Source organism: Podarcis melisellensis (genome assembly GCF_964234715.1).
Source record: "Podarcis melisellensis genome assembly, chromosome: 10".
Taxonomy (NCBI): domain Eukaryota; kingdom Metazoa; phylum Chordata; class Lepidosauria; order Squamata; family Lacertidae; genus Podarcis; species Podarcis melisellensis.
The window spans coordinates 75,022,040-75,091,881 of NC_138542.1; the positions used below are offsets into that span (position 1 = coordinate 75,022,040).

Consider the following 69,842-nt stretch of genomic DNA (forward strand, 5'->3'; position numbering starts at 1 on the left):
TTATTTTGATAAAACACATATTTTGTCATGTGCAAATGGCTTGAGATACCGATTAGGTCCATTGATGACCAAATAGCAGATATTGAACACAAAAAACAGCGCCCATTTGTTGTGGACAAAGGACAGCTGGACATGACTTTCAATAGCTTAGGGCCTCATCCAGCCGAAATCTCGCCTTCCGATGTCCATCCAAACTCTGTTTAAAAACTTCCAAGGAAGGAGATTCCACCACCTCTTGAGGGAGTCTGTTCCACTGCCAAACAGCTTTTACAGTCAGAAAGTTTTTTTCTGGCTTTTTAGTCGGAATCTCCTTGTTTGCAGCTGGAAGCCCTGAGTTCGAGTCCTACCACCCAGAGCAGGCGAGTACAAGCTTCCTCCCTCTTCCATGCCACCAAACACTGGAAATTCGTTTCCCCCGCCCAAAGAAGAGTTATTGCAATAATTTGAATGAAACGCGCGTGCACGTGGCTTGCAAGGCGAAGCGGGGGGCGCGCGCGGCGCGTTCCCAGGACAGAGGCGCCTCCGCGCGTGCGCAGAGAGACTAGCAACCTGTCTCGCCTCCTCCTCCTCTCCGGCAGAGGGCGCTCTCCCTCCGCGCCCACCCCACTTCCGGAAGGAACTCGCGCGCGCCGGGCCGCGTTTCCGGCCGGGCCGTTTTCGGAGGCGGACCCAACATGGCGGCGCCCAGGCGGGCCTAACGTGCTGGGCGAGTGGAGGAGCGTCGGCGGGGCCATGGCGGCGGCGGAGAAGGCGGCGAAGGCGGGCGCCGGTCGGACGGTGCTGGTGCGGGGCCTGCCGCCCTCGGCCTGCGCCGCCGAGCTGGAGAGGGAGTTCGGCCGGGCGGGGCCGGTGCGGCGGGCGGTGGCCGTGACGGAGCCCGGTGAGCGAGCGGGGCCGGGGGGGGGGAGGGAAGGGGCGCTTCCAGCCCCCCCCCGCGGCCCACCAGGGGCTGCCCCACCCCCGCCCCTCCTCTGAGGTTGGGCTGGGGGGCTGGGCTAGATGACCCCGCGGGGACCCCCTTGTTCTAGGCAGTGCTTTCCCCCCCAAAAAAAAGATGTTTGGGGTTACTCTCATTTTCCTATTCCTTTTCAAATACTGCCTCTCAATGAGGCCAAACTTAGATTCACAAAATGTTGAGGGGTACGTGCACCCCGGTGTCCCTCCAGAAAAAACATTATTATTATTATTATTATTATTAACCGCTGGCAACAGCACCACTAGTCAGTACTACCACTGGATCATGGAGTCCACCTGGCACCAGAATGAGCCCCTCCCCAACAAGGCATCTTTCCTCCTATTATTATTATTACTATTACTATTATTATTTCTTATTTTCTTTAAAAAATGCTTAGGGGGGACTCTTATTTTCCTATTCATATTGGAAATACTGCCTCTCAATGAGGACAAACTTAGAGTCGCAAAATGTTTATGAGTATGCATACCCCTGCATCTCCCCCCCCCCCAAGCACTGATTATTATTATTATTGAGCGCTGGCACCACCACCAGTCAGGACCACCTGTGCATCACGGAGCCCACCTGGCACCAGAATGAGCCCCCACTCAAGAAGGCATCTTTCCTGGCTGCGCTGCACATTGCAGCTTTTCAGATTACGAACGCAGCAAAGTGTTTACTTCCAGGTTTGCTGTGTGTGCAGGCGCAGAAGCGCCCTATCACTCTTCATGCATGCGCAGTAGCGGCACTATACTTATGGACTTTTCAGGGTGCGAACGGCACCCCTAAACAGATCACATTCATAAGTAGAGCTACCACTGTAGAGCCAGTTGGCATAAGGTTGTGATGGCATCTCCTTCAAATGACGCATCTTTCTTCGTATGAACTCATGCTTAAAATATTTTGTATGGTTTGGGTTATCTACCTAACCCTCCCCCCCAAGCCTTTTTCTTGAATTGCAGGGTGGGTGGAGTGACATGGCTTTTCGTTCCCTGGCCAAGTTGCTGACCGTTGCTCTATGTTGTTGTTATTGTTGTTAGGAAAGATACCTTGAGTTCCTTACAGTGAGAAAAGGAGTTTAATAAGCTTAACTAGTCATAATAATATTAATATGCCTTTAAATCTGTTGGATAGGCAAGAAAACCTGTCGTGGGTTTGGCTTTGTCACTTTCTCCTTGCCGGAAGACGCTCAGAGAGCCATCCAGGAGATCACAGCCTTTGGGAAACGCAAGATCACGGTAGCCCTTGCTAATCCGAAACCACGGCAGAAAGGAAAGAAGAAAGAAGGTAAGTTCAAGGTCTTTTTTTTGTGGGGTGCCAGGATTTTCTGTGCGCTGCTGTTGACACTTAGCACCAGTTTTGCTGAGCACAGTTAGAAAGACAGAAGAGGCTTGTCTTTGGTCCCACATGACCTGCGCTGCCTTCGAGGCTTCCAGCACCCTTTCTGACATGTTCTCACAGTCCAGAAGATGGGTTTTGATTTCCTTACAGTACACAATTCCAAGACATTCCCAATAAATAAAATGAAAAATTGTCCAGTAACACCTTGGAGACCAAGACATTCCCATTTATACCTCTGCAGTCGAACAAACTGCCTCTGCAGCCAGCAGGGAAGTGTAGGCTCCTTGCCACTTAACAGGCCAGTGGAAAAGAAAAGGGATTCCTGTCAGGCAGACTGAGGTAGGAGGGATGCAGCCACCTGCCTCCCCTCCAATAACCTCCTTGTTTCCTATGCTGGCTATGAAAGAATTGCCTCCCCCCCCCCACAACCAGCAGAGCAACCAGGTGAGCTGGCAGGCTGAGGAGGGATGGAAGGGTCCATTCACTACCACTTAATGGCCTGTATGGGATTCCTAGACAGCTGTGGCTACCAGGCAAGTTGTTAAAATACAAATCTGGCCTATATGTATGAAGAGGAGGACTGTTGGCGGATCTGGCAGAGGAGCCGATTGTTCCTTGCTTTCACTCGCCTCTCCAACAGCGCCTTTATGCTTTGCCCGTCCTGCCTGGCTGCTTGTAAAGGGAGAAGATGCCTTGTCTGCTGGAGTTTCTCTCCTGCTCCAAACAAAATAAAAAAATTCCCTCCAGTAGCAACTTAGAGACCAACTAATTTGTTATTGGTATGAGCTTTCATGTGCATGCACACATCTTCAGATACCTCTTCTGATACATGCACACGTATCTGAAAAAGTGTGCATGCACACAAGCTCATACCAATAACAAACTGAGTTGGTTTCTAAGGTGCTACTGGAAGGATTTTTTAAATTTTGTTTCAACTACGGCGGACCAACACAGCTACCTACCTGTAACTCCTGCTCCAGGCATGGTGTCGGGGTTCTTCGGCTGCATCTCCTGGGCTTTTGACAGGAGGTTCTCGTAAGCACATCAGAAGAGCCTGGCTGCTGGATCAGACCAAAGGGGGTCACATCCAGTTGCAGAAGAAAATAATCTTCCCACCTGCTCAAGACCCTGTTGAGCAAGACAAGGCAGTTGGCTTGGAGAAGACCTCCACCAGCCAGACTCTCTTCTGAGCTGATCCATAGACTGTTCAGCTTACATACAGAAGTTAATGTATTTTGTAGGTATGGCAAGGTTCTCACACCTGGTTAATAAGAAACCACAATAAATAAACGGCTCAGGACCACAATACCTCAAGGAGCGCCTCTTTCCATATGACGCTACCCAGACCCTGAGATCATCTTCTGAGGCTCTTCTTCGTGTGACGCCTCCTCAAGAAGTCCAGAGGTGGCAACACGAGAACGGGGCCTTCTCTGCAGTGGCTCCCCATCTGTGGAATGCTCTCCCCAGGGAAGTTCGCCTGGTGCCTTCATTACGCAGCTTCATTCACCAGCAAAAACGTTCCTTTTTAACCAGGCCTTTGGTTGATCTGTTTGACATCCAATACCCTTTTAGAATGTGGCTCTTTTGGGTTTCTTTTATTGGGTTCTTGTTTTAAATTTGATTTTATATATGATGATTTTGTTTGTGAACTGCCCTGAGACCTCCGGGTATAGGGCGGTGTACAAATAATAATAATAATAATAATAATAATAATAATAAATAATTAATAATAGCTTTGTGGTGAGAACACAGGGAAGCAGCATTGCTAGTCAAAAACCCTCACACTTTCCATACTTCTTTCACCCTTTTCACCCACCTTCGTGCTGACTCTGTAAGAGAGATGTGTCCTTAAGATAGAAACAAGCTCAGTCCTCTTACAGTCCACGGTCCTTGCAGACCCCAGACCCGTCCAGTCCAGCCTCCTGTTCTCAGAGTGGCCAACCAGATGCTTGGGCCCATGGGATTCTTGTGGGTGTGACCTCAGTGCACCAGCACTTGTGCCTCGTGATGATTCCTCCGCTGTGTTCTTAGTGTGTCATTGTCCTTGCCGTGTCCCATTTGCTTTGGTTCCAGGTGCCTCTGAGGCCCCCCAGCGAGGGAAGAAGCCTCCAAAGGCAAAGGGAGCCTCGAAAAAAGCCAGGCTGATCATTCGCAATCTGAGCTTCAAGGTACGAGACGAAGGCAGGGGAGTCGCCTGCTTCTTTGATGGGGCTGGAGTTCTCCTTCTGAGCCACCCCCATTCTTTTCTTGGAACGAGGCCGTTAAAAGTGGACTGGCAGGGTTAATCTTTCACGGCACTCCTGTCTGAGATTCAGAGTGCTGACGTAATGCTGTTTCGCAGAACCGTAGAGTTGGAAAGGCCACCCCAGGGTCATCTAGTCCAACTCCCTCAGAGATTGCCATCCAGCTGTCCATTTCTTAGCAGCTTTTTGGTGTAAATCAGTCTTTAACATCAACAGTAACATCTAGATCATGGGAGCGTTTCAGCCCTGTTCTTGAGTTTGTTTAAAATCTAAAACAGCTTATCTGGCATTCCTTTCTTTGAATTTGTGCCATTTAGGTTTTTAAAACCTTTTTGTAAAGGCAATACAGTGGTGCCTCGCAAGACGAAAAACCCGCAAGACGAAAGGGTTTTTCGGTTTTTGCGACGCTTCGCTAGACGATTTTCCCTATGGGCTTGCATCGCAAGACGAAAGCCCATAGGGAAATCTCGGGGACCTTTTTTTAAATGCTGGCGGTGGGGAGCAAAGCCTTCCCCCCCCTCCGGACTTCAGAAGAGGTCCAGGAAGGCCGGCGGGGGCGAAAGGCTTTGCTCCCCACCGCCAGCATTTTAAAAGCGGTCCGGGATAGCAGGGAAGCGCTTCCCGCTATCCCGGACGGCTTTTGAAGGCAGGCAGGGGGGGCAAAGACTTTTGCCCCCCCTGCCTGCCTAACCGGGGGCTTTTAAATCGCCCCGGGACTGTCCGGGGCGATTTAAAAGCCCCCGGACGGCTTTTGAAGCCTCCCCCCGCCGCCCGGCTTCGGGGCATCGTCCCGATGCCGGGCGGTGGGGCAGGAACGCCTCCCCCAGCCGCCCGGCTTCGGGGCATCGTCCCGATGCCGGGCGGTGGGGCAGGAACGCCTCCCCCAGCCGCCCGGCATCGGAACCATGTCCCGAAGCCGGGCGGCCGGGCGGGAAAGCCTCCCCCCGCCGCCCGGCTTAGGGGCATCGTCCCGATGCCGGGCGGTGGGGCAGAAACGCCTCCCCCAGCCGCCCGGCATCGGAACGATGTCCCGAAGCCGGGCGGGAAAGCCTCCCCCCGCCGCCCGGCTTCGGGGCATCGTCCCGATGCCGGGAAGTGGGGCAGGAACGCCTCCCCCCGCCGCCCGGCTTCGGGGCATCGTCCCGATGCCGGGCGGTGGGGCAGGAACGCCTCCCCCAGCCGCCCGGCTTCGGGGCATCGTCCCGATGCCGGGCGGTGGGGCAGGAACGCCTCCCCCAGCCGCCCGGCATCGGAACCATGTCCCGAAGCCGGGCGGCCGGGCGGGAAAGCCTCCCCCCGCCGCCCGGCTTAGGGGCATCGTCCCGATGCCGGGCGGTGGGGCAGGAACGCCTCCCCCAGCCGCCCGGCATCGGAACGATGTCCCGAAGCCGGGCGGCCGGGCGGGAAAGCCTCCCCCCGCCGCCCGGCTTCGGGGCATCGTCCCGATGCCGGGAAGTGGGGCAGGAACGCCTCCCCCAGCCGCCCGGCTTCGGGGCATCGTCCCGATGCCGGGCGGTGGGGCAGGAACGCCTCCCCCCGCCGCCCGGCATCGGGGCATCGTCCCGATGCCGGGCGGTGGGGCAGGAACGCCTCCCCCAGCCGCCCGGCATCGGAACGATGTCCCGAAGCCGGGCGGCCGGGCGGGAAAGCCTCCCCCCGATGCCGGGCGGTGGGGCGGGAACGCCTCCCCCAGCCGCCCGGCATCGGAACCATGTCCCGAAGCCGGGCGGCCGGGCGGGAAAGCCTCCCCCCGCCGCCCGGCTTCGGGGCATCGTCCCGATGCCGGGCGGTGGGGCAGGAACGCCTCCCCCCGCCGCCCGGCATCGGGGCATCGTCCCGATGCCGGGCGGTGGGGCAGGAACGCCTCCCCCAGCCGCCCGGCATCGGAACGATGTCCCGAAGCCGGGCGGCCGGGCGGGAAAGCCTCCCCCCGCCGCCCGGCATCGGGGCAGGAACGCCTCCCCCAGCCGCCCGGCTTCGGGGCATCGTCCCGATGCCGGGCGGTGGGGCAGGAACGCCTCCCCCAGCCGCCCGGCATCGGAACGATGTCCCGAAGCCGGGCGGCCGGGCGAGAAAGCCTCCCCCCGCCGCCCGGCATCGGAACGATGTCTCGAAGCCGGGCGGCCGGGCGAGAAAGCCTCCCCCCGAAGCCCGGCATCGGAACGATGTCCCGAAGCCGAGCGGCGGGGCGAGAAAGCCTTTGTCCCCCCTGCCTGCCTTCCCAGGGGCTTTTAAATCGCCCCGGACAGCGGAGAAGTCCTCCGCTGTCCCGGGCGATTTTAAAATGCCGCCCGCCAGAAGAGGTCGGGGGAAGGCGTTTTCCATAGGAACGCATTAATTGATTTTCAATGCATTCCTATGGAAAACCGTGCATCGCAAGACGAAAAACTCGCAAGACGAAGAGACTTGCGGAACGAATTAATTTCGTCTTGCGAGGCACCACTGTACTAAAATTTTCACAGCTGAGTCCTCAACTCCTTATTACTACTGCTTGGCTTTCTTCAAGTTGGGCTTTGTCTAAAACTTGCTAATTAGGTTTTCAAACCCTTTTTGTAAACTCAGTTTTAGAAACTGTATCTTTGAGTCGTCAATCCTTTATTACTGCGCTTTGCTTCACCTAGGTTGAGCTAGGATTATAACACTTCAGAATTTTGCCCCCTTTCTTTGAATTTGGTCATTGAAGGTTTATGATTTCTCTATTTCCTTCTGAGGAAACTGAATATTTCAGTGAAACGAGCCTTGTAGCCGGCATCCCCTTAAGGCTTTGCTCAATTCTAGGTTTTTCTAATTTTCCCCTTAAACTTTTTGATTTTTATTATTTAGTTTATTTCTATAAGATAATATTTCTAGTCCATTGCTTCTCGTTTCAGGGATTTTCAGGGTATTTCATTTGTTTTGTGTAATTTGGTGTAAATCACAGCTGAGCGCTCCATTTAATGGAGCAGTAATAGGAGCCCCAAGCCCCCCTTTTGGATTTCCCACCAGAGAGCACAGTCTGCTCACAGAACATTGGAGCAGCAGCCCAGATCCTTCCTAAGACTTGCGATTTTTGAAAAATACACAATGCACTGTGATGACTTCTGCCATTGGTTTCGTTTCTTCTCTCCTTAGTGCACAGAAGATGACCTGAAGGCTTCGTTCTCTCAGTTTGGCACAGTGCTGGAAACTACCATCCCCAAGAAACCAGGTATGGCCAGGTGGCCTGGTGGGAAAGGGACGGTGGGGCGCTACTGGAGGAGGAAGGTAGCATTCCATTTAAACTGCACACCTGTCCTGGATTATCCCGAGCCATTCATGGATCACTGCGCTCCCCTTTGGAACTAGGAATTCCACACATCAGAGATAGGAGCACTGGCTGGCTCATGTTTCTGCTGTCCACCGTCTTAAGCTGAAGAATGAAGTCCCACCTGGCTTCTTGGTTATGACTCTGGCTGCTCCTCTTGTCTCCCTATAAGTGGAATCCCATGCGCAGGCTACAAATATTATTTTAAAATAGTCAGAATTAAGTTGCTTTCCTGTCGCTTCCAGATGGAAAGATGCGTGGCTTTGCCTTTGTGCAGTTCAAGAACGTCCTAGAAGCAGGGAAGGCCCTTAAGGGGATGAACATGAAGGAGATCAAGGGTGAGTCTGGCGCTTTCTTAAAAGGAGCCGCGTGATTTGAGGTCCTGTTTATGTCGCATGGGAGCTGCCTGTGCGGAGGGTCAGGCAAGATAATACTTGCTCATCTATTGCTCTTGATATCCCACCTTTTTCTGCAAGGAGCTCGAGGCGGCACACGTGCTTCTCTGCCTCCTCATTGAACCCCCACAACAACCCTGTGAGGTAGGTCAGGCTGAGATTCAGCGACTGGCCCAAAGTCACACCCAGCAAGCTTCGTGGCCGAGCGGAAGGGGTTTGCACCCTGGTCTCCCGGGTCCTAGTCTGACGCACTCCCCACCACTGACTCCCTTGCTGGTCCTCTTGTGCTGGGAATGCTGGAACATCTGCAGGAGAGATGAATATGCGGGGTGTTCAGGCAGTGGGGCGGACTGACTTCGGCTCTCCTCTGCAAACACACAGACACCATGACTTTTTAAAAAAGGTTTTTAATTTTTTTTACCAAGAACCAAAACACAAACAGTGAAACCTCCCAGGCAGCTGATACATTGGGTATACATAATAACATATTCAAATCAACCATATGCACAGTTTTATATATGTTAACGCTCCTTCATCCACAAGGTTTCTTTAACTTTTAACATTTTAATTGCCCCAAATTGTTCAAAGCCACCCAAATAATTCAATATCTTCTCAAACCAATCCTCCCCTTTCTCACTGACCTTAAACCCTTTCATTCTGTGTATTTTCACAGTTAGAAATTCTAAAATTATAATATTTTTCAGTTTTTTCCTCCATTGGTTCACCCCTAGCTCTTCTGCATTTTTCCAATTACTTGCTAAATGGCTGCAGTTACCATCAATTTTACCCATTTACATTCCTCTTTTGTTTTTAACTCAGTGTTAACCATGACTTTTTATTTCATAAAATTTGCACACCACTTGATTGTAAAAAAAAATAAAAATCCCTCAAAGTGGTTTACAAAAATATGAAACACGAACATTTTTTGGCATGGGGATTTCAACCCTCCTTTAAAACATAGGAAAGTTAAAATACTAAAACAGATTAAAATTACCTCCATTTTCTAAGCATCCGGACAGGCCTGACTAAACAAATTTAGCAGGTGCCAAAAATTGTACAGCGAAGGCTGGTGTCAAGAGGCAGGGAGTTCCAGAGGGTAGGGGCTGCCACACTTAACAGTTGAGTTCTTACGAATGGGATTTCGGTCCCTGGGATTTGTAGCTGCGCTGCCCCCTCGCCAAGCCAGCCTCAGAGCTTCTCTTTCCCTCCGCAGAGCGCCCGGTGGCTGTGGACTGGGCTGTGGCCCGGGAGAAGTACCAAGCTATGCAGGCAGTGGCATCTCCGGCAGGTGAGTGGCTCCGGGGCAGGAGTCATCCTGCTCTGGGCATCTCAGGCAGGTGGCCTCGCTCTGGGTGTGCTGTTGAGTGGCGGGTGAAGAGGCCCAACCTTGACCTCAGGCCAACCGGCTGAGAGTGGCAGGGGGACATTTGTCCTGAGTCTTTGCAGCCAGGCAATTGCCTGTGTGAGACGGTCTGGTTCTGAGAGCAGAGCTGACCTTCAGAAGCAACAAACCCCGCTCCCTGCCCAGCAAGCATGGAAGGGGAGTGCCCTCTTGCTTATTCATTTCATAAATGCATTTTTAAAGGCATTTTTAATCTTTTGTTGGAAGCTGGCCAGAGTGGCTGGGGAAACCCAGCCAGATGGGTGGGGTAGAAATAATAAATTATTATTATTATTATTATTATTATTATTATTATTATTATTATTATTCACAATGTGTATCCACTCGTTGCTTCTTTTTTAAAAAAACACCATCAAAGCAGATAAAAGAATAAAATCACCATTGAAAAAACGGCAATCTACAACTTTAGACGAGCTGAAATGACAGCAGACTAAAAACAGGTTAAAATTCGCACCAGATTTCTAAGCATCTAGACGGGCTTGTCTAAACAAGAATGTTTCCAGCAGGCGCTGAAAAGAGCGCAGCGTGTCAAGAGGCAGGGAGTTCCAAAGTGAAGGCGGAGCCACACTCAACGCTTCAGTTCCTACAAAACATGGAATGGATTTTACGTGGCACTTGGAACAGGGCCAGTTCTGTGAATGGGAGCGGTCTGGAGGCAGCCCTGTTTAGGGAAGCTTTTAAAGTTTAACAGACTATTATATTTTAATATTTTGTTGGAAGCTGCCCAGAGTGGCTGGGGAAACCCAGCCGGATGGGCAGGGTATAAATAATAAATTAATATTATTATTAGTTGTGTGTCTCTGGGTCAGGTGATCTCACGGGTCCCACGTTGCGAAGGGCCTTACAGACTAATAGTAAGCCCTTGACGTTGGTCTGGTAGCCACTGGGCAACCAGGGCAGATCTCTGGGCATCAGAAGTGCCATGTTCCGACAGGGTCTTTCTCCTGCCAGCCATTGTGCCCTTAGAAAGCCTCCTCCTTCTGTTCCAATTCCTGCCCAGTCAAGGCTTTGCAGGTGTGGCTCCTTTGTTTGGACTCCTGTTTCTTTGTTCTGTGGCCCGTTTGGGATCTGGCCGCAGGGACCTCCCTGGCATGGCTTTTCGTGAGAACCCAAGATGCCCCCTCTGGATGAGGCCAAAGGGGGCCCATCTACTCCAGCCTCCCGTTCTCACAGGGACCAACCGGGTGCCTATTATGGGAAGCCAGCAAGCAGGACTCAGCAAGGGCGAGATTTGCCAGGATTATTGGGTGGAGCTAGAAATGGGCGTCTTCCTTGAGAGAAACTGGGTAGAGGCGTCTCACCCTCCTGCTTCTTTGCCTCTCTCCCCCAACCAGGGGTCCAGGAGAAGAAGAAGCAAAGCCAGGCCCAGCAAGCAGACACAACTCAGGCTGGCGACGATGACGACAATCTGGAAGACGAAAGTTCAGAGCCTGCTGAGCCAGCAAGGCAGGGAAGGTGAGCGCAAGGGGCTTGCTCCAGAAGACCCGGGACGGACTCACTCTGCTGCTGACGTGGGGATCGGGGGGGGGGGCACACTAAGCCGCCCTCTGTGTGTTAGGATATTGATGTTCCCTTCCACCCTAAGAGGAACAGAGATGTGGAGTTGTTGTATGTCACATGCCTGTTTACATTCCAGCACAGCCTGCTGGGAACTTCCGTTGTGTATAGCTTTCACTTATGCTTTTTGCTTGGACATGGAAGGGGAGCAGACATGTTTTTCCTTTGTCCTGATGCTTGTAAATACACTTTACATATGCCTCTCTCTGCCCTTCCATTGCAAAGAGTTCTTATCTCTGCTGGCTTGCATGCTCAGCTTCTGAAAGGCTTCTAAAGCTCTGAGTCGCAGTTTGATGCAGAACCAAGGACCGGAGTTCACCCCGCTGCTGGCCGGTGAGCTGGGGCCTGCCAATTGCCCCCATTTCCTTGGACGCATCCCAACACCAAATTCCTGCTCTGTCTCTGCCAGCAGGAAGCGGCAGGGCTGCCTCTGACTTCCTCCCTCTGCCCAGATCCAGCCAGCTGCGAGATTCCAGAACCCCAGAATTAAGCCCTTTGGGCGCAGAGTTCAGCTGCCGGCTTCTGACGGCTCTTTCCTTGCATGATTTCTTGGACAGGTACTTTGAGCAGGTCGCTCCACCGCCTGCGGATAGCAAGGAGGAGGAGGAGGAGGAGGAGGAGGAAGAGCAAGAGACGCAGGACTCCGATGAGGAAGAGGGGGAGCCTGGCAAAGCCCTGAGCTCTGATGAGGAGGAGGAGGAAGAAGAAGATGACGAGGAAGATGAAGAAGGTTGGTTTTGCAGTTTCTGAGGGGTTGGATGCCAGGGCAGGTGGCAAACCCTTAAAAAGCTGGCACCTCAAAGGAGCGCCAGGAGAGACCTTGTTGGGTCTGGTTAAAAAATCAATTTCAACCCAGCATTCCTCTTTCCGAAAGCTGCCAGCCCCCGCGTGAAATTTCATGGCCTCTGCTGGGAACTTGGCCCTCCTCCACCTTGGTCTTTGGAGACTGGGCACTGCCACCTTGCCCAGTGAGAGCAGCATAATAATAATATTTACCAAAGATTCCTGCATTGCTGAGGGTTGGACTGGATGACCCTTGGGGTCCCTTCCAGCCATTCTGTGGCCTTTGGAGAACACCTTGCTCATGATTTCCCTCTCCTCGGTCTGCTCCCGTTCCAGAAGCTGATGTCCCTTCGAAGCGGAAAAAAGTCCAGAAGCTCCCATCAGACGTCACCGAAGGAAGGACCGTCTTCATCAGGTGGGCGGAGGCCATGGGCTCAGCATCGCCTTGGGAGAGAAGCCAGGAGGCTGCTGCCCTGCTCCTTCTGCATCCTTGCGGGGCTTAGAGAACCCTGTTCCAACGTACATTTATGGCTGTTTCGCCTTACTACTTTTTAAGCTGATTAGCTGCTTGTCATCTGAACGTCTCCAAGTGACTCACAGCAACATATCTATCTGTAGACATATGTAATACCATATGGGAAGGAAGGAAAAATGGGCTGAGATCATTCCATGCATCAATACAGTGGTGCCCCGCAAGACGAACGCCTCGCAAAACGAAAAACTCGCAAGACGAAAGAGTTTTCCGTTTTTGAGTCGTTCCGCAAGACGAATTTCCCTATGGGCTTGCTTCGCAAGAAGAAAGCCCATAGGGAAATCTCCGGGGACCTCTTTTAAATGCTGGCGGTGGGGAGCAAAGCCTTTCGCCCCCCTCCGGCCTTCAGAAGAGGCCCAGGAAGGCCGGCGGGGGCCGAAAGGCTTTGCTCCCCACCGCCAGCATTTTAAAAGCGGTCCGGGATAGCAGAGAATTGCGCTGCGCTTTCCCGCTATCCCGGACCGCTTTTTAAATGCTGGCCGTCGGGAGCAAAGACTTTCGCCCACCGCCGGCCTTCAGAAGAGGTCCTGGACCTCTTCTGAAGGCCGTCGGGGGGCAAAAGTCATTGCTCCCCCTGCCTGCCTTCCCGGGATAGTGGAGAAGCGCAGCACGTTTCTCCGCTATCCCGACGGCTTTTGAAGGCAGGCGGGGGGAGCAAAGACTTTCGCCCACCACCGGCCTTCAGAAGAGGTCCAGGACCTCTTCTGAAGGCCGGCGGTGGGCGAAAGTCTTTGCTCCCCCCTGCCTGCCTGTCCTGGGCGATCTTAAAATGCTGGCGGGCGGCAGCGAAACCTTCGCTGCCGACCCTCAGGATTTTAAAATCGCCCCGGGACAGTGGAGGCTTCGCTGCTGTCCGCCAGCATTTTAAAATCGCCCCGGGACAGCGGAGAAGTCTCTGCTGTCCCGGGGGCTTTTAAAATGCTGGTGGTTGGCAGCAAAGCCCTCCTGTCCCCGGAGCTTGTGGGGCGGGAGGTGGGGAGAAGGGCTTTTCTTCCCACCGCCAGCCTTCAGAACAGCCTTCTGAAGGCTGGCGGTAGGAAGAAAAGCCCTTGTCCCCCCCCCAGCCTTCAGAAGAGGTCGGGGGACAGATGTTCCCCGGACCTGGTCTGAAGGCGGTTTCCATAGGATGGCATTGATTGATTTTCAATGCATTCCTATGGGAAACTGTGCTTCGCAAGACGAAAAACCCGCAAGAAGAAAAAACTTGCGGAACGAATTAATTTCGTCTTGCGAGGCACCACTGTATATCGTTTAACATTCTGCATTGCGGGGGGTTGGAATATCATTGATGCTAACCCTTAGGATCTTAACATTCTCAACAAGTGCAAATATTTATATTTTCCTAAAAATCAACACAAGTTTAACAAGTGTCAGGTTCGTTCAGCAGCAATCATGTGAGTGCTTCCGTGGTTGATACTAGCCCTTAAGTTCTTAATATTCTCAACAGGTAAAAAGGGTGTTGTTGCGTTTGCAAAGTAAAGGAAGGATTGGACCCTGATTAAAAATCAAGGCACGAGGCCTTGACCAGCAAGGCTCTCGGAGAAAAGTCTGTAAACCACACCCCTCACCAGGCCATTTTGTTAGCAAAAGAATCTTTTACACAGTGCTCATAAGAACCAATCATATTTCCTCTGAGCATTTCATCAAACCCCACGTGGGGAAAAAGTTACACTACAACATTAATTAGCATGCATATATTTTGGGGTAAATATGTTGAGAACTACAAAGGGGTAGTAAATAACTTGAGAACTACAAAGGGGTGGTAAATGAGAACTACAAAGGGGTGTATCTGGCAACCCCAGAGCTGAGAAATAAACATGGTAAGAAGGATGGCCAGAAAGACCAGATCACTACCACCTTCATGTGAGATCTGTTTCCTGGCCCTAAGATTAACTATCAGAAAACTACAAAGACGAAACTGCCCAGTCTTTGAGGACACAGGACGCCTGCCTGTCTAAGTGTGTACGTGATTTGTGAAGAGCAAGGAGAAATGGGCAGCAGAGGCAAAGGGGCATCAAAAGGGCACGAATGTAGAATCTTACGGGATTTAATCAGAAATTATCGTCAATATATCAAACCCAGTCAACACAATGTCTTCATTGTGGGCACGATGGCTTGATGTATATTTTATAATTCCTCATGGTAATCCCATCTGACCCCTACAGGGTGTTATTGGGTTGTTGCTTTTATTTTGATTATATATATATATTGTGGTTTTTATGTTGACCTTTTCTGCAAACTGCCCTGAGACCTCTGGGTATAGTGCGGTATATACCATATTTTTCGCTCTATAAGACGCATTTTCCCCCTCCTAAAAAGTAAGGGGGAGTGTGTGTGTGTGTTTTATGGAGAGAATGCAGGCTGTGCAGCTATCACAGAAGCCAGAACAGCGAGAGGGATCGCTACGCAGTGCTCCCTCTTGCTGTTCTGGCTTCGCCATGCGAAGTCTCTTCAGGGCACGGGGAGCCTTCATCCCGCTGCCCTTAGGAGGCTTCGCGCAGCTCTTGCTGGCTTTTGCGGGAGGTGGGGGAAGGGACTCCACCTCCTGGAAAAGCCCGCAAGAGCCGCGCGGAGCGTGTGGTCGGCCCCCTGGGGGCTTTTCCCTGAGGAGGAAAAGCCTGCAAGCGCCGCACACACGCTCCTCGCGGCTCCTGAAAGGGAGCGCTGAGCAGAGCCTGGGATGCATACAGGCTCTGCTCAGAGCTCCCTTAAATTTTTTTCCCCCTTGCATTCCCCCTCTTAAAACTAGCTGCGTCTTATGGAGCGAAGCATACAGTAAATTCAATAAACAACAACAATAAGATTTTCATATTTATCATTATCATGAAATCAAAAGCATGTTGTTGTTTTTTATCCTGTGCAAAGACTTTTTTGCCAGTCCGCCCTTGCTGGGGGCCCCCAGACATGTTTTTACCCTGGGATCCAAACTGGCTCTTGTCCTCCCTGGGTGTGGGGCGCATCTTCACGTGCCCCTTGCTTTCCCCCCTAGGAATTTGTCCTTCGACAGCGAGGAGGAGGAGCTGGGGGAGCTGCTGGAGCAGTTTGGAGATCTGAAGTACGTGCGTATTGTGCTTCACCCGGATACGGAACACTCCAAAGGTAATGGGGGTGAGACCGGGGGGGGGGGGGGGGTTGGAAGGGAGGGGGGCAGACTGAGCCAGAATAATTTTGTATTAGGTGGGGAGGGGCGGAGTCCTCGGAGACCTGAGTTCAGATTCCGCCTCAAAAGTAGCAACTAAAAAATATCTCTTTTTTTGTCCTTCAGGGGGTGTCTGTATTATATCTCTTTACATAAACATTGTTGGAGTTACATCATTCTCCTTATTTTGACCTTATTTTTGCCAAGAACACATTCGCACAATAACTGTGTTTTATATAAGAGGCCACTAATATCATGAACTATACAGCACTGAATTGGTAATTTTCTGGTATTAGAAAAGGTGTAGAAATTGAGCGTGTGCCAAATAATGGCCTCTCCTTCCTGGGAGGTTTTTAAGCAGAGGCTGGATGGCCATCTGTCAGGGATGCTTTAGCTGAGATGCCTATTTAATTAAATCCAATGCAGATATATTTCTTCCTTTCTTGGCCATTACTATTGAGAACCGTCCAAGAATCATTGCTTATGTAATCTGTTACACACTTCGATGGTATGTACAGCCTCTGTATCTTCTAATGCTTGATAATGCTTAATAATGTATGAACTCTGTTTTTCAGTCATGATGTAACAGATTTATATTTGTAATTTCTACATATCAAATATTAAACCTTGTATTATCAAGTGTTTATATTTATATTACAGTGGTACCTCTGGTTGTGAACAGGATCCGTTCCGGATGCCTGTTCGCAACATGAATAGCCCGCAACCTGCAGCGCCGTATCTGCGCAGGTGCACAGCGCAATTTGGCACTTCTGTGCATGCGTGAAGTGCGATTTAGCACTTCTGCACATGCACGAGCGACGAAACCTGGAAGTAACTCTTTCCTGTACTTCCTGGTTGCCACGGGACACAACCTGAAAAACATAACATGAAGCAAATGTAACATGAGGTAGGACTGTATATAGAACTATTAACAGCTGAGGAAGCCCTTTGGGGTGAAACAAGGAAATATCCAGAAACCTTGTTCTGTCCTCTACCCTCCCCAGCTGCCTGAGCCAGCCTGCCTGTGTCTGCTACCCATGCTAGCCAACCTCATCAGCTGTATTGCCCGTGACATTCCGGGTACCTTTCCTTAACCACATTCAAGGACTTTGTAATATATGAATTCAAACAAGAATGTATGAAGGAAGGAATATATCTGCCTTGGATTTAATTAAATAGGTTATATACCTTGCTTAAGGATTCTATAAGTTGTTCTTTTTTAAAAAAAATAATATTTATTAAGGTTTTGAAAGATTACAAAATTAAAGAAAAAGAAAAGAAAAAAAGCAAGAACACAGAGAAATAAAAACAATTAAGAAAAAAAATTCAATCCTTCCATAACTTATCTTTCATTTGCTTGTTTCCTTGACCTCCTCACACCTCCCTTTTTGTGTTCTAGTTCAATTAGCTATTTCAGCAAATCCTTTCCATCTTTGTTTTTATCCTAATAATTTATCTTAATATAATGTAACTTTACATTCTCACCAATTAACAATCTATTTTTACATTTCTGCTAAAACCACGTAACTTCATTCCAACACCCTTCTAACATTCCTTAATTTTACAATGTTTCTGTAAATAGTCTTTAAATTTCTTCCAATCTTCTTCCACCGACTCTTCTCCCTGGTCTCGGATTCTGCCAGTCATTTCCGCCAGTTCCATGTACTCCATCACCTTCATCTGCCATGGATTGTATAAGTTGTTCATCCTGGACTTGATTCGTATGATAGGAAGAAGTAGTAAAGACATTTGTTACAAACATGACTACGCAGCCTGTCGCACTCTATACAGTCATACCTTGGGTTACAGCTGCTTCAGGTTGAGTTTTTTCAGGTTATGGACGCGCCGAAACCCGGAAGTACCAGAATGGGTTACTTCTGACTTTTGGTGGTCGCGCATGCTCAGAAGCACTAAATCGTGCTGTGCACAGAAGCACCAAATCACAACCTGCGCTTGCGCAGACGTGCCACTGCGGGTTGCAAACATGCATCCCGCATGGGTCACACTCGCAACCCGAGCGTCCACTGTATGTTGTAACTATTGCATCTGTGTAACAAGGTACAGTGGTACCCCTGATTGTGAACGGGATCCGTTCCGGAGGCCCGTTCGCAACCTGAAAAGAAAGCAACCTGCGTCTGTGCGTGCGCTGGTTGCAATTTGCCAGTTCCGCGCATGCGTGTGACGTCATTTTGAACGCATGCGCAAGCGGCGAAACCTGGAAGTAACCCTTTCTGGTACTTCCGGGTCACCGTGGGATGCTACCCGAATAAACACAGCCTAAAGCGGCTTTAACCCGAGGTATGATTGTATTTGTTTAGCTGAGATTCCTGCATTCCTTGAGGACCCTTCCAAGTCTACAATTCTATGATGCCATGGGTCACTGTAAGACAGCTTCCTAAACATGCATCTCTTCTCCCCACTCCCCAAAATCCCACCACCAGGCTGTGCCTTTGCCCAGTTCCTGTCCCAGGAAGCTGCCCAGAAGTGCCTTCAGGTGGCTCAGGATGAGAGCGAGGTGAGAGCTGGGGGTTTTTTCCCCCTGTGGGGTGGGAGCGTGGTAGTTCCCCCTGCCTCCACCGGGACTGGCCTGTCTCTGGCTGTGCCCGTGGGTGCCCCTTCCTTGCCTCCCTGCCTCTCACTGTCTCTCCTTCTCCCCGGAAGGGTGGGGGGCTGCACCTGGGGGGCCGCCGCCTGCGAGTGGACCTGGCCGTCAGCCGAGAGGAAGCCCAGCAGCTGCGGAGCCAGAAGACAAAGAAACCCACCGGCACCCGGAACTTGTACCTGGCGCGCGAAGGCTGTGAGTGCGAAGGAAGCGGCTGGGCTGGGCGGGGCTGCATTCACCTGGGCTCACCTTGCCTTGTGTGCAGGGCGACGGGGGGGGAGGTGTTCATTACCATGTGGAAGGGGCTTGAGGTGGCAGCAGGCTCTCCTTCCTGGGAGGTTTTTAAGCAGAGGTTGGGTGGCCCTGTGTCAGGGATTCTTTAGCCACGATTCCTGCATTGCAAGGGGTTGGGCTAGATGAGCTGGGAGGGTCCCTTCCCAGTCTGTGATTCTGTACTGCTTTTCAATGCTCCTTTTTCCTCTGCAGTGATCCGTGCTGGAACAAAAGCTGCCGAGGGGATGAGCGATGCTGACCTGGCCAAGAGGGCACGGGTAAGTTCTCGCTTTCTCTCTCTGTGTATGTGTCTAGCCCAGCCTTTCTCAAGCTTGGGACTACAACTCCCATCATCTCTGACCACCGGTCCTGCTTGCAAGGGCTGATGGGAGTTGTAGGCCAACATCTGGGGACCCAAGGCTGAGAAAGGCTGGCCTAGAAGCTCCAAGCTTTCCCTCCTTAAGGATGCCAGAAGACCCCTGCTGGGCCAGGTCGAGGTGGGTCTGCTGAATCTAGCCCATGGGTAGGCACACTAAGGCCCGGGGGCTGGATGCGGCCCAATTGCCTTCTAAATCCAGCCCACATATGGTCCAGGAATCAGTGTGTTTTTACATGAATGTGTCCTTTTATTTAAAATGCATCTCTGGGTTATTTATGGGGTGTAGGAATTTGTTCATTTCCACCCCCCCCCCAAAAAATGCGGCCCCCCACAAGGTCTGAGGGACAGTAGACAGGCCCCCTGCTGGAAAAGGTTTGCTGACCATCTAGCTTGTCTCTGATGGACAGGAGCCCTCTGCTGCCTACGAATCCCTGCCCCTCGCACACAGGACCCGCCTCAGGCCCCAGACTCTCCACGTAGCAAGAGGACATCATGTTGTGTAGTTGCGGAGAGCCATAAATTTGCCGAATCTCTCTCTCTCTCTCTCTCTCTCTCTCTCTCTCTCTCTCTCTCTCTCTCTCTCTCTCTCTCTCTCTCTCTCTCTTTTTTTCCTGTTTATTTCCCACATGGATACCTGTTCTGCATTTGTTTACTGTGGCAGCCCTTACAACTTTGGAACTCCTTGCCTGCTGAGACGCAGAAGGCGACTTCACCGTCTTCTTTTCAGCTACTGCTAAAACCATTCTTGCTTAGGAAAACCTGCCCAGATGCTTAGGAAGTTGACGGGAGTTAAAATTTTTTAAAAAACTATTTTAAACTTTTGTATTCTTTAAACAGTTCTTGATTTTATTGTTTTATCCGCTTTGAGTGGGGTTTTTTTTTTAACATTCAAACGGCATACGAACTTTATGAATCACACACTGTTTGAGTGTAAAAAAAACAAGCCTCAAAGCAATTTACGAAACAATAGAAGTCTAGAAAAGTTTACAACATACAGAAAGTTACAGCCACTAGATAACAGACTAAAACAAATCAAAACCCCTGCACACTTTCTAAACATCTGGGTGGGCTTGTCTAAACACAAATGTTTTGAGCGGGTGCTGAAAAGTGTTGGGTGCCTGATATCAATTGGCAGGGAGTTCCAAAGTGTAGATGCTGCCACACTCCAAGAAGTGGTCCAGAGATTGTCTATGGGGCAAGGCGATCTCGTGGTCCCGGGTCATTGAGGGCTTTACACACTAACAGTAACTTGGCCCAGTAGAAAATCGGCAAGGCCTCCGTCAGCAATTGGCGGCAGCATCCTGCAGGCACTGCAGCTTCTGGCTCAAGCGCGAAGGAAGTCCCACATAGAGCACATTGCAGGAATCCTGTTGTGAAGTAACCGGCGCAGGAACTCCTGCAGCTGAGCTCAGAGTTGGGGTGCGGGACGAGGTGCTGCTTGAGAGATCTGCGATTCCTGCATCGCAGGGGGTCAGAATAGATGATCGTCAGGGATCCCTTCCCATCTGGCAGTTCTGTGATTCTGTGAAAGAAGAATAATAATTTATTGTTTATACCCTGCCCATCTGGCTGGGTTTCCCCAGCCACTCTGGGCAGCCCCCAACAGAATATTAAAAACACACTAAAACCTCAAACATTAAAAACTTCTCCAAACAGGGCTGCCTTCAGATGTCTTCTAAAAGTCTGGTAGTTGTCTATTTCCAGGGCGGGTGCCATTACCAAGAAGGCCCTGTGCCTGCTTCCCTGTAACCTCACTTCTTGCAAGGAGGGAACTGCCAGAAGGCCCTCTGCGCTGGACCTCAGTGTCTGGGCAGAACAATGGGGGTGGAGATGCTCCTTCAGGTATACTGGGCTGATGCCATTTAGGGCTTTCAAGGTCAGCACCAACACTTTGAATTGTGCCTGGAAACATCCTGGGAACCAATGTAGGTCTTTGAAGACCGATGTTATATGGTTTCAGCGGCCGCCCCTGTCACCAGTCTGGCTGCCGCATTCTAGATTAGTTGTAGTTTCCAGGTCACCTTCCAGGGTAGCCCCACGTAGAGCGCATGGCAGTAGTCCAAGCGGGAGGTAACCAGAGCATGCACCACTCTGCAGGCAGGGAGGTTCTCAGCCTGCGTCCCAGATGGAGCTGGTGGAAAGCTGCCCTGTATGCAGTTGCAATCAAAATTCATTCAACCCCCCAGGTTTCTTATCAAAATTTACAGACCTTCAGCTGTTTGCAATGAGCAAATCAAACAAAAGCCTGTGAAATAGCTCAGCTGCCTAACACAACGAACGCGGGAGAGTCTTCCAAGCAGAGTGGTGGGCTGGCTTTCTCCCCTTGCCCCCCTGGCCATCCTGCCTGCCTGCCTGCCTGCTCCACCTCGCAAGGCTGTGCTGACCCCTCCTTTTCCCTCCCCCAGTTTGAGGAGCTGAAGCGTCACAAGCTGAAGGACCAGAACATCTTCGTGTCTCGGACCAGGCTCTGCGTCCACAACCTGCCCAAAGGCGTTGACGACGTCCGGCTCCGAAAGCTGATGCTGCAGGCGGCCAAGGGAAGCCCCGGCCTCCGGCTCAAGGAGGTGAGCCTGCCTCTCAGTGCAGCCCCACTCCGCAGGGGGGTGGCAGGGATTAAGCGGGGAGGGGTGGGAGGGGACCAGCATCGCCACCCTGGAGGAAAAGCTGGGGATGAAATGACAAAACGGCTCCTGTCACTCAGATCTCCTGCCAAGAACCACCTGTTGACCTTCTGGCTTCATCCTCGTCACGGACGCTTGAGCTGAGATTCCTGCCTTGGACTCAGGGTGGACTTGATTTAAAGCAAATTGATTTAAATCTCGACTTAAATCACTAGTCAGTAAGACCTGATTTAAATCACTAGTCCGTAAGACTCGATTTAAATAATTTTTTAACAGAAAGACTCATTCTTGCTGGTATAATCTTAATATTTACAACCAGATGAACGTTTCATTTTTGGAATAATAAATGTTCAGGGTAGTTATTACAGTTATATCAAAAACCACTGGTTTGGTTGTACTATTAAGAAATACACAGACAGATAATTATGAAATTATTGTGAGGTTTAATAAGTCAACCTTTTATATCTGGACAACATTCTGCTGTACTTTATTGGAAGGAGAAAAATAGACATTTCCTTAATAACAGTTTAAACAATTGTTATTAACAATAGCATTATAGCATATTTAGCCATGTTTGTTAACTGATGTGGTTAAACATTTTTTTAAGAAAAGAAAAGAAAACAGACTTGAGTTTTAGCCCACATGAAAAACTTAAAACAAATCCTTATTTCCTGATGAACAGCCTTTGGACTATAATGTAACTTAAATGGAAAACTACCTTTAGAAAGGGTTTTCCTCCAAAAGCATTTTATTTTGAAAATCCAACTTAAATTAAAAAAAAAACTGATATATTTTTTTAACCCATTGATTTTTATCCATCCGGGTTGGACTAGATGACCCTTGGTTCCCTTCCAGCTCTGCGATTCTCTCTCTCTCTCTCCCTCTCCAGTGCCGTGTGATGCGGGACCTGAAAGCGCCCGCTGGGAAGGGGAAGGGCCAGTCGCTGGGCTATGCCTTTGTGGAGTTCCAGGAGCACGAGCAGGCCCTGGCTGCCCTGCGACACCTCAACAACAACCCCCAGGTCTTTGGGGACCAGAAGGTAAGGTCCCCCCCTCCCCATTCCTTCCAGATGGGGCACTGGGAAGAGGTGGGGCAGATTCACAGAGGAGAGGGCTATAGAATATCAGTTTCTGGAGCGCGGTGCTAGTTTCCCTTGGGGGCACCTGGTGGCCCCCCTGAGAACAGGTGGCCCAGCTCTCCTGGTCTTCTCAGGTTGCCCTTTCTCCCCACAGCGTCCCATCGTGGAATTCTCCCTGGAGGACCGCCGGAAGCTGAAGCTGAAGGAGCAGCGAGCCCAGCGCAGCTTGGTAGGAATAATAATCATAATCATAATTTATTTGTACTCCACCCATCTGGCTGAGGAGCAGGAGGTACCCTAGAACCCCGCAGAGTTGGAGAGGGGACTCCCAGGCTCATCTCATCCAACCCCCAGCAATGAAGCAATCGCAGTCAGATGCTCCTCCGACCTTCTTAGAAGGAGGCGCCATTGCTGCGAATGGCTGCCGAGGGGAGGGGGAATCCTACACCAGGGAGAGGAACCGGTGGGGACTCAGCCCTGGGAAGGGGCCTTTGCAGCTCTGGGGGTGTCCAGCTCTGCGACACGGGTAGCGCTGTGGTCCAAACCACTGGGCCTCTTGGCCTTGCCGATCGGAAGGTCGGCGGTTCGAATCCCCGCAATGGAGCTCGCAATATTCAATAACCCATTATAATATACTGCACAGTCATACCTCGGGTTATAGTTGCTTCAGATTGTTTTTTTTTCTGGTTACGGACTGCCAAAATCCAGAAGTACTGGAACGGGTTACTTCCAGGTTTCGGCGGTCGCGCATGCGCAGAAGTGCTAAATCACAACCCGCACATGCACAGACGTGGGTTGCGAATGTGCATCCCGCACGGATCACGTTCGCAACCCGAGCATCCATTGTAATAGTAAACAGTAAAGGTAAAGGGACCCCTGACCATTAGGTCCAGTCGCAGACGACTCTGGGGTTGTGGCGCTCATCTCACTTTATTGGCCGAGGGAGCCAGCGTATAGCATGACTAAGCCACTTCTGGCGAACCAGAGCAGTGCACGGAAACGCCGTTTACCTTCCCACCGGAGTGGTACCTATTTATCTACTTGCACTTTATGTGCTTTTGAACTGCTAGGTTGGCAGGAGCAGGGACCGAGCAACGGGAGCTCACCCCGTCGCAGGGATTTGAACCGCCGACCTGATCGGCAAGTCCTAGGCTCTGTGGTTTAACCCACAGCGCCACCCGCGTCCCTAAACAGTACCAGCACATAATAATTAAACAGTTTACACTTAACAGTTACAATAAAGAATTACCAAACTATAATCAATAAAAATAATGGGTGCTCAGGGGGAGAGGGGAATATATGATATTTGAAAGAGAAGTGGGTGGCCTCCCTCGCTGAGCGCCCTTGGGGTCCTGCAGTGGGACAAACCTTCCCTGCCCCCTTTTCTCCTGTGCAGCAAAAGCTGAGGCAGAAGCAGCCCCCCGAGGAGGCGGCCGGCAAGCAGCCCAATGCCAGCACCTCCGAAAAGCCGCCCAGAAGGCGGAAGAAGCAGCCCCCCAAGGCCAAAGAAGCGGAGGGGGCTTCTCAGGGGCACGAGGACCTGACAGAGCCCCCCGAGAAGAAGCCCAGGGTCTCCCCAGCAGCCAAGCAGCAGCGTCCGGAAGCCCCCCGGCCGGCGGAGGGGGCCGTATCCTGGGCGGGTTTCCAGACACGGGCGGAAATAGAACAGGTGGAGCTGCCGGACGGCAGGAAGCGGCGCAAAGTTCTGCCTCTGCCCTCCAAACGGGGCCCCAAGATCAGGTAAGGGGGGCGGGGAGTATATGAGCCTATGGGGGGGGGGAAGCAGGGTGCTGCCGCTGCCACTCATAAACATCCCCTTGTGTCTCTGTGTCAAGGCCTCAGGACCAGTCTCCCCTCCTGCCTGCCCCCTGCCTCGGTTTCCCTTCCGTCTTTGCCCTTCTCTTCCGCCCCCTCCCCCCGCCTGCCCTTCACCTGCTCTGCTCCCCCCCCCCTTTCCAGAAATTTTCCCACTAACGGAGCACAGCCCTTGGGGTGGGGAAGCCGTTACAGAGAAGGGGCCATGTTCCATGATCTGCATCCTTTCGGGGGGGGGCATGTCCCCGTGGGGGGGTGGGGGCAAGGTGGAGAAGTGGACAGAGCACTGGGGGCAGTTCTGGCACGGGGGTGGGGGGCATTCCGGCCACTCGGAAAGTGGCGGTTTTTGCAGCAACACAACACACAGCCCTTTCCTTCCTAGCAAGGAAGAAGCGCCGTCCCAGATGGGGGACGTGTTGCACTGGAGGCGAGGGCACTGGAGGGAGAGGGTCTCTCGGGGGCCGCATTTGGCTCCTGTGCTCCAGGATCGCCACAGGGCAGGGTCTGGTCAGGGGGCTACACAGAGCCTGTCTCCCTGGGGGTGTGGTGTGCATTGAAGGGCAGGGAGAGGGAGCTGGAGGGGGAGTTGGGAAGGTGGTCCCGGGGGGGGGGTCAGGAGCTCCTTCTGGGGTCCTGGGTCTCCCCCGGATCAGGGAGAGCAACCGTGGCCCGGCCTCTCCCTCCATCTGCTGAGCTGCGTCTCTCTCTCTCTCTTGGCAGGAAGCGGGACAAGGGGAGAGTGAAGCCCCCCGCGAAGAAGATGGCCCCCTCCGGCCCAACGCGTAGGCAGGAGAAGATCAGCCAGGGGCCCAAGCAGGTCAGTCGGTTTTGGGGACATTGGGGGGGGGCTCTTTCATGCCAACAGCCAAGGGTTTGTCAAGATTTACAGAACCGCCTCTCCTGGTCTGCCCCGCAGAGGACCTTAAGGTCCCTGAATAACCATAGTTTAGAGGTCCCTAAGGAAGTCAGACTCTCCTCCACTAGGATCAGGGCCTTCTCAGTGGTGGCTCCGACCTGGTGAAATGCTCTGTCCCAGGAGACCAGGGCCCTGCAGGATTTAACTTCCTTCCGCAGGGCCTGTAAGACAGAGCTATTCTGCCTGGCTTTCAATTTGACCTTAGCCTGATCTTTTATTCCCCTTCCTTCCCTCCCTCTCCCCTTTTTATGAAGATCACCCGCTCTGGGATCCCACAGCTAATTCTCCCCTGGTCTCCTCGCTGGCCCAAGTAGGACTAACTTAGCCAGCTAGCCCTGGTGATCATCCAATGTTTATTGGATGGATTTCCCCCTTAAACTGATTTTTGAATTCTGAATTTATTGTTATTCAGATTTTATGTTGTATTTTATGCTGTTTTTTAGTTGCATCAATTAAGTGTTTTAAATTTGTTGTTAGCCGCCCTGAGCCCAGTTTTCTGATCCAGAAAGGGTGGGGTATAAATAAAATTTATTATTATTTTTATTATAAGAACCCAAGATTAGATGAACGGATCAGGCAAGCGGCCCGTCCGGTCCAGCATCCTGTTCTCCCAGAGGACAACCGGATGCACCAACGGGAATCCTGCAAGCCGCTTGCAAGGACAAAAGCAGCCCCCCCCGCCCCGCCCCCCGCTGTTTCCAGTATCTGGGATTCAGAAGCCTGGCTGCCTCTATCTGTGGAGGCGGAGCCATCCTGTAGCCTCCTCCTCCTCCGTGAATTTGTCTATTGTTGCCTTCCAAAAGCAGAGGAAGGATTAGACCCTGATTAATAGAATACACACGAGGCTTGACCAGCAAGACTCTGGGAGGAGGTGCCAATAATAATCCTCTCCACCCCCTGGCCCAAGTAGTTTTATTCACAAAAAAACTTTATACAGTGGTACCTCGTGTTACAGACGCTTCAGGTTACAGACTCCGCTAACCCAGAAATAGTACCTCAGGTTAAGAACTTTGCTTCAGGATGAGAACAGAAATCGCATGGTGGCAGCAGGAGGCCCCATTAGCTAAAGTGGTGCTTCAGGTTAAGAACAGTTTCAGGTTAAGAACGGACCTCCGGAACGAATTAAGTACTCAACCCGAGGTACCACTGTTCACAGTGTTCATAAGAACCAATCAGATTTCCTCTGAGCATTTCAAGAAACCCCACATGGGACAAAGTTAAAGTTAAAACTACAAAGAAACGGTTTCCTACTTGAGCATGCATACATAGTTCAGAGTAAATAAAATAGGAATCAAGGAGGAAGGAGGAATGCCTTTAGGAAACCCCAGAGGTCACAAACAGCAGTAAACAAGAGAGGAAGGATGACAGTATCTCCTTGTGAACTCTCTTCCTGGCCCTTAGATTAACAAAACTAAAGAAAGGTACATCAAAGAAGCTACCTTCTATCTTTATGACCCAGGATGCCTGATGAAGCACCTGGCAAGTGGTCTGTGTTTAGAATGCTTATGCGTGCCTGTCAGGTGTAGAGAAAGCAAATGGCAGAGGTTCGGGGGCTTGTGGGATTCGATCAGAAATTATCGTCAATGAATCAAACCCAGTCAACGCAGTGCTTTCACTGCTGACGCAATGGCTTGCTCCGTATTTCATAATTCCTCATAGCAATCCCACCTGACCCCCCCCCCACTCTGGATATTTGCACCCCCAAAGTCTATTCCTCTGTCAAAGCCATCCTGTGGCAGTGAGTTCCACAGGTTCAACTGTGTGCTGCTTGAAGAAGGACTTTCTCTTCTCGGCCCTGAATCTTCCCAACCTGGAAGACCTAGTGGATAGTAAAACCAGCTCTCTGTATGCTCCTGGCCACATCGCGAGGTCCTTCAGCATTCTCCAACCATCAGTTCTTCTCTGGGTTTTCTGCAGGAAAAAAACAAAAAGCCCTCCCACCCAAAAATACTGCATTGGAACCGTTCACGTATTTTGTACATGCTCTTCCCCTAAAGGAAGCCATTTCCCCTGCGTTTCTTTCATAGAACACACATTTTTGCATGCATTTTTGGAGCCCATTCTCATCGTCTGATATTTATTGTGATTCCTGCCTTGCAGGGGGTGGGGCTGGATGACCCTTAGGGTCCCTTCCAGCTCTAGGAGGAGTCTGTGATTTTATGTACCGTTTAGTACACAGAATCCCTAGGTGGTTTTTACAGAAAGCACAGCAAGAGATTTTAAAGGAGAAGAGAAATCAACACGCAGGCATTTAGAACCAAACATACAAGGAAATGCACCAGGAAAAACAGAATAAAACGTCCAGTTAGATATCACTAAACAATAAAACAGAAGGGTGTGGTGAATTTTAAGGTAAAGGTAAAGGGACCCCTGACCATTAGGTCCAGTCGTGACTGACTCCGGGGTTGCTGCGCTCATCTCGCTTTATTGGACGAGGGAGCCAGTGTACAGCTTCCGGGTCATGTGCCCAGCATGACTAAGCCGCTTCTGGCAAACCAGAGCAACACACGGAAACGCCGTTTACCTTCCCGCCGGAGCGGTACCTATTTATCTACTTGCACTTTGAGGTGCTTTCAAACTGCTAGGTTGGCAGGAGCAGGGACCGAGCAACGGGAGCTCACCCCGTCGCAGGGATCCGAACCGCTGACCACCTGATTGGCAAGCCCAAGAGGCTCAGTGGTTTAGATCACAGCGCCACCCGCGTCCCACGTGATGGGTTTTAGGAGCCCCTTAATGCCTGATGGAATCCAGTTAGCTCAGCTGGTTAGAGCGTGGTTGGTGCCGATAATGCCACGGTCGCGGGTTCAGTCCTTGGACTAGATGACTGCAATTCTACGATTCTGTGAATGGACGGGTCTCTAGGAGGTGATAGAAGCTTGCCTCCGTTTATTCCTTGCAAACAGCACGCAGAAGGGTGCTTTGACCATCACCCCAGACCTTCCCGAAACCAACTGAGGGCCCCATGCTCCCCATCCCAGGCTTGAAAAATAAAGCCAGCCAATGGCAAGTTGCCTCAGGCAAGGCAACTTCCGCGTGGATCCCCGTAACCCGGAGCTGAAACTGCAAAAATCGGAGAAGCTCGGGAAACCCGGTGGATATGCCTGTCTTCTGATCCATTTGCAGAACCCTAGAATTTTGCAGAGGAGAGGGACCCCTGGGGTCATCTAGTCCAACCTGCTGCGACGCAGGAAAGTTATGCTGGACAAATTTCTCCTCCCCAGGGAAGGGGGTGCCAGAGATAAAACCTCCTTTGCTGCTCTCCACCGGCTCGCTCCTTCCCTTGCCCCTGCCTCCTGGCTTTGCCCGAGTGCCCCTGCCCCCAACCTCCCTGGCCAAACCGCGGGGCGCCCCCTTCCTGACGCAGCTCTCCTCCTCCTTCTCCTCGCAGGCACCCAGGAAGAAGCACCCTCGGGGGAAGCGCAGCCAGGCGGAGACCCGCTTTGAGCAGCTGGTGGAGCAGTACAAACGCAAGATCCTGGGCGGCGGCGGCAACAAGGCTGCAGCGTCAGCCAGGAGGAGCAAATGGTTTGAGGGCTGAGGGAGGCCCTGGGGGAGACCGGGGGGGGGGGGGGAGAGGGACGGCTGGCTGGGGTTGAGCCCAAGCAAGGTCAGCGTCCACCCTCTCTACCCCCATCTCTGCCATCTCGGACTACTGGACTGTGCAAGGAAGCAGCCAAGAGCCTCCTGAGCTCTCTTTGCAGGGGTGCATAGAAGGGCGGTCTGGTCCCCAAGGTGCCCCCCTTTGCTGGCCAAGGCTAGTCGGCAGATTTTTCGGGACGTGCTTGCAGGACCCAGGATCAGGGAGAGAGACACACACCAGCGGGTGAAAATTTGCCCTATATATTTTTGCCATCTCTGACCAAGAGAGGCCTGTGTTGTTATCACCGCAAACATTTTTTAATAAAAGGGTTTTATTAAAAATCTACCTTTCCCCCCCAGGAACAGAGAGAGTCTCTGGGAACCACCTCACTCAGTCCCAGAACAGGGCTGAGGGGAGGCTCTCTGCCCCTCCAGATGTCGCCAGCCCCCACCACCCTCCACCTCTGGGCAAGGTTGGCTAGCTGGAGGGCATGGGGGCACATCTGGCTTAACTCTCTCTCTCCCCCTTCCCCTCCCAGCCCAAAGTCCTGCTGGGTTTTTTTACTGTTTCACTTTCAGTTATTGTAAAACAGCCAACCACTTTTTTTTGGGGGGGGGGAGAGCAGTAGAGAGACAGTGTGGTGCAGTAGTCAGAGTAGTTTGACTACAGGGACCTGGTAGAGACCAGGGTTCGAATGCTCCCACTCGGCCGTGAAGCTCCCCAGGTGTGTGACCTTTGCAGGGTGAGCCCTGCCCCTGCCTCTCAGCCTCACCTACCTTACAGGGCTGCAGTGGGGATGACATTGAGAGGAAGAGAACCACACACACCACCTGGGAGCCCCTTAGAAGGAAAAAAGGTGCAATGAATATATAAATGAGCAGCTTCTTCTGGTTGGCCCTGGCGGGCTCCTTCTCACGCTGGCTGGAGGTCGTGTGTGCACGAGTTCGAATCCACCCTTCAGCAGCTTTAACGATTTCTCCTGGGATGTCCCAGCAACCCAAGGCCGGGCGTGGTGGAGCACCAAAATCCTTCCAGCGGTTGCACGCACTGAAATATTGCTGCAAGCGCAACTGCCCGTCCCCAAATCTGTTCCAACCAGATGTTTGTGGACTCCAGCTCCCATCAGCTCCCAGCCTGCACAGCTGGGACCGGCTGGTGTTTAGGCTGTTGTGTATCTCAAGCTTTCTGTACGTGGGGTTCAGAGAAGCAATCACCACATTCGAAGGGTTTGAGAAATGCAGCTTCTTAAATCCCAGTCCTGCAATGCGCTCTGTGTGGGGCTCCCCATACGTTTGACCGTGAGGCCACAGGGAGTGCAGAATGCTGCAGCACAATTGCTGCCAGGAGGGAGGCCTTGACAGCTGAAAACACCTGTGCTTGCTCCTGGTTGCCCATTTGCTACTCGGCCAAGTTCAAGGTGCTAATAATAATAATAATAATTTATTTATACCCATCTGGCTGAGTTTCCCCAGCCACTCTGGGCGGCTCCCAATCGAGTGTTAAAAACAATACAGCATTTAATATTAAAAGCTTCCCTAAACAGGGCTGCCTTCAGATGTCTTTTAAAAAAGAGATAATGGTTTATTTCCTTGACATCTGGTGGGAGAGTGTTCCGCAGGGCGGGCACCACTACCGAGAAGTCCCTCTGCCTGATTCCCTGTAACTTGGCTTCTCACAGGGAGAGAAATGCCAGAAGGCCCCCGGATCTGGACCTCAGTGTCCGGGCAGAACGATGGGGATGGAGACGCTCCTTCAGGTATACTGGACCGAGGCCGTTTAGGGCTTTCAAGGTCAGCACCAACAGTTTGACTTGTGCTCGGAAATGTACTGGGAGCCATTGTAGGTCTTTCAAGACCGGTGTTATGTGGTCTCAGCGGCCGCTCCCAGTCACCAGTCTAGCTGCCGCATTCTGGATTAGTTGTAGTTTCCGGGTCACCTTCCAAGGTAGCCCCAAGTAGAGCGCATTGCAGTAGTCCAAGCAGGAGATAACCAGAGCATGCACCACTCTGGCCAGACAGTCTGCAGGCAGGTAGGGTCTCAGCCTGCGTACCAGATGGAGCTGATAAACAGCTGTCCTGTATGCAGTTGCAATCGAAAATTATTCAACCCCCCATTGCAAATCAGGTTTCTTATCAAAATTTACAGTCCTTCAGCTGTTTGCAATGTGCAAATCAAACAAAAGCCCTTGGAAATAGCTCAGCTGCCCAACACAACTGACGCTTCCAGTGGTTCCCCCAGATTCAGCTGAAATTGCAACTTCTAATGACTTCTACAGTCTCCCTCTCCTAATACCGACCTTTCCCAAAGCCAGGCATTGGTGGGGTCTCCATATTCCTCTGGTTCGTTTCCTTACAGTTCCACAAGGTAGCAGTGCTGCTCTATCCTTGACCACATTCTGCCAGGACAGATGAGAGAAAGTGGCCTCTTTGCCCCGAGGGGAGAGTGTTGCTCTTGTCCTCGGATCCTGCCACTAGTTTCCCTTTGGGGCATCTGGTTGGCCACTGTGAGAACAGGATGTTGGGCCAGAGGGGCCATGGCCCCGATCCACCGGGCTCTCCTTGCGCTCTTAACATTCCACGGTCTTTTTTTCCTGCCAAGTTCTCAGTGGAGATGTGAATGGCCTTCCTTCCCTGCCAGAGGCAGCTGTGGCTTCCGAGGCTCCTGACTCATTTTCCTTCCTTATTTATTAAAATTCCGTCTTGCCCTCCCTCCCCCAGGAGCCCTGGGCAGCAAAGCAATAAAAACCCGTACAGTTAAGAATGAAACCCAATTGCAAGCTATTGCAAACATCGGAAAAGCATTTTTGAAGGTTAAGAAAGCTGGGTTTAATGCCATGTGGCGCTACGGTCAGTGTGAGGTTTGCTGCTCTGATGGACATTCTCGCTCCTCTCCCTCCCCCCCCCCAAAAAAAACCTGTTCCGGGGTTTTCCCCAACCCCCTGGAGCAGGTTTGGGGAGGGCGTGGGACTCCCATCGCGGAGAGGTGGAAAGTCCCACTGTGCAAATGGGGATCCGTGTGCTGACTTGTTCGCAGGATCCCTACGGTTTTTCAAGTTGGCCTGTCGTACTGGCAGGGCTGGGCGAGTCTGACCAGGAGATCCGAGGGGGAGGTTTGGGGTTTACAAGAGAGGCCTGTTTGAATTCACATCACCCTCTGCCTGAAAAGCAGCCACGTAGATTTTTGAGGGCAGCGATGCTTTGCTTGCTTCCTGCCTGCCTGTCAGATTTTGAAAATCTGTGCAGAAGAGTGGGGTGTCTGCCTAGCAACATAGGGGTTTTTTTCAGGGTGGGGGTCTCTTCCAGTTCTTGGGTTCCCATATCTGGGGGGGGGGGTACAACAAGCTTTCCCAACCAGTCCCTATATCTAGGCCAGGCATAGGCAAACTCGCCCCTCCAGATGTTTTGGGACTACAACTCCCATGATCCCTAGCTAACAGGACCAGTGGCCAGGGATGATGGGAGTTGTAGTCCCAAAGCATCTGGAGGACTAGTCAAGCGGCATGATTAGCAGAACTGAAGATGTTGCTCTGTGCCAGAGGGCACCCAGTCCAACCCAGCTCAAGCATCTGTGACAGATCTGTGGCTTGAGAGCAGTACATGTGAAAAGGATCTAGGAGTCTTGGTTGACCACAAACTCGACATGAGCCAACAGTGTGACGCGGCAGCTAAAAAAGCCAATGCAATTCTGGGCTGCATCAATAGGAGTATAGCATCTAGATCAAGGGAAGTAATAGTGCCACTGTATTCTGCTCTGGTCAGACCTCACCTGGAGTCCTGTGTCCAGTTCTGGGCACCACAGTTCAAGAAGGACACTGACAAACTGGAACGTGTCCAGAGGAGGGCAACCAAAATGGTCAAAGGCCTGGAAACGATGCCTTATGAGGAACGGCTAAGGGAGCTGGGCATGTTTAGCCTGGAGAAGAGGAGGTTAAGGGGTGATATGATAGCCATGTTCAAATATATAAAAGGATGTCACCTAGAGGAGGGAGAAAGATTGTTTTCTGCTGCTCCAGAGAAGCGGACACGGAGCAATGGATCCAAACTACAAGAAAGAAGATTCCACCTCAACATTAGGAAGAACTTCCTGACAGTAAGAGCTGTTTGACAGTGGAATTTGCTGCCAAGGAGTGTGGTGGAGTCTCCTTCTTTGGAGGTCTTTAAGCAGAGGCTTGACAACCATATGTCAGGAGTGCTCTGATGGTGTTTCCTGCTTGGCAGGGGGTTGGACTCGATGGCCCTTGGGGTCTCTTCCAACTCTAGGATTCTATGAGATGGCCGCCCATCCTCTGCTCTTCCTGGCGTTGAGTCGGAAACCCCTTTCTTGTGCCTTGAAGCCACGGGTTCGAGTCCTACCCTCCAGAGCAGGAGAAGGGAAGCTTGCTCCCTCTCCCATGAGACAGCCCTTGAGATATGTGAAGATGGTTATCCTGTCTCCTCTCAGTCTCCTCTCCTCCAGGCTAAACGTAACCTTCTCAGGTGGAAGGCATGACTCATCACCCACTAGCCTGCCCCTTACATAGAGAACCAAGAGATCGCTTTCTGAAAACTTTGTTCACACAAGGAAGCAGGCACACCTGGCAGAATCTGTTTGGTTTCTTTTGAGAGAGGGTATAAGAGCTTCACAACACAGTGGCCCTCTATGCACTGGCTGCAAAACAAGCAAACAAAAAAAAAATCAGGAAAAAGGAGTTAGATTAAATCACACTAAGTTGTGATGATTCATAGGTATAACCTGGAATCAAGCTGGATTTGAGTTTGTTGGTTTCTCTTATCTCATGGTTGTTGGCAAATTGGATTTTAAAATGGCAAAAGAATATTAGAATGGGAGCTATCGGAGATGCACAAAGGAAGCTATTTTAATGCTCAGGAACCTGGCAAAGTCTTTAAAATGTTAGGGGTTTTTATATTATGGATAGATGTTCTCTATTATTTTATTAATACTATCGCCTAATACAGGTTTGTCATGGAATTGGCTGGAGCAATAAACTTTTGAACTTGAAACTTGAACTTGAATTAATACGTCAATCTTTCCTGGGATGGCTCAGTGGGTAGAGCAGGAGACTCTTAATCTCAGGATCGTGGATTTGTCTATGTTGGGCAAAAGATCCCTGCATTGCAGGGGGTTAGACTAGAAGACCTTTGGGGTTCCCTTCCAACTCTACAACTCTTATGAATTCTATGGATGCGAGTCCTTAATCATGTAAAGCTGTGACTTCTGGGCCGTTATGAACCGCAGACTTGAAAGGGAATCTGTCCAGTGGTCCTTAGTGAAACAGATTCAGATTCTCTCTCCCCCCCGCCCTGTATGTGTGGACCACATGCCTGGTAGCCCTTCGCTTAACACAAAAGGCAAAGTCTCTTTCCCACCTTCGGCTTTCAGAGGGAATGTTCCCCAAGTTGGCGAGGCTCGTTTGACAACAGGCTCCTTCCATGCCAAGTAAAAGGTAAAGGTAAAGGTAAAGGGACCCCTGACCATTAGGTCCAGTCGTGACCAACTCTGGGGTTGTGGCGCTCATCTTGCTCTGTGGGCCGAGGGAGCCGGCGTCCAGTTCTGGGTCATGTGGCCAGCAGGACTAAGCCGCTTCTGGTGAACCAGAGCAGCGCACAGCCGGAGCGGTACCTATTTATCTGCTTGCACTTTGACGTGCTTTCGAACTGCTAGGTTGACAGGAACAAGGACTGAGCAACGGGAGCTCACCCCATCGCGGGGATTCGAACCTCCGACCTTCTGATCAGCAAGTCCTAGGCTCTGTGGTTTAACCCACAGCACCATCCGTGCCCAGTGCTGGGAGCATTTCCCATTCCTCCAGGACCCACACAGGAAATCGAGTGCATCTCGCATCTTGGTTTATGGATGCCTGCTTTTCTGCTTTTGAATGGCTTTAAAAAAACACTTTCATTTAAAATCTTTGTAAATGTAGTCAGCCGCTTCAGTGTGTTCTGTGATTTAGCAGTACAGAAGGACTTTCATAAATAAGAAATGATAACAACAAAGTGCAGTGGCTTTGCGACAGCTGCTGCGGCTACTCCCTCTGGTCCTCTGCTGCCAGAAGCCCTTTGCCAGCCAAGCCTCCTTCTGGCTGGGTCTCTCCCTCAGCCGCTGTGCCTCCCTGGCGGATGGCCTGATGCGTTCCTGGCTTCTCACCTGCCAAGAAGGCGGGGAGAGAGATCCCTGGCCCCGGGCTCTGGCACCATCCCCTCTTGGCTGTGCCAGGTGTGGGAGAGCAGGGTGTCCCGGGGAGGTGACGGCCGTCCTTGTCACCCCTGCGGCTGCCGGTGGCGCAGGCTTAGCCAGCCCAATGAGTCGGATGCCTCTTACGCACCAGAGCGTCCCGAGGGGACTGGCACCTCGGGCAGATTTCTGGGAAGGGGCAAGGCCAGCCGCTCTCCCTCGCTGGGTAATGGAGAGCAGAGACAGGCGGTGTTATAACTGCAAGCTGATGCAAGAGAAATGCAGGGGGAGATGGGGACGTGGGAGGGAGCCCTGACTCGCCAGTTCTGACCCTGCTCTTGCTCCTGCTTCAGAAGTCGGGGGTGCTGGCATTTGGAGGCACTGTGGTTCTTGAGCATCTATTGCAGAACTATAGAATTGGAAGGGACCTCCCTGGGGCCATCTAGACCAGCCACCTGCAATGCAGGAGGAACAAGCATTGCTTTAGTTACAGGTAGGTAGCCGTGTTGGTCTGCCATAGTTGGAAACAAAATAAAATTCCTTCCAGTAGCGCCTTGGAGACCAACTAAGTTTGTTATTGGTATGAGCTTTTGTGTGCATGCACACAAATAAAACATCCCTTTATTCCACTTTGCAGGCCTTCCATGAGAGATCTAATGCCCTGGCTCCCATTGCAGGTGGTACAACCCCCCTGGGGGGCAGTAGGATTACATAGTAAAGGGTAAAGGGACCCCTGACCATTACGTCCACTCGCGAACGACTCTGGGGTTGCAGCGCTCATCTCGCTTTACTGGCCGAGGGAGCCGGCATACAGCTTCTGGGTCATGTGGCCAGCAGGACTAAGCCGCTTCTGGCGAACCAGAGCAGCGCACGGAAACGCCGTTTACCTTTCCGCTGGAGCGGTGCCTATTTATCTACCGTACTTGCACTTTGATGTGCTTTTGAACTGCTAGGTTGGCAGGAGCAGGAACAGAGCGACAGGAGCTCACCCCGTCGCGGGGATTCAAACCGTCGACCTTCTGATCGGCAAGCCCTAGGCTCTGTGGTTTAACCCACAGCGCCACCCGCCGGGTTGCTAAGAGCCAAGGGGCGCTGAAGATGCAAATAAGTACATTAGAACTCTGATGAGCTGGCTGGATCAGGCCAATGGCCCACCTAGTCACAGCCCAGTATACCTGAAGGATATACCTCCATCATTCAGCCCAAACACTGAGGTCCAGCTCCAGGGCCTTCTGGCAGTTCCCTCATTGCGAGAAATGAAGTTACAGGGAACCAGGCAGAGGGCCTTCTCGGTAGTGGCGCCCTCCCTGTGGAACGCCCTCCCACCAGATGTCAAGGAAATAAACAACTATCTGACTTTTAGAAGACATCTCAAGGCAGCCCTGCTTAGGGAAGTTTTTAATGTTTGATGTTTTATCGTACTTTTAATTCTGTTGGGAGCCGCCCAGAGTGGCTGGGGAAACCCACCCGGATGGGCGTGGTATAAATAATAAAGTAATAGTAGTAGTAGTGGGATACGGGTGGTGCTGTGGTCCAAACCACTGAGCCTCTTGGGCTTGCCGATCAGAAGGTTGGCGGTTCGAATCCCTGGGGTGAGCTCCCATTGTTCGGTCCCAGCTCCTGCCAACCTAGCAGTTCGAAAGCATGTCATAGTGCAGGTAGATAAATAGATACCGCTCCAGTGGGAAGGTAAACGGTGTTTCTGTGCGCTGCTCTGGTTTGCCAGAAGCGGCTTAATCATGCTGGCCACATGACCCAGAAGCTGTCTGTGGACAAATGCCGGCTCCCTCGGCCTATAGAGTGAGATGAGCGTGCAACCCCAGAGCTGTCTGCAACTGGACCTAATCTTCAGGGGTACCTTTATGTTTAGTAGTAGTAGTGGTAGTAGTATCCTGCTCTCACAGTGGCTGACTAGATGCCCCAATGGGAAACCCCCAAGGAAGACCTGAGAACCAGAACAGTGGCATAGCATGAGGGGGGCCCACAGGGGCGCAAAATTGTTTGGAGCACAAAATTTCAACATCTGGTGCTGCCTCCATGCAGCTGCGCTCTTCTGGCCAGTGCTGGGCTCTGTTAGAAACAGCTTATCCATGCAAACCAGAAAGTGACCCCTCCAGACAGTAAAATGACTCTTGGAGGGCGATGGATGTCTCCTGCCCACCTGCTCAGTCTCTGCAGCCGGAGGCAGCTGTGCTTCTGAATTGCTGGAAACTGCAGGAGGGGAGAGTTGCTCTTGTGTTCGAATCCTGCTTGCTGCTTTTTGCAGAGGTGAATGTGCAGAGGAGGTTGTGGTGGCGGAGGAGCGATAGTGGCTTGCTTTGTTCTTGTTTTTATTATGTATTTTGTGTTCTTTTCTTGCATTTTTATGCCACGAAGCCCCCTGAGATTTGCAAATGAAGGGGGGTACATAAGTTCAATAAATAAACTGTTCAGCCACAGTGAGAATAGGATGCTGACCTCCGTGGGCCACTGGCCTTGTCTTGCAGGCTCATCTCGTGGGATTTATTCATTTCCTTTTCTGCACGCATTAGATGCCCAGTCACTCTTGCCTTTCCTTCCCGGAGGCCTTCGCTTTCCTGAAGACAGAGAGCTCTCTGCCATGTCAAACCCAAACCCCTCTGACCGATCACCTCAATTTCAAATTAACTCCCCAAATTCCAGGGAAACGGTTCTCATCCCGACACACAAACCTACTGCGGTCAAACGGGAGCGCAGTCCCCAAATGCTGACTTGCCGGTCGATCTCCTCCTCGCGTCACAGCTGACGTCAAGCACCTTTGCCACTTCATGCCTCTTCCTTTGCCTCATTAAAATCTCCGTCTCCTGTCTGCCAGAGAAGCTCCCGGAGGCCCCCCCCAAATGCTCGCATTGGGCTGGCCCGGGCAACGCAGTCTGGGCCAGGAGCCCAGGATCTGTTTCCTCACCCTGAGGTGGGAAGGGAGCCGTTTCTCCTTGGCTCAGGGAAGAGCCAAGCTCTGCGTCATGGGGAAATAGGATGAGGGTGACGGGGGCGGGCAGGCTGTCCTAGACCCCAGGGCCTGGTGGCGTTGCTGGGACGGGTTGTGGGGGGAGGCTGTAGGCAGCCATGAGCATTCCTTCCGTTGTGGGGCACAAATGCATTCACATGCCCCTTCTCTCTCTCTCTCCCCTCCCCACATTTCCATGCGGTTTCAACCTTCCTCCTATTAGAGCTGGCCTGCCCCGATTTAAATTTTGCTCTATTTTTATCATCTTTTGTTTTGCTTGCGAGCTTCCTTCGAAGGGCATCTCCTCGGGAAAGGCAGCCTCGGAATGTTTCAAGGAAGCAAAATGAAGATAAGGCTGTTCTCCAAGCGAGCAGAACGAAAGGGGCTTCTGCAACCACGAGCGTGCCCAAACGTCACCCTCCGGCCTTGAAACCTCTTGTTTAAAATAGGAAGCAAGGGAATGTGCGGTGGTGACCAGAGGCATCCGCTACGGAGGTCAGCAGGTCAGGAGGTGACTTGGCCCTGCTTGCCTTTGCTCACGCCGCCTCCCACCCTCCCAGGAGGCGTCCAGGGACCCTGCAAGCCGTGGGCCTTGACCTCAAAGCCCAGACCTCTGCCTGAGCAGCAATAACATGGGGCTGTGACCCCAAGTGCAAATTTATAAGGGGGTGAAACCAAGCGCCCCCAGGAAAGGCTCCCTCATCGAGACCAGAACTGCAGGGAAGCAAGCCATACCCAGGCTGGGTCTTTGGGGCTGGGAGGTTGCAGTGCCGCCTCCTTGCAGCTGGCCAAGGGATGCCCCCGCATACTCTGCCAATGAGGGGAGAGCACCACTGCCCCCCCAAAGAGGAAGGGAGGAAGAGGAAGGTGGGAAAGCACTGCCGGAGCCATGTGCATTGCCCAGAGCGCCTCACTGCAAGGACAGGAGGGTGAGGTGCAGGGCTGTCTTAAGCACATGCAGCGCCGGGGTGAAAAGATCCGCCTGGCACCGTGCGCCCACCAGGTTACCCAGTCCCAGGCGCACAGGCGGGCGGAGCCGGCCAGCCGCCTCAGCGTCTCACTGGCTCGGTCACCCCTGAAGTTGTGGCACGGAGCCACCCACAGCAGAAGAGCCTGCCGTGGCGCTCCGACCGATGGGTGGGCTCTTCCCCGGACAGCTCTCAGGCCCCGGACTCTTGGCCTGGCGCCCCAGAGAGCCCGGCACCTGAGCGCCCCGCACCCCTAACGCCTATGGGTAAGACGGCCCTGGTGAGGTGACATAGGTGCCTTATCTCTACTCCTAGGTTGGAGCTAGTTTGCAAGGAGAGATGCCCTTGATGAGATGCTGGCCGGCGAAGGGACAGACCACAACACTTGCCTTGCCCTGGGCACCGGCAACCCACGCTACACCCGCGCTGGGCAGGCAGCAGCGGGGACGGAGGCCAGGGTCCCTGCCCTGAGGCGCTCTCAGATCATTCAGCTGCAGCAGGGGCTGAATGCTGGAAATGTATTGGCGAATTTCCCCCAGGCAGCTGGCCAACAGCACAAGTCTGCCTGGAAACACAGCAAGAGAAAGTGTATGCCTGGGGGGGGGAGTCCTGCGTTGGGCTCAGCAAGCAGGTCATGGGGCTTCATTTGGCTGCCACACTGAGATTGTTAAGAAGTTGCTTATAAGACGATCTGCTGGATGAGGCCAGTGGCCCATCTACTCCAGCTACGGCCACCAACCTAAATGGCTTTAAAAGAGAGTTAGACAAATTCATGGACGGCTCTGCTTTTTCCTCCAGAGCCAGAGGCAGCCGTGCTTCTGAATCCCAGTTTCTGGGAACCACAGGAGGGGAGAGTTGCTCTTGTGCCCGGATCCTGCTTGCAAGTTTCCCATTGAGGAATCTGGCTGGCCACTGTGATGCTGTGCTGAGCTGGGCCTTGGGCCTGATCCAGCCGGCTCTTCTGACATTCCTAGGAGCTGTCAGTTCCCATGGAGGATGCAGCTCAGGCAGGCTGAGCGGCACATGGTGACGACACCCTTGCCGGGTGGGGCTGTGGGCAGGCAGCCGAACAGCAGGGGGGGTTGGAGGGAAGCAGAGAGCCTGGCCGAGGGACGGTGGCTTCTGGGCGAGAGATGATGAGGCAGCTTCTCTCATTCCTCAGCAGGTCATGTGGGGTCGGTGACTGAGCTCTCCCCGGCCACGTCATCCCAAGTGCCACCAGTTTTTGGCTCAGGTGATGCTGCTGGGAAGGCAGCCAAGAAGGAGCAGCCCCCGGCCTGCCTCTTCCTCCTCCTCCTCCTCCTCCTCCTCCTCCTCCTCCTCCTCCTGTTCTTCGCTCTGTGTGCCGCTGGCAGCCTCTCCTCCTGTGTGTCTCCCCTCTCTTCTCCCCCCAGCCCTGGTTTGGCTGCCTGCCAGCTACTCTCTCTTTCTCTCCTCGGAGGAGTCAAGGGCTTGGCCGGTGTTCACACTCTGAGTATCCTCCATTGACCTGGGGTTGCCGTGGAGACGCCAGCTGCAGCTTGATGCCATCTCCACCCTGCAGGCCTGGGGTTCCCAGCACGTGGTGCTCCTCACAGGAGCTGCAACTGCAGCAAAGTTTCAATGAATGGTAGAATTGGAAGGGGATCCTCTAGCTCAACCTCCTGCGATGCAGGAATCTCAACGTCTTCTTCTCTGGCCATCCCTCGTGGCCGAGATTGTCTTCCATGTACACGGTCTTAAAAGTGAATCCGTAAGTGACTGTGGAGGCCAGTTCTGGATCCACACGTTCTTCCACAGTGGGGACATTGGTTTCCAAGTGGGAGGTGATTAAGATAAATAATAATAAAACTAATAAAATTTTCTTTATATCCCACCCTCCCCAGCCGAAGCCGGGCTCAGAGCGGCTAACAACAATAAAAGTAACACAGCATTTCTAAAATCAATTCATTCTAAAATCAGTTCAAATCAGATTAATGGCAACCATTCGGCTAGAGTTCTATGAGGATTGCCAAAGGAGGGGGTCAGACTGTGCCTTGGCCAAAGGCCTGGTGGAACAGCTCCGTCAAGTCAGATGTCAAGTCCCACAGGGCCCTGGTCTCTTGGGACAGAGCGTTCCACCAGATCGGGGCCACAGCCAAAAAAGCCCTGGCTCTGGTTGAGGCCAGCCTAACCTCCCTGTAGCCTGGGATCACCAAGATGTTTTTGTTTGCAGACGGTAAGGTCCTCCGTGGGACATACCGGGAGAGACGGTCCCTTAGGTACGAGGGTCCTAGGCTGTATAGGGCTTTAAAGATGAGGGTTTGCCAAGCCTTCCTCTTAGCAGGTTTCTCCCTTTTGTCCTGAGTTCGGGCACCTTCAAAATCCTTTCTTCCGCATGCATCTGAAGAAGTGTGCATGCACACGAAAGCTCATACCAATAACAAACTTGGTTGGTCTCTAAGGTGCTACTGGAAGGATTTTTTAAATTTTGTTTCAAAATCCATGACACCTTTGACCACCTTCCGAGGGAGTCTGTTCCACAGTCAAAGAGCTCTAACGCTCAGAAAGCTCTTCCTAACGCTTCCTCTGAATCTCCTTTCTTGGAAAATGAATCCACCGTTTCAGGTGCTGCTCTCCAGAGCCGGAGAAAACAAGCTTGTTTCATCTTCCATGGGACGTACTGTTGGCAACCATCTGCCTCTGAGAGACAATGGAATTTGCCTCCAGGGGTGAAGTCAAACCATTGCATTAACAGCACTGAAGTGGCCTCGCCAGGGCGAAAACCTGGGCAGTGTGGCTGGAGGTCCTCAGCTGCCCAGAAGACAAGACCCCTCTCCCGGCCTCACTGATGGAAGCAGAGCAAGACGTTTGGCACCAGCTTGGCTGGTTGTGATTCAAGGACCCACCACCTGCTTCGGAATAAGAAAGACACATGGACACAGTATATTAGGTTAATGGACTAAAAAAGGCCACAACTTTATTGATTACAGCATGTGAGCGGTACAGTGGTACCTCAGGCTAAGTACTTAATTCGTTCTGGAGGTCTGTTCTTAACCTGAAACTGTTCTTAACCTGAAGCACCACATTAGCTAATGGGGCATCCTGCTGCCGCTGTGCGATTTCTGTTCTCATCCCGAAGCAAAGTTCTTAACCTGAAGCACTATTTCTGGGTTAGCGGAGTCTGTAACCTGAAGCGTATGTAACCTGAAGCATATGTAACCTGAGGTACGACTGTGTTGGCTTAGGCATTGGATAAAACAACAGAGCGTGACTCCACCCCCTCAGGGAGGGGTGAGTCTAAGAAGGGTTAACCACCAGTGGGAGGAGCCTGTTGATGCAAATACAACTGAAAGCTCCCCCTGATGTCACGGGAGGGCGTTGGAAGTGGAGGGGTAGGCAATGGCCACACCCTGCCCCTCCAATACACAAACATATTCCAATGCCCAACCACCACCCGAGCCAAAAGAGGCTCGCTGCCAATACCCTCACAGCTTCAACCAATCCCTAAGGCTGAAAGGTGAACACCGTCCTCAAGAAACAAAGACAACTCACTGAACCGGGTGTCAGCATGCAGAATCACATGGCCATACCTATAGCGCCATTTGCGTGCCACCACACGATTTAAGAGTTTCCTGGATTTTTCAGTGGCCATAGGGCTAGGAGAGGCTTTGGGGGAAGGAGCCATATGAGGTGTGACCAAGCACCTGAGGGACTCCAGATTTGTGTGGCATTTACTCCTGAACCTTCTCTTCTCCCAAAGATGTCCCACAAGACAGTGGAGTTTTAGGATCAGAGTTCTGGACGGGTTCCCTTCCCCGGTTGATGGGCTCCATCTGCCCTTCACCTCCCTCTACAGCACCTGCAGAAACTGCCTTCTTGACAGTCTCATCCGCTTGGTCTCATCCTCTCCACCCACCAGGGCCTGCCTTCACCTGCAGCAGAATTCCCCAACCCACCAAGGAATTGAGAGCCATGAGGCATCTTCACCTGGTTTAGCTGGCCGGTTGAAGCTGTTCCTGGGCTGTGGCTGCTGTTGCATGTTGACCGGTGAGAACTGAGTGCAGGGTAGGGACCAAAGGTGGACAGACTATCTCAGAAGGAGCACCTCTCAATCTTCTCTTCTACAGGCTCAACCCAGCTCCCTCAACTGTCCCCCATAAGGTCCCTGGCCCCTCTCTTCCACCATCCTGAGTTCTCACTGTGGCCAACAAGTTGCCTCATTTGGGAAACCCAGAAGCAGATCGATGGACTGGATGGGCTCTTGGTCTGATCCTGCAGGCTCTTCTTAATTATTACTTTATTTATTTATCACCCGAAGACCGCAGGGCAGTTTCCAGCGTAGAATCATCTTCTTGGGGAGACCACAGGAGGGGAAGAGGGGGTCCTGCTCCAGATCAGGATGCGGACCAGATGGGCCCTATCCTGCAAGCTCTTCCGCAGCCTGCTTCTTGACCCCCGAGGAATCCTGCGCTCTGCGGGGAGGGAGCTGATTTGGGGTTGGAGAGGGCGGTGACACCAGCAGCCCCTCTTCATCCCCGCCCCAGTCCCAGGTGCAGGAGCGTCCCGACGTGGCCTCTTGCCGTGACACACGCGAGAGGCCTCCTTGATGCCGTGGGGGGGAGGAGGTTACGGGAGGACGCGGCTGGGGGCGGCTTCTTCCTTGGAGGGCAGCCAAGCCCCGGGCCCTCTTTGCAACAGACTCCACCCTCCCGCTCCTGTTTGGGGGCCGGCGGCGCCTTTCCAGCGAAGCCCACCCCCTTTGCAAAGTCAGCAGCAACGCTGCGCGGGCTGCCGGGCCCCCGGGAAGGGAGGTCGGGGGCGCCCCCCGCCCCACATTTCTGGCCGGCTGCCAAGGCCGGGCCCGGGTCCCCAGAGCCGGGGCAAGCAAGGAGACGCTCGCTCGCAGCAGCCGCCTGGGGGCTTCCGTGCTAAGGAGGAGTCGCCTGCCTAATTGAAGGGAGCGCGTGATCCTGTGCCAAGGCAGGATCCCTCGCAGGAGGGGGCGGGACAGGCGGGGGCGCACACGGCCGGGGCAGGTACGGAGAACCTCAGCAAGCCGCATTTCCACCGGGAAATTATCTATCTATCTATCTATCATCTATCTATCTATCATCTATCTATCTATCATCTATCTATATCTATCTATATCTATCTATCTATCTATCTATCTATCTATCTATCTATCTATCTATCTATCTATCAACTATCTATCTATCTATGGCTTTTAGTCCGATCGTTGCATTTGAATGCGCCCCTTTGAAGGTGCGACGAGACCCAGGAAATATCTCCAGGAGACCCTGCGCTAGGCTAGGAAGGAAAACCTGCCGTGGTCTCCTGTCTTTGTACAGTACCTCAGTGGACTAGCTGCTTTTATTTTAATTTAATTTAGTTTACTAACTTTACTTTAATTTGTATTAGTCGAAACAAAATAAAAAAATTTCCTTCCAGTAGCACCTTAGAGACCATTAAAGTTTGTTTTTAGTATGAGCTTCCGTGTGCATGCACACTTTTTCAGATACTTGTGCATGCACACTTCTTCAGGTATCTTTCCAGAGCCAGCCCAAGACATTTTGCTGCCGGAGGCAACCAACAAGATGCTGTGTGCGTCCCTTCCATGTTCTGAAAGTGACTGGACTGAGAGATGACTCAGGATAGCAGCATCGCCCAGCACATCTGATGGCGTCTGGCTAGTTTAGGGGCTGCAGGACGTTCCTGTTCCTGCTCTCCAGGAGAAGGGAACAGTCAAGGCAGTGGTACTTCTGCCGCCCCTCAGCTATGCCACCTGGAGCAGTTGCCTCCCTCTGCCCAATAGTCGTACCGGTTCTGCTTCTTTATGCCTCCAGAACATCACAGCAGCTATTAAATTTCACTGGCTGGTTGGTTTCATCAGCAAGTCACCTGCATTGATTGTTAATGGTGGTCTAAACCACAGAGCCTAGGGCTTGCCGATCGGAAGGTTGGCAGTTCGAATCCCCGCAATGACGGGGTGAGCTCCCGTTGCTCGGTCCCTGCTCTTGCCAACCTAGCAGTTCGAAAGCACTTCAAAGTGCAAGTAGATAAATAGGTACCACTCTGGCAGGAAGGTAAACAGCGTTTCCGTGCGCTGCTCTGGTTCGCCAGAAGCGGCTTAGTCATGTTGGCCACATGACCCGGAAGCTGTATGCTGGCTCCCTCGGCCAATAAAGCAAGATGAGCGCCACAACCCCAGAGTCGGCAGTGACTGGACCTAACAGTCAGGGGTCCCTTTACCTTTACCTATATCTTATAAAAACATCAGAATAAGAGGCTGCTGGATCCAGCCAAAGGCCCATCCAGTTCACCATCTCCTCACCAATGGGACTCTTCTCCCATTATGGGAAACCAGCGAGCAGGATCCGAGCGCAAGAGCAACTCTCCCCTCCTGTGGCTCCCAGACACTGGCTCTCAGAAGCACTGCTGTCCCCACAGCGAAGGCAGAGCAGAGCTATCATGGCAGGAAGCTGCCAATAGCCCTTTTCTGCATGAATCTACCCAGGGCTCTTTGAAAGCCAGCAAGTTCTTTCTTTTATCCCTCCCGAGTCTTCCCACTTAGAATCATAGAATCCTAGAGTTGGAAGAGACCACCAGGGCCATCGAGTCCAACCCCCTGCCAAGCAGGAAACCCCATCAGAGCACTCCTGACATATGGTTGTCAAGCCTCTGCTTAAAGACCTCCAAAGAAGGAGACTCCACCACACTCCTTGGCAGCAAATTCCACTGTCAAACAGCTCTTACTGTCAGGAAGTTCTTCCTAATGTTGAGGTGGAATCTTCTTCCTTGTAGTTTGGATCCATTGCTCCGTGTCCGCTTCTCTGGAGCAGCAGAAAACAACCTTTCTCCCTCCTCTATGTGACATCCTTTTATATATTTGAACATGGCTATCATATCACCCCTTAACCTCCTCTTCTCCAGGCTAAACATGCCCAGCTCCCTTAGCCCTTCCTCATAAGGCATCGTTTCCAGGCCTTTACTTAGCCAGGCAGTATAAAGAATAACCCCCTGCTGGCTTCTGATACTTGTTGTATAAATGCTTTTACAAATAAGTAGCTGGAGACAAAGTTCCCAGGGAGGTGATTGGGGCCCCCGCCTCCTGGCACCCCCGTGTTGCTCTGCCAGAATGCCCTAGATAGGGCATAGTTCTGGGGCAGCCTCCCCTGGATCTCCTGGCATCCAGGGTGGAGCAGATGGGAGCCATATGAGGTTGAGAAAGCTACTAGGGAGGATCTTGAGGAAGTGGGGCATTGAGTCACCACCACAACATCTGGTCGGACACTTTGAGAGCAGGATGATGGGTCATGGGCCTGATCCAGCAACTTCTTCTCAGGCTCTGCACAGAATAACAAAAACAGGCACACCCGCCCCCTTAGACATTCGTGACTCTGGCAGCTGGTTTCATAACAAAGGAACCAGGGGAGGCTTGTTGTTGTAAAACAAGGCAGGGGCCTGTTGCTCTCCTTAGTGTTGAGGTTGAGGACCACCACCAAAAAGGCCCTGTCACTTTTCCCCACAGCTCCACGGAGTCCAGTGGTTTTGGGCAGTTTTAAAAGAGGACTGGACAAATTCATGGAGAATAGGACAATCGATGGCAATAATAATAATAATAATAATAATAATTTATTTATACCCCGCCCACATGGCTGGGTTTCCCCAGCAACTCTGGGCAACTTCCAATGGAATATTAAAATACAATAACCTATTAAACATTAAAAGCTTCCCTAAACAGGGCTGCCTTCAGTATGGTAGTTGCTTTTCTCTTTGACATCTGATGGGAGGGTGTTGCACAGGGCGGGTGCCACCACCGAGAAGGCCCTGTGCCTGGTTCCCTGTAACTTGGCCTCTCGCAGCGAGGGAAATGCCAGAAGGCCCTCGGAGCTGGACCTCCCTGTCCGGGATGGACGATAGGGGTGGAGACGCTCCTTCGAGTATACTGGACCGAGGCCATTTAAAGGTCAGCACCAACACTTTGAATTGTGCTCGGAAACGTACTGGGAGCCAATGTAGGTCTTTCAAGACCGGTGTTATGGGGTCTTGGTGGCCACTCCCAGTCACCAGTCTGGCTGCCGCGTTCTGGATTAGTTGTAGTTTCCGGGCCACCTTCAAAGGTAGCCCCACGTAGAGCGCATTGCAGTAGTCCAGGCGGGAGATGACTAGCGCATGCCCCACTCTGGAGAGAGTCTGTGGGCAGGGAGGGTCTCATCCTGCGTACCAGATGGAGCTGATAAACAGATGGATCTGATAATATCGGCCATGAAGGAGGCTATAAGGACATAAGAAGGTAGGACGAGCTTTCTGTATCAGGCCAGTGGCTTACCTAGTCCAGCATCCTGTTCCCACAGTGGCCAATCAGATACCAGTGGGAAACCAGCAAGCAGGATGCCAGCACAAGAGCAACTCTCCCCTCCCGTTGTTTCCAGCAACTGGCATTCAGATGCCTGCTTGCTTCTGACCATAGCGACAGTGCATTGCCATTATGGCTGGCTGCCTCCAATAGCCCTCCTGGAATTGGCCTAAACCTCTTTTAAAGCCTGGTGGGCACCACTGCCTCCTGAGGCAGGGAGTTCCATAGTTTAACTATGTGCTGCATGAAGGACTTTCTTTATCGGACCTGAATCTTCCAACGTTCAGCTTTAAAACCGTTAAGGAGCTGTGTTGCAAACCATATTTGGAAGCCGCCGTGAAAGTCGAGGAAGACCCCAGAGGTCCCTGGCTTAGGAAGGAGGAAGGTTTTTGGATGACTCACCAGCTAAGCTGAGAAAGGAATCTTTGTAAAGCCTTTGTCTTTTTCGCTCCTTCGTTTGTCTACCTCTCATAACCATGTCAGTGGATTACACGGCACTTTCCAGAACCACCACACTGTTTTTGCTCTGTTTGCAGCATTAATTGACCTCCCGGGGGGGGGGGCACAGATGGGATCCCAAGGAAAGCAGAGCCAGGGGGGCATTTGGCATCAGCTTCTTCATCATCATCATCATTTCTTACTTATGCCCTGCACATCTGGCCGGGTTTCCCCAGCCACTCTGGGCGGCTCCCCATAGAATATTAAAAACATGAGAAATACATCAAACATTAAAATCTTTCCTAAAGAGGGCTGCCTTCAGATGTCTTCTAAAAGTCTGTTAGTTGTTTAATGCCTTGACATCTGGTGGGAGGGCGTTCCACAGGGCAGGCGCCACCACCAAGAAGGCCCTCTGCCTGGTTCCCTGTAACCTCACTTCTCGCAGGGAGATGAACCGCCAGAAGGCCCTCAGACCTGGACCTCAGTGTCCGGGCTAAATGATGGGGGTGGAGACGCTCCTTCAGGTCTACTGGGCTCAGGCCATTTAGGGTTTTCAAGGTCAGCACCAACACTTTGAATTGTGCTCAGAAACGTACCAGGAAGAGGTTGTCAGAAGGGGGTGTACAAGGCACCATCCAACCACCTTAGGGGCTCTACTCCAGATTTGTGTCTGGTTTACTCCTTAGCCTTTTTGCTGCTGAAGACGTCCCACAAGGCAGCGGATACGGATTTTTACTCGGGATTTACTCTGATGAGAAAGGCAGCAGAGATTTAGGACCCGAGTTTTCCTTCTCCTAAATGGGCTCCCTTCCCAGGTTGATGAACCTCATCTGCCCCTCACTTCCCTCTGCATGTCATGTAGAAACCGACTTCTTGACCTTTGGACCCACACGTGGTCTCCTCTGCTCCATCTGCTGGATCCTCTCTTCACATGCAGGGGAAGCCCCTAACTGACCAAAGGTTTGAGACCCCTTGGCTATCCTCACCTGGTTTAGCCGGCCAGTCGAAGGCGTTTCCTGGGATTGTGGCCGCTGTCGCATGCTGACAGCTTCTGGAAGCCACAGGTGAGAGCTGAGTGCAGGGTGGGAATAGGACCCCCACCTCATATATTGACCCTGGATGTGTCAATGTTCTCCCCCCTCCTCCTCCTTTTCCCTGCTCCCCCCATTATAACCCACCAGAAAGAAAAGCAGCTCTTCCCCCCCCCCCCAGGATCCTGGGGGCGAGCAAAGCAAAAACCCGTCACTATTCAAAATGCAGCACATGTTTATAAAATATAAATATTATTCCAGATACAGAAAGAAAAGCAAAAATTGCCAACAAACGTCGTAATGGGAAACGAAAATAAATAAGGAGGGCGAGTTTAACAGTACGGAGGCTTTTTCAGGTCTGCTTGGGAAGATCTTCTGCTCTCTTCCTGACTTGAGTCTGTCAGAGCAGCCCTCCCCACAAGACACACACACACACACACACACAGCCCAGCAAGAGAGCCCTCCAGCTCACAGAGCAGGGAAGGAATGCAGCACCCTGAATGACCCATCACACCCTCGGAAAAAACGTTTTGGTCTTGCAACTGAAATGCCACCTAAGGGGAAATGGGAGAGTTGTAAAAGGCTCTTTCTAAGAAGTCTGAGCACAGCACCTTAGCTGCTCCCTTGACGCGGAATTCCTCCCGCCCATCCTTGCACTGAAACCCCCAGGTGCTGAGAGCAGATGCGGGGAGAGGGAGGAGGGGATCTCCCTCTGCCTCAAAGGGAAGGGAGTCAGACAAGGGCACCTGGTGTGCAGAGGCACAGAGGCCTCCTTCCTCCTTGCGAGAGTCAGGATGAAGCCCTAGCTGCCCCCAGCTGTGCTTGAATCCATGAGCACCCAGACGAGGGAGAGCCTGGACTGGGGCAGGCAGGTTTGCAATGGGGCCCATCCATTTCCCACTCACTACAGCTGTAAGAGTGAATCACAGAGAAGGGATCCCCCAAAGGTCATCCAGCCCCCAGCTGATGCAGGGAAACCGCCTGCTGCAGAATCACAGAAGGGAAGCTGCCAAGCTCCTCTCTGCCTCCTTTGTGCCACTTGCCTTAGTATCACAGAACTGGAGTGTTGGAAGGGACCCACCGGTCATCTAGTCCAACCCCCTGCCTTGCAGCTCAGAGGCCCTTTGCAATCATTTTTCTTAGAGGGTTGAAGGCAGTAGGAAAGGGGGGGGGGAAGCTGCTGCTTGTAGGGTGGATACTCCTCTCTCCCCCCCCCCCCGAATCCTTTACCTCTGCTGAGCACGTTTTGCAGCCTTCCCCATTGTTCCCGAAACTTGACTGGGTGGGAAGTGAAGGCAGGCACTTTGCACATGGAAAGTGAAGTCTTCCACAAACCACCATCTCCATCCACAGAGGGCGAGATGGGCATTTCCTGGAATCTCAACCTGCAGGAGAAGAACTTTTCTGAGCAGGAAGAAGAACATTCTGATGGGAAGGAGGTGGTGGAGGTTTAAAAGCTAAGGTTGCTTGGCTACCTGCCAGGGATAATTCAGCCGTGATCCCTGCTTTGCAGGGGGTTGGGACCAGAACATTATCCAGTTCTATGATTCCATGAGGAATTCTGCTTCTGATGGCCTGCGTCTAATGCCCAGCTGCTTATTAGCGTGTCTTCCTCCGTAAACTCGAATCCGGGCCCTGAGTGAGTGGTAGGGGCATGTTCTGCATGAAACGGGGACTGGGAATCACTAGGCATTCCCACGCCCACGCCCCCTGGCTGGCCTTGCTGCTCAGCTCAAAACCACACAAACACACACACACCCCTCCCCCACCCCAGGCTGTGTTTTGCTGAAAATAACAATAACAAAAATAATAATAATTTAAATTATGGGTTTTGTCATTACATGCACCAAAGTGTCGTTTGCCCAGGAGTGATTCTGAAGAATGAGAAGGAAGCGCTGGCTTGCCCTGTGTGCCAAAGAAGCAAACCCAAGTTTTGCTTAATTTTGATCCACGTGGGTGATATTTCTACATCAGTTATTCCGAGGTCTGAAAAGTTAACAGCGGGGTCTGCTCTTCAAATGCGTTGCTCCTTTTTTCTTTTCTTTTTTGCAGTATATAACCTTGAACCTATCCAAAAGCAAGATTTGGACCATGCTGAATTGTACCTCCACCCTGGAACAAACCACCCCCCACCCACAGAAATCTGAACCTGCCCTGCCTTGCCCCACTGAAGAGCTCTGTGTCGCTGGAGGCAGCGAAGAAGAGGGCTACTGAGGAACAACTTCTGCTCCTGTGTTTTGGCATTCAGGTTTCTGGGGGGGCAGTTGCCTCTCACTTTGCCTGGTCTGAGTCTCACCAGAGAGCATGAGAGAGCCAAACCGGCCCTCCAAAAGGAAAAACGGAAGCCCCTCCAAAGGATAGGGAGTCCCCCTTTTTGAACCACGCATCTCACATGGAGCAAACGTCTTTTCTGCTGCTCTGGAGAGGAAGACCCGAACATCGAATTCAAATGACAAGGAAGGAGATTCAAGCAAAATATTAGGAAGGACTTTCTGGTGCTAAGAACCATTTAACAGTGGAATGGATGTTGACTGGCCATCTGTCAGGAGCTGCTTAGCTCCTGGGTTTGGACTAGATGACTCTAGGGGCCCCTGCCTACCTACCCTTCTATGATTCCCTTGCAGTCTCCCATTCATGCAAACCACAACCAGACACAATCGAGTGACCCCCTGCCCCTCCCCGCAAACTGAGCTGCCCCCGAACTGAGTCAAGTCTACCCTGAGAGAGAATGCCCAGGAACACAGTGATGGTCCAATAACATTCGCAGATCAGTTCCTGGTGCAAGTAAATGTGTGACTCTTTTGCTCCGAGGCTGGATTTGCTGTCATCACAGATATCGTAACCTGAGGCATCTTGCTTCTTGCATAGGTGTCGCACCCTGTGGGTGAGGCACAAAGAGGCTCTGTGCGTTTGCACACAGAGGCGCCCGCACACCCTAGCAGTTCTGAACGTGGTCCAGGTACTTTGCGATGCTTTCTAGACACTTGTGGAGTCGGTCCAAGGTCACCACGGCTGTTGTGTACGGGGAGACGGTCATCAGCTCTGTGAGGTTGCCCAGGTTGTCGGCCGCAGAAGGTCTGCGGAGCAGGCAGCCCAGGTGGGAGCTCAGCATCTGAAGGAGGCTGCGGAGGTTCTCCACGTCGTTGGAGATTTGCACCACGGGGGCCTCCAGAGGCAGGCTGGAGAGGACCTGGTGGAAGATCTGCAGGGTCTCGTCGATGGCCTCCAGGCTTTCTGCCGGCAGCTGCCCAGGGATGAAATCAAACCCGTTGATCTTCAGGTTCACTGGAGGAAACTGCAACAGGAAGAGGGAAATCACAGGCGGTTAAGCCAAGCTCTGCTGCAGATGACAGCAAGGCTTAAAGGTATAGGTAAAGGGACCCCTGACCATTAGGTCCACTCATGGCCGACTCTGGGGTTGCAGCGCTCATCTCACTTTACTGGCCGAGGGAGCCGGTGTACAGCTTCTGGGTCATGTGGCCAGCAGGACTAAGCCGCTTCTGGCGAACCAGAGCAGCGCACGGAAACGCCGTTTACCTTCCCGCCGGAGTGGTACCTATTTATCTACTTGCACTTTGATGTGCTTTTGAACTGCTAGGTTGGCTGGGACTGAGCAACGGGAGCTCACCCTGTCATGGGGATTTGAACCGCCAACCTTCTGATCCGCAGGTCCTAGGCTCTGTGGTTTAGACCACAGTGCCACCCGCATCCCTGGGTGGAAGGAAAATGGAAGGAAGGAGGAAGGGCTGCTTTCCCAAAGCAAGAGTGTCACCCAGTGTGTTGCTGCTCACACCACTCTGGAGCACATGAGACAGGCGCATGCCTTGAACACTTGTACCACAGAATGCCAAACAGACACCCATCCTCTCTTGGAAGCTGCCCAGAGTGGCTGGAGCAATCCAGTCAGATGGGCGGGGTACAAGAAATTGTTGTTGTTATTATTGTGGCAGGCTTGGCAGGGAGGGTTGAAATGTTTACCGCAGAGAAGTCCTGGCCCATGACCTAAATAAACTCTCAAAGCACCTGCATATTATTCTCCTGTACAACCCTGAAAATTAGTACAGCTCCAAGGCTTCAATTGGTCTTAATTTGGCCTAGTTATTGCATGTTTCAGATGCCTAAGAACCACGGGTGTTCTGCTGAGCATATTCCCAGGTGAGCATGCACAAGGGATGGGTTCCAAAGAGCTGCCATTAGGCCTCTTTGCAACTTTTTGGCATTTGCCGCTTGCAGGGGGAGAATTATGTAACACCCACCTGCACTTATTGTGCAGTAGTATTTGCAGAAAATAGCTTCTACGGTGTACCCGACCTCAGTGAACCTACCACAGGAAAGGTGTGTGCTGGTTGCTAGGGAGAAAGGAAAGGGGAAGGGGGATGAGAAGACTAGAAAACAAGGTGGGAGGGAGGGAGGGAGGGAACTAAAGGGGAAGGGGAAAACACTATTTCTTTAGGACCCCAGGAAATCCTATTGGCTGGTTTCCAAACAACTCACTCATCAGTCACAGTTCTGACTTCACTCATTGGCTAAAACACAACGACAGGAGCAGCTAGGCTGGCTCTTTTCACAGAAACCACCCAGAAGGCTGCCTGCACATTTTGTTGTGTAACTTCCTTCTAGGAAGCCTAGTTCTTTTTGAATGAAACTCAGCCCCCAATCCCTTTGAAGGCCTGGGCCCTGGTACAATTGCTCCAGTACAATCCATCCATGCTTCCCACTCTGATAGCCCGTTGCCGCAGACAGGCACTGAGGAGGGGGCATTCTGGGCTGTCTGGTTTGCGTGCCATGATACTGAGTATGCCGTCTGCCTGGGTGGCTAGTACGAATGCAGGAGAAGCCTGGCTTGCTATCATCAGCTTGGAGGAGAGCAGAGGGTCCTGCAGACTGCAATGAGCTCCAGGAAGACACAATCAGACCCTGAATGGCCATGATTCTTTTGTGGGGCTGGACTAGATGACCCCTGGGGGACCCTTCCAGCTCTACAATCCAATGCTTCTATGAGTAGGTGGGAAGGAGGGGACGGAGCCTGTTCTTGCCCCACCTCTTACCTGGTGCTCCTGGATCCTGGCCATGATGGTCTTGGTGAGGCTTTTAGTGTCAGCTACGACCTTGTCAATTTTCACAGGCCGGCCGTGGAAGAGGGGCAGCCAGACCCATAGCAAACCACACAAGGAGATGTTGGGGCAGCGCATCTTCTCCTTCAGCCTGTGCAGATAAAGAGGAAAACCAGTTAGGGGAGCTCCTCTGGGTTTCCTGAAGAAGGGGTGTCCGTCCTCACAGGGAACGTGGGTAGAGAGAGAGATGGTTTTCTTCCTGTCTTGTAACACCAGAAGCCAAAAGTCAGAAGATTCAGGACAGAGAAAAGAAAGGACTTCTTCATGCAGCGCAGAGTTGAACTGTGGAACTCCCTCCCACAGGAGGAAATAAAGGTAACCTAATTAGATGGCTTTAAAAGAGGAGGAGACACGGAGGAGGAGAGGGCTTCTGATGGCTTGCCCTCCACGGTCATAGGCACCGAGGCTTCTGAATCCCCAAAAGGACTCTTGTGCTCGGATCCTGCTTCTGGGATCCCCTGGCCAGACTCTCTCCCTGTCTGACTTTGGACCAGATGCTGTGATTCCTGCATTGCAGGAGGAGCCTTTGAGGTCTCTTCCAACTCTACAACTCTTCCATTCCACTATGTCTCACTCTTCCTAAACTTGGAAAGAGACTAACCTTTGCTTTAGGAACAAATGCGCAGGTGAACAACCTCATAGGGTTGTTGTTGGGAGATAAAAGATGGGGCGAGGGTGTGTGTGTGTGTATGCATGACACTCCCTGAAGGAAAACCAAGTGAAAAACAAAATGGGCAGAACTGAACATCACCATGGGCCTGAAAGATGTCCTTTTTCTTACTATCTTGCATGTTAACCTTTCCCCTGGAAAGACTCCTTTGGCTTCCTCTGCTCATCACATTGCTGGTAAAGGTGCTGAGTGTGCTGAGCTGGTCAAACCTCTGGAGTGAGTGACTCCCCCCCCCCCCCAGTGGGGGTCTTCCTTCCCTAACTCCTCTCACCTACCCGGAAGGGCTCTTAGCAAAGTCCACTTGGGCAGGAGAAGTCTGCCAAAGCAGCTGGTGTTAGAGGCTCTTGAGAATCAATTTCCTTATACACCCCCCTCCTCCTTACAGCGTGCAAAAAGTAATGCGAGCACAAACTTAATGAACAGAGCAAATTAAAATTAGAGCGAAGCAAATGAGTGTCATCGTAAAACAACAGAGGGAGATGATCTGTACCTGAAAGTTCAGGCCGGCTGGTGAGAGGAGTGATGGGGCTCACCTGGGCCCCAAAACGTAAGTTGTGAAATTTCGCAGCAGGGGGAGATTTCCGGCCCTTGCACACCGGCCCATTTCTCAAAACCAAAGACCCTCAATCTACAAAGCCTCTGTAAGTAGCTACCTTTCTGGGTGTTCACTAAGCCAACAGAAAACACATCGCAATCCATTGTAGTTGCTACTTCTTGGGGGAGAAAATCCAACAGTACAGTTTTGTGCTGTGTGGAAAAAAAGTACCGTATTTTTCACTCTATAAGACGCACCAGACCACAAGACGCACCTAGTTTTTGGAGGAGGAAAACAAGAAAAAAAATATTCTGAATCTCAGAAGCTAGAACAGCAAGAGAGATTGCTGTGCAGAAAAAGCAATGATCCCTCTTGCTGTTCTGGCTTCTGGGATAGCCACGCAGCCTGCATTCGCTCCATAAGACGCACACACATTTCCCCTTACTTTTTAGAAGGGAAAAAGTGAGTCCTATAGAGCAAAAAATACGGTATTTCCTCTCCCTCTAGGTTGTGTCCAATGCTGGCCCTACTCAGAGTAGGGCCACTGATGCTATTGGACATGGCTAACGTTGGTTCACTGACTTCATCGGGTCTGCCCAGGGCCGGATTTAGCTTTGATGAGGTTCTAAGCTTTGTCAACAACAAATTGTCGCTGTTTTTTGTGTTGAATATATGCTATAGGGTAATTGATGGACCTCATAGGTATCTGAAGCCATTTGCACATGTTGCCATGCAACCAGTCCATGCAGAATGTAGGCACCCTATATATAGAAAGGAGCAAACCAGGGATATTTGAGGGAGCAGGCTAGCAGGCGGGGTCCATGACTTACATCAGAGGAGCCTGCACAATTCAAAACACTGTTGCTGGATGTAGGTTTTATTTTATCGTTGTTTATCTTATATTTTTGAAATATACATCCAGTTTTTTCCCTTTAATTTTTTTTGGGGGGGGGCAAGAGAGGGGGGCCCTAATCTATAGCTTGTTTAGCTTATACGTACTGGGTCTACAGCCCTCAATATTTCAACATCCAGCTTCCTGGATGGCCCTGCAGAGTTATACGCCGCCTTTTCCTCCATGGAGCTGAAGGTGGCATAGCATCACAGAATCACAGAATTGGAAGGGACCCCAAGGGTCATTCAGTCCAACCCTCTGCAATGCAGCTGTCCTGTACGGAGATCAAAGCTGCAACCTTGGCGTTCTCAGCACCACGCTCTAACCAACTGGGCTCTCCAGGCTGGCTCACACAGTTCTCTCCCCACACAACAACCCTGTGAGGAAGCTTAGGCTGAGAGGCATTGCGACTGACCCAAAGTCAGTGGGCCAAGTGGGGATGATTCGAACCCTGGTCTCCCAGGCCCCAGTCTGACACTCTCCTTAACCACGACACCACTGGCTGCCTGAATGGCTCTCCTGAGTTCTGGCCTTGCGAGGGGTGAGGGAAGACTCCTCCAGGAAGCGTCTTCCAAGCTGCCTGGCATGAGGCGTGGTGCCCAGCAGCTGCCACACCAAGGGCACCGGCGCATCTGCCTCCCCCGCTAAAGTTCCCACTGACGGTGTTTACCACGGCAAGATCCCGGCCGCATCCCAATGTTTCTGGAGTTTCACTTCAAAACATCTCAAGGAAGGAGGACTCCGTGCACCAGGTGGGAAGGAGATTAAGGCAGCCCAGCAAATCCGCAGGGCCCGTTGGGCATGTGTGTTTCCTGAGAATCTCAAGCAGCGCCGTTGACAGTTTTGGCAACATCTGGCTGTCAGTGGCAAGCAGGAACAGAGTCTGCCTGCCTGCCTTCCCAGGGCCGAGGCCCGTGGCCATCCAGCTGCACTGCACCCCACACACATGGGTGTTACATAAATCCGACCGCCGTGATAACAGAGCGGTAAACACGACGCTGAAATGAGGAATCCGGGGCCAGCAGCACAGCGAAGTGGAGGCTTCTCTGAACTCAGGACACTAAGGGACAACTTGTTGGCATCGGAGGCTGACATGAATAGGTGGCTTTGATGCTTGCTGTTTCTCTCAAAAGGGGGTGTGGCTCAGCAGCAGAGCCCAGGGCCCCCTGGCAGAATCCTAGAATTGTAGACTTGGAAGGGACCCCAAGGGTCATCCAGTCCAACCCGCTGCAATGCAGGAATAGGCAGCTGTTCCCTGCAGTGGCTGAGATTTCTGCATTGTGTGTGGGTGGGTGGACTACATGACCTTTGGTGTCCCTTCCAACTCTACGATTCTAGAATTCCACGAGCCTAAGAAAGCGAAGCAATGCTAGGCCTGTGCTTGGAGCACTGCAGAGAAGCCCAGAGTCCAAGGATCTCCAAGGATCCCTCTTACCTGAGCAGAAGGCTGCCCAAACCCCTGGCCTGCAAAGTTGGGTCACAATTTGGGTTCTGCCCCTTCACTGCCACCTGACGCTGCCCACTGCCCAGCCTGGCATTTGGGGCTGACCAGGCTGCCCCCTGGCCTGTTTCATTTGCCAGAGCCTGGAAGTGGGACCTCGGAGCCAGAAGATCAGATGAGGAACGGAGGAAGCGGCTGTCCTACGCTAGAGGCAGAGCACTGGGGTCAGTCTAGTTCTAGCCCCCAGGATTTCAGGTGGGGAAACTCCCCCAGCCTTGCCCATGGAGACTGTGCCAGCGACCTTTCTGTGCCATTGTGAGGAAAGGAGCGTGGACTAGATGGGCCTGATCCTGCCAGGCTCTTTGGGGATTCTTTGGTTGAGGTTCCGCATTGGAGGGGGTTGGTCTAGATGGCCTTTGGGGTCCTCTGTCATTCAATGACTCTTCTTATTTTCTACATACACAGCAGTGCACTGAGCCACTGACCTTCCCCAAATGACTGGGGGGCCATTTTCTAGGAGAGCAGAGCCAGACCCCCCCAAAAAATTCTCATGCCCCAGTCCAGAGGCTCCACACCCCACGTTGCTCACTCTTCCCCATCCAGGCCCAGTTTGTCTAGAAGAGCAGTTCTCAGAGCCCCAGGGAGAAATCTGGGCTCTTGCTTGGCTTCATCCTGCTCCAATTTCCCAGAATCAGAGCTTGGCGGGGTACTTAGCTCCTCCGCAGCCTCGGATGGAGGATGGGGGGGGCATCTAAGCCTGTGGAAAACCCCTGGGGCTCCCCTCCTGCCTTTTCAGACTGACCTCCCCCCCGCTCCCTACTCTTTACTTCACAACCAGGAGATCCCGAGGCTCACACTTGTCCGGCAGCACCGCGAGGCCGGCTAAGCACAGGCGCTCTGCACATGCTCTCTCGGAGTCTTTCCTCCGGCCCCGCCGCCTCCCTCCCTCCGAGGCAGCTGACCTGCCTTTCCCATTTCGCAAAAGCGAGCGAAGCGGGAGGGAGTTGGTCCTCTCCCCGCACCTCCTTCCCAGAACCGGTCCAGCCCGGCCTCCCGGGGTGAAGCGAGGCGAAGCGAAGCCGGGGTCAGTCCGGGGCGGCAGTGCGGACGCCCCCTCGGCCCCGGAAAGCCCTCCGAGTCCCCACCCCAGCACACCTCGTCCTGCCCTCCTCCGCTCCTCAACCGGTCAGTCCCCCTGGCGAGGCAGCGAATGGGAGATGGAGACGGGAGGGGATCCGGGGAGATCTCGCCCTCCCCAGCGGCCCCGGGTCTCTCCCCCCCCCACTCCAGCCGCCCAATTTGCAGGGCTGGCCTTCGGAAGAGGTGCCGGGCCGGGCGGAAACAATCCACCTCGCCCTTGGGAACTGAGGGAAGCAGCAGTCAGGAAAAAGCCGGAGCTAGACGCACGTGGAGGAAAAGGCCGGCTGAGCTCCTCGGCCTTTTCTCCCAGAGGGATGGGGATCTGTGGGGAGAGAAGGAAGAGGTACGGGTACCCCACCGGCTAGGCGGCTTTCCTCTAGTCTGGAAGCCTCAACGCCTAACCTGCGCCGACGCGCTCTGTAGCAAAGGATGTCTGCATGCGCTCAGAGGAACTCTGGGGCGCCCAGCGCCGCGCGAGCAGACAGCTTGGCTCCAGGAGTCCTGACAGTCCAAAGCGGATCGATAAGGAAAGGTCACCCCTGGAGCAAGCTCCCCATCACCCCTGCGCTCTCCCTCGATATTCAGGCACCTTCCCCCCGCCTCGGCTCACCTCTCTCGCGCTGCCTCCGCCGGCCGTCTGAGGCTCCATCGCCGCCGCGACACTTTTATAAGGCGCGCAGGGTTGCACAACTCGCCCGGCCGCGGCCCGGCCCCTCCCTGCCCGGCCCGGGGCGGGGGAGGCGGCGCGGGCGGGCGGGCGGGCGCGGGAGGCGGGGACCCCGCGGCGCCGCAAAACCCCCTGCCGCCGCTACCCCGGGAGCCCCGAGCGCTGCCCCGGAGGGAGGGGAGTGGGGCAAGGCTTTTTGGGAAAAGGAGCCGCCCAAATGTATTAGAGAAAAGGGGTCAAAAGGGGACGTCCAGGTAGGAACTGACGCCTCCCGCAACCAAACACGTTTATTTCCTCGCCTTTTTCTAAGAAAATACTCAGGAAAGAAAAAATCATCAGAAAGAGGAAATAGGGGAAATGTATTTTTGCATGTCCCCACTAACCCCTGGAAAAAATAAAAATATTTTAGCTTAATTAATGGTTACTGAATTTGTGTTTGCTGAACTTCAGGGGTCGGGGCAGTGCGCGCTGGTCGTGGGGTGGGGGAGAGACATTCTGTCCAGATTTTTTGGGGATCCCCCGCACCCGGTTTTGAATTCAGTCCAGAGTGAAATCCGGCGCTCGCTCCAAAGCCGCTCCGGTTCCACGCCTCGCTCCACTTCGGGGCTGTTCTGGTGATCTCTATAAATGATTTTTTTAAGGGAAAAATACCAGCAACAATATTTATCACAAGGAAAGGGGTCGAAAATGAAATCGCCGGCTTCCAATGGGCAAGTCTGGGGTGCGGCGCCGCTGCGGGCGCAAAACGGTTCAGAAAAGGCAGCCGGTAGAGCGGCTCCGCTGAGAGGGAAGGGGGCAGCTGGGGGGGGACGACTTTTTAGTACAGAGAAAAAGCGAGGAAGAGGCGACGTGATAGGAGGGTATAAAAGGAGAAAGTAGAGAGAAAGAGAGAGAAAAGTTTTGCTCGCGTAAAAATTGCTCTCTCGCGAAACGGAAGGTCGGGAGATTCAGCAGCGCAGAGTTAACCCACGGAACTCCCTCCCGCAGGAAGATGGGATGCCCACCAACCTGGGCGGCTTTAGAAGAGCGGCCATAACTGGGGGGGGGGCTTCCTTCTCCCTCTTCGTGAGGCCAGATGCTGAGGAGGTGCGGGAGGAGAAGGTCCGGAGCCGGCGCGCCCTGTGGCGGAGCTGCGTGGGGACCCGGGATTCGACCCGATCCACCGCCGCTGGTCTCCTCCTGTGCTGTCCTCGCTGGATTTCACTCGGTGCTTGAGTTGTTGTTCTGGTGCCATCGAGGCTGACAACCTCAACTCATTTATCTCGTCCAGAGGAAAACCGTAACTCGATGCTTTATATTGTTTCACAATTAAAATTATTAATGACGACGAATGATTTATTATTAATAATTAACGTTGTCCATTATTATTAACGATATTTATCCGCTGCCCGACCACCGGCGTTCTCTGAGCCATCTACAAATGCAAAATACAGCATAAAACCGAATTAGCCAACGCTTTGAGAATTCGTTTTGGCTTTCTATATACATGCATATATAAAAATTATATATCAAAAACAAATTCGAAACTCCAAGCTCCGCCCCAAAAGACAGAAAGTTTTTAAGACTCCAGCTCGAATGGCGACCCCGAATTCGTAGCGCGCGCCGCGGGGCCATCCTACTCTCGGTAGAAACCCGCAAATTTTGGGTGGGTGGAGAAACGGGGTCCGGGAAATCCCCTCCTCGGCCATTCCGTGTCAACAGTATTATTTTAGAAACTTTTACAGCATTCTTTTCGGATTTGCTGATTCGGACTCGGTCCCTTTTTGTAAACGTTCCCTTGCGCCCTTGAAAAAAAATCTTTATAAACCCCCAATCGGGGGCGATAATTTTGGCGAAACGAAATGTGAACGAAGACCCTCCCACAAAGTTAAAACAAGGGAGAATTTAACACCAGGAACAAAAGTGACTTTTTGCTTTAAACGAAGCTGCGCTTAATTTCGCTGGTGCATTTTCAAATATATGCCAGGCAGGAAGCTTCGAGTTTCCACGGTCGTCCTTTGCAGAGACTCCGCCTGGAGGAATCGCCCCCCGCCCCGCCCCACGTCGAAATGAGAGCGAGGGTCTTCCCCCTTCACCCCCTGCCCAACGCTGGATTTTATTGCGAGGCTAGGAAATATAAGCGCGTGTTCTTGGGGAGGTTTCCAGTGGTCTAAAGGATATTGCGCTCACTGGAAGGACAGATCGTGAAGCTGAGGCTCCAAGACTTTGGCCACCTCATGAGAAGAGAAGACTCCCTGGAGAAGACCCTGATGTTGGGAAAGATGGAAGGCACAAGGAGAAGGGGACGACAGAGGACGAGATGGTTGGACAGTGTTCTCGAAGCTACCAGCATGAGTTTGACCAAACTGCGGGAGGCAGTGGAAGGCAGGAGTGCCTGGCGTGCTCTGGTCCAGGGGGTCACGACTAAACGACTAAACAACAACAACAAAGGATATTGCAGAGTTGGAAAATGTTCAGAAAAGGTGATCGAAGGGGTCATCTAGGAAGAAATATAGCAGCGTTTGGGATTTTTTAAGTCCGGAGAAAAAGCGAGTAAAAGGCGACAGGTCAGAAGTACCGTATATAAAATTATACCTGGCCTGGATAAAGTGGAGAGAGAAATGTTTTTTCTTCCTGTTTCATAACCCCAGAACTCGTGGGCATTCAAACGAAGCTGAATGTGGGGGAAATCAGGGCAGACAGAAGAAAGTCCTTCTTCACGCAGCTCAGAGATGAACTACGGAACTCCCCTCCACAGGAGCCAATAATGGCACCGAACTTGGATGGCTTTTTATGTTAGCCGCTCTGAGCCCGGCCTCGGCCGGGGAGGGCGGGATACAAATAAAAATTCATTATTATTTCTTCTTCTTATTTTTAAAAGACCAATTCTGGAGGAAGTTGACTCCTAGACGCGGGGGGTCTTGCACTCGGATCCTGGACTAGATGGTTCAAGTGGCCTGATCCGGCATGCTCTTCTTAGGTTCTTCTGCCCCCACACCTTGCCCCTGGATCCCCCCCTCCCCTGCCCACGGCCGTGTTATCTTTATATTCCCATTCTGCAGATGGATAACTGAGACTGGATCGCGGGAAGGAGGAGCGCAGGGGGACTTTCTCCGAGGTGGGGCTGGAATCTGGGCCCCTCAGAACCGCGCTCTATACAACCTGGAAAAACGGACAATGCACGTACTTTTGGTAAGCAAAGAAAATTAACAACAACCACAACCGCACTCTAGCTGTCACGAAGCAGTGCTCAGGTTCCGATCGGCAGAATCGGGATTTTGCGTCCCTTTGAAATGTCACATTTGAGGCAGAGCTTAGAGAACGCCAAGCCTCTCCGGGAAATGCGTGAGCCAGGAAACTCTGCCTCTTGGGGAGACATCGGAAGGTGGCGCACTCCCTTCCCTTGGGTAGGTGGCTAATCTGTCAGGGATCCTTGAGCTGCGACCCCCGGGGGTTGGACTAGATGACCCCGGGGGTCCCCTTCCAGCTCTACAGTTCTATGATACTGTGCCTGCATGACACGCGAAGGCTCCTCATCCCTACGGAGCGAGCGCACCTTTGCGCCGCCGAGCCGCTCCCTGGCGGCCCTTGGAAACGGGGCATGGAATCGTAGAAGCGCAGAATTGTGGAGCTGGAAGAGGGACCCCAAGGGACATCTAGTCCAACCCCCTGCCGTGCAGGGCAGGTGCTCTGCCGGGGGGCTGCGGAGCCTCCCCCATCACTGGGGGTTGGGGAGGTTAAAGTCCTCGACCCCGAAGCGGCCACGAACTGGAATGGCGCGCGCGCCTGAGAAGGAGATCAGGCTTCGCCAACTCTTGGTTCGAACTCTTGGTTCGGAGTTTTCCAGCGGGCGCAGCGGCGAGATCTCTCCCGGGGAGATTCCGCGCTTCCCAGCTCCGCAAAGGGAAGAGGGAAGATCCGGCGGGATTTAAAGCTGGGGCGGGATCGGTTTAGAAAGGCGTCTGCCGAGATCTCCTCTGCGGCTCTGCATTTGTGGGTCGAGAGTAGCTCTCCTTGGAGGGCGAACGCCGATGCCATTTGATGGATATAAGGTCTTTTAAAGTGCCAGGAAAGGAGTGATAAAAGGGCCGGAGCGAATCCCCTGAGAAGAAACGCCACGCCGTTTAAGACTTTTTAGTTCGGAGAAAAGGCGAGGGGCAGGAAGTCTATAAAATTATGCAATGGCGCGGAGAAAGAGAGAAGTTTCACTGCCTTTCTCAGAACAGGAGAAATCGTGGACATCCCGGGAAGCCGAAGGTTGGAGGAAGCAGGATGGATCGAAGCAAGTCCTTCTTCCCGCAGCGCAGAGTTAACCCACGGAACTCTCTGCCACAGGAGCCAGGGATGGCCACCGCGAAGCTGTCTCCTTACCCTGCCCCGAGGGGAGGGCAGAACCCCCACTCGCCGCTGTTTCTAAACAAACGCCTTTTATTGATTTCGTTTATGTATCGCATTTACACCCCACATTCTCAAGATGGCTCTTCCCCTCCTCCGTTAATCCCCGCAACAACCCTGTGAGGTAGGTCGGGACGAGAGGCCGTCACAGCCCGTGAGCTTCATGATGGAGTGGAGGATTTGAACCCTGGTCTCTCCGCTGCCTCTCGCATTTATTCCCGTCGCAGGGCAACTGCTTTTCAAAGGGACGTTTCTCGTGACGGTCATCCTATGTCAGCCGCTTTGGTGAGGTCTGCCCGAAAAGCGGTATATAAATACCTAAAATAAAACAGAGAGGAAGAAATAATACCGCAGAGAGCCCATCTGAGGCCACACAAGGGTTGCTGCTGGTTGAGGGTGAGCGGGGACGCGCGCGCGCGCACCCACCCCAATACACCCAACACCTTGAGCTTACAAGGGAACTACTGGCTGCGTGATTTTGGGATGCGCGTGACGCTGCAAGCGAGTTTATTTGTCCGGTGAAAATGCGTAGCAAATGACCAGGATGACACAATTCGGGGTTTCATTCCGACCCCCATTTCTGGATTCTCCTACTTATCCATGCAGACAAACGCCCCGTCATAGAATCGTAGAGTTGGCAGGAACCCCAAAGGTCCTCTGGTCCACCCCTTTGCAATGCAGGAATCTGGTTTAGTTGGAATCTCCTTCCTTGTCACTTGAATCCACTGGATCGGGTTCTCCCCTCTGAAGCAGAAGGAAAACAAGGCGGCTCCACCCTCCACGTGGCAGCCCTTCAGAAATTCGAAGTCCCTTGGCGGCAGCTGCCCCCCCCCTGCTCGACATAGTGACGTCAGGTGTCCCCTCTCGTTGCCCTCCAAGAAAACAAAAGCCCCCCCCCTTGGACCAAAGCGGCTGCGGAGGAATCAGCCCAGAGATTCTTCCCTCGCGGTCAGGCGGCGGGCGGCAGGCGCAGCGCGATCCAAAGCACCTTGCCTCGGAATCCAGCCCCGTTTTGCGCCCCGGGGGCCTATTAACACAGCTGCCAACTTTTCCTTTTTCTTGCGAGGAATCCTATTCGGAATAAGGGAATTTCCCTTAAGAAAAGGGAAACGTTGACAGCTATGTATTAAGTGCGCCTAGGGAGGGTTTGCAGCTTCTCGAGACTCGCGTGCACTAACGCGGTCCTTTTCCGACGTGGCGCTCCGCGCTCCAGAGAGCGATCCGAGGAGTCCGGGCGGAGTTAGGTGGGGTCTTCCTAGGATGTTTCCGGGAGAGGATTCTGCGAGACCCCGAGCACAGGCGCCGGTGCTGGTCTGCGCAGCAGGGCTGTCAATGGGGAGGAGAGAATGGGGCAGCGGCAGGAAAAGTGGGAGCCAGTTATGCTCGACGTGTCCAGAGAGGTAGAGACCCAGCGCATCCTACTCAGCTGAGGAGACAATTGCTTCCTTGAGTCCAGAGGGCCAGGCTGCCTCCACCCTAGCTAGCAGAATAAGGTTATGAGAATAGCACCACTGGATCAGGAGAACCATGGAATTAAAGCATCTATAACAGACCTAGGCAGCATCTTAAAAAGCAGAGACATCACCTTGCCAACAAAGGCCGTATAGTTAAAGCTATGCTTTTCCCAGTAGTGATGTATTGAAGTGAGAGGTGGACCATAAAGAAGGCTGATCGCCGAAGAATGGATGCTTTTGAATTCTGGTGCTGGAGGAGACTCTTGAGAGTCCCATGGACTGCAAGAAGATCAAACCTGTCCATTCTGAAGGAAATCAGCCCTGAGTGCTCACTGGAAGGACAGATCCTGAAGCTGAGGCTCCAAGACTTTGGCCCCCTCATGAGAAGAGAAGACTCCCTGGAAAAGACCCTGATGTTGGGAAAGATGGAGGGCGCAAGGAGAAGGGGACGACGGAGGACGAGATGGTGGGACACTGTTCTTGAAGCTACCAGCATGAGTTTGACCAAACTGCGGGAGGCAGTGGAAGACAGGAGGGCCTGGCGTGCTCTAGTCCAGGGGGTCACAAAGAGGCGGACACGACTCAACAACAAATAACAGATGGCCACCCAAGCTCTGCTTAGAAACCTCCAAGGAAGCAGGGAAACCAGCAAGCAGGATTCTAGCACAAGAGCCCTCTCCCCGCCTGTGGTTTCCAGAGGCTTGGATTCAGCAGCATCGCACCCTCCAGCTTGTGGGAATGTTCAGGGAGGCAGGAGAGGATATGTTATTTATTAATATCCTTTCTAACTTGCGCTAGCCAGTTTCTTCACTTAGCAGAGTTTTCACATTCCCCTTTTAAACACACAGCGGATAACTGGTTGCAGGCTTGTGTAAGCCTCTCCCTATTAGGTTCCTGGTAAGTTCCCTTACACCCCCCTTAAAAGAATAAACACAACACAATCTAGTGTAAAGTATATAAAATAAGTTTACTCACATTCAGTCCACAGCTGGATCCCTGAAGGCAGACTTAGTTACAAAGTATATACATGTGGATCTATCCCATCTGGGGATAATCCCAGTGTCCTCTTTTGGCTGGAAGCCAACAGAGCATTTCTCACTAAAAAGCTGCGACAACGACGGAGGAAGTCAAAAAGAGAGAGTGTGCTGCGTGCCTTGTCCTTTTGTTACCTGGACAGGTAAGGTCACGCCCACCTCTAGTCACACGCAAAGGAAGTATGTCCCAGCCAGGAGGAAACAGGAAGTTCTGACTGGCTGGACCAAACATTCCCTCGCATGTCCACTCTAGGAAAACAAGGAATGTTGTACTTGACTGCTACTTATGTATCACATCCCACACAGCTGTGGATGTGGAGGCAGGGCAGAGCCATTGTGGCTATAAGCCATCCATAGCCCATCCTCTTTTAAAGTCATCCAAGTTGGTAGCCACCATTGCTTCCTGTGGGGGGGAGTTCCACAGTTTAACTCTGCTCTGCATCATGAAGAAGTATGCCCAGTCCATTATGCCCAGTCACACGTGAACAAGTGGAACAATCCCACCCATACACCTAAACAATGAGTTTGCTACAATGAGACGACTCCATGGGAGCAATTGGGCGCTACATGGTGGAATGCCATGCCGCCCCCCAATTGGGACTCCTGGACCACAGGTGGGGCTTTGCTCAGGACAACCCCTTAGGCTGAGGCACATAGAGCAGCGTCTCTTCTGTGTTGGCTCCCTGCTTCTGTAGCGCCTTGCCTTTGGTGACTCACACTTCCATTCCGTTTCAGGGGAACACACTTCATTCATGTGATGCACAATTCAGAGCTGAAAAAAACATTTGCACAATGTTTTCCATGTTGGGAAGGAAAAACAGAAATGGGTTTAAATCATTATACGGCAAAATCCTATGTTAGGGATAGTTAGGAAAGGAAAAGAAAACCGCTGATTTGATGCCATTATGCAAATCTATGGTGTAGCTACACTTGGAATCCAGTGTACAGTTCTGTTCACCTTTGCAGCCAAATCTAATGGTGTACATTCTTGCAAGCTAGCATGTAAAGGGGCTAAGACCACAGAGGCAGCAATGCTCCTGAATACCAGTTGCTGGAAATTATGGGATGGGAGAGGGCTCTTGTGTTTGGGGTTGTGGCGCTCATCTCGCTTTATTGGCAGAGGGAGCCAACGTTTGTCTGCAGACACCTTCTGGGCCAGCAGGACTAAGCTGCTTCTGGCGAACCAGAGCAGCGCACAGAAACGCCGTTCACCTTCCTGCCGGAGCTGTACCTATTTATCTACTTGCACTTTGACGTGCTTTTGAACTGCTAGGTTGGCAGGAGCTGGGACTGAGCAATGGGAGCTCATCCCGTCTCGGGGTTTGAACCGCTGACCTTCTGATCAGCAAGCCCTAGCCTCTGTGGTTTAGACCACAGTGCCACCCATTGTCTCAATCTGAGCTGAAGTGAAAAGAGTCTAATGTTGTTATTGGTTCTAATTCAGATTTATCCTGTTGGTCTCACAGAAGTAGAGCTGGAAGGGACCTTGAGGGAATCATAGCTAAAGCATCCCTGACAGATGGCAATCCAACCTCTGCTAAAACCTCTGATGGAGTCTCCCTTTGAAATTATTCTGGGGGAGAATAGCAACTCATGGTTCATCAGCAGGGAGTCCAGGGAGGCGAAACGGATTTCCTGACCGTTTCTGAGTGCTGCCCTTCCTGACGTCAGATCTGTGCCCGTTTGGGAAAGGAGAATGACTCAACATGCCTTCATTCTACTTGGCTGCCCATCAGGCCGTAGTCCTGTGTCCCAGCTGAGCATTTTGCAGGAGAGCGGAAGGGATGACATGCCCGCTACTCACCGAGTAACAGGAAAGCCCGGCATAATCCTGCCCTGCTGTTGAAATCAAGCGGGAACACGAGGCTGTATTTCGGACGTTGTGTTCTCGACTCTCATTCCTGCAAAGCAGGCAGATTCCCTGTAGGAGATGAGTTTGGAAAGAGTCACCCACAGGCAGAAGTCCAGAAATCAGTATCCGCATTTCCACATTGTGCCTCCCCCCCCCCCGCCGCCCTTTTGCTGTTATTGGTGGGGAAAGCGGCTGCCGATTCATGCACTTTATGGGATGTTGCTGTTCAGCAATTGCGCTTGGCATTCAGTCACTCCCCACGGAGCTTGGCTGAGGTGCTGGGCCAACCTCCCACCTCCTGCGTGGAATTCTTGTGGCTGCCCCTGCTGGGCTGCTAGGCCTCACTGCAGAGCCAAAAGGGTTGCATGACACATGATACTTGGATGCTCAACATGGAGCGTTTTGGGAAGGGCTGCCAGGGGTTGGAGCAGCTGCAGCGCAGTGTGGCTTCTCAGGACAGCAGCTGGCCACATCCAGCCTCTGCAAAGGAATGCAGAAGTCAGCTGGCATCCTTTGCAAGGTAAGCAGTGCCAGGCAAGCGGTTCAGGGCTCTCTTTCGGATGGACGACTTGAGGGGGGGGGGCTCATCAAATTTGCAGGTGGCACCAAATGGGAGGGGCAGCTAAAGCAGCAGAAGACAGAATCAGGATTCACAACGACCTTAACGAATGGGAGAACTGGGCCCAAGCTAAGAAAATGTGTTTCAATAGGGACAAAGGCAAGGTTCTGCACTTTGTCCTGAAGAACTGGCTGCACAAATATAGGATGGGGGACAGCTGGCTTGCCAGTAGTACATGTGAAAAAGATCCTGGGGTCATAGCAGGTCACAAGCTTGACATGAGCCAGCCGTGTGATGCAGCAGCAAAAAAGGCTAATGCTATTCTAGGCAGAAGTCTAGTGTCCGGATCAAGGGAAATAAGAGTCCCACTCTATTCTGCCTTAGTCAGACCACACTTGGAATCCTGTGTCCAGGGCTGTTCCAATTTGGAATCCTTGCAGATCCGTTCTGCACCTTTGATCAGAGTTGTTATGTGGGAAGTCAGGCCGATCTGAGATAATAATAATAATAATAATAATAATAATAATAATAATAATAATAATAATAATACTATTTTATTTATACCCCGCTCTCCCTGGCCAGAGTCGGGCTCAGGGCAGCTAACACCAATAAAATTACAATAAAACATAATGGGGGGGGAAACAAACAAACAAACCCAGTTTAATAGTAGCCGATAAATCAAAACCATAAGAGGAGGGAAAAAGAAGGGTCAGACTGAGTCCAACCCAAAGGCCAGGCGGAACAGCTCCGTCTTGCAGGCCCGGCGGAAAGATGTCAAGTCCCGCAGGGCCCTGGTCTCTTGGGACAGAGCGTTCCACCAAGTCGGGGCCAGTACTGAAAAGGCCCTGGCCCTAGTTGAGACCAATCTAACCACCTTGCGACTTGGGACCTCCAAAATGTTGTCATTTGTGGACCTTAAGGTCCTCCGTGGGGCAGACCAGGAGAGGCAGTCCCATAGGTACGAGGGTCCTAGGCCAAGATGGGGTGAGTTACCAAGAAATAGAACACATATAACTTTGCACGGAGAGTTTTTTGTGGGGAAGGGAGCCAGTGTTGTCCCAAACCAGTCCTTGTGGCTCTGCCAGGGGAAGGTTTGCAGAGATAGGCCTGAGCTTCAAGTCCTCAGACTTCTCCTTGTCCCTTTTCTGCTGCATTGCTTCATTTCCCGGCAAAAGTCAGAATGTCCTCCACATTCCCGAGGCCATAAAACACTAAGTGGCCGGTCTCGGTCTCGTGGGCGGCTGCGAAAGAGCTTTTAGAGCTGCTGGCTTGCATTTTGACTCAGGCCAGACTTTTCAAAGACTCCCTTGTCGTCTTGGAGGCCAGGCA

The 69,842-nt window shown here is 52.3% G+C and overlaps 2 protein-coding genes across 2 annotated transcripts; one reads left to right on the top strand and one right to left on the bottom strand.

Annotated features, from left to right (window-relative positions):
* Positions 1–699: 699 nt before the first annotated feature.
* Positions 700–29,255, top strand: RBM28 (RNA binding motif protein 28). The gene is made up of 19 exons (XM_081927545.1): positions 700–880; positions 2,087–2,239; positions 4,367–4,461; positions 7,648–7,723; positions 8,065–8,157; positions 9,428–9,502; positions 10,951–11,071; positions 11,731–11,903; positions 12,293–12,371; positions 15,478–15,587; positions 18,069–18,142; positions 18,289–18,424; positions 18,716–18,780; positions 21,287–21,445; positions 22,392–22,541; positions 22,735–22,809; positions 23,977–24,320; positions 25,116–25,212; positions 28,700–29,255. The coding sequence occupies exons 1-19, from the start codon at positions 733–735 to the stop codon at positions 28,847–28,849; spliced, it is 2,373 nt and encodes a 790-aa protein (XP_081783671.1). The 5' UTR covers positions 700–732; the 3' UTR covers positions 28,850–29,255.
* Positions 29,256–51,678: 22,423 nt separating this feature from the next.
* LEP (leptin) lies at positions 51,679–59,200 on the bottom strand. Its single transcript, XM_081928813.1, has 3 exons — positions 59,184–59,200; positions 53,830–53,986; positions 51,679–52,076 (listed from the first exon to the last, which is right to left on the bottom strand). Exons 2-3 carry the CDS (start codon positions 53,971–53,973, stop codon positions 51,717–51,719), a joined length of 504 nt encoding a protein of 167 aa, XP_081784939.1. The 5' UTR covers positions 53,974–53,986; positions 59,184–59,200; the 3' UTR covers positions 51,679–51,716.
* Between the last annotated feature and the right edge of the window lie 10,642 nt (positions 59,201–69,842).

Bases quoted from the DNA above. Each gene is read 5' to 3' on its own strand.
- LEP (XM_081928813.1), bottom strand. From the start codon at position 53,973: ATGCGCTGCCCCAACATCTCCTTGTGTGGTTTGCTATGGGTCTGGCTG. The intron at 52,077-53,829 runs GTAAGAGGTGGG...TTCCTGTTGCAG, and splicing joins CCAGGATCCAGGAGCACCAG to TTTCCTCCAGTGAACCTGAA.
- RBM28 (XM_081927545.1), top strand. From the start codon at position 733: ATGGCGGCGGCGGAGAAGGCGGCGAAGGCGGGCGCCGGTCGGACGGTG. The intron at 15,588-18,068 runs GTAATGGGGGTG...TCCCACCACCAG, and splicing joins GGATACGGAACACTCCAAAG to GCTGTGCCTTTGCCCAGTTC. The intron at 24,321-25,115 runs GTAAGGGGGGCG...CTCTCTTGGCAG, and splicing joins AAACGGGGCCCCAAGATCAG to GAAGCGGGACAAGGGGAGAG.